At 44.3% G+C, this 67,124-nt stretch overlaps 4 protein-coding genes across 9 annotated transcripts in view; 3 read left to right on the top strand and 1 right to left on the bottom strand.

Annotated features, from left to right (window-relative positions):
• LOC130203997 (somatostatin receptor type 5) overlaps positions 1-700 on the top strand; it is a 2,896-nt gene extending 2,196 nt beyond the window's left edge. Inside the window, exon 1 of the mRNA XM_056430473.1 lies at positions 1-700. This exon is cut by the window's left edge and continues 2,196 nt beyond it. The gene's annotated coding sequence lies outside the window, so the exon portion shown is untranslated.
• A 10,726-nt stretch (positions 701-11,426) lies between these two features.
• LOC130203714 (somatostatin receptor type 2-like) lies at positions 11,427-23,448 on the top strand. Of its 6 annotated transcripts, XM_056430083.1 has the most exons (6): positions 11,427-11,956; positions 13,498-13,885; positions 16,882-17,023; positions 17,132-17,819; positions 18,717-19,042; positions 20,130-23,448. In XM_056430083.1, the coding sequence occupies exons 4-6, from the start codon at positions 17,432-17,434 to the stop codon at positions 20,559-20,561; spliced, it is 1,146 nt and encodes a 381-aa protein (XP_056286058.1). In that variant the 5' UTR covers positions 11,427-11,956; positions 13,498-13,885; positions 16,882-17,023; positions 17,132-17,431; the 3' UTR covers positions 20,562-23,448. The 6 variants fall into 6 exon arrangements, with proteins under 6 accessions (XP_056286058.1, XP_056286059.1, XP_056286055.1 ...); XM_056430084.1 differs by lacking the exon at positions 16,882-17,023 and having other exon boundaries at positions 13,498-13,821; positions 17,155-17,819; XM_056430080.1 differs by lacking the exon at positions 16,882-17,023.
• Positions 23,449-25,564: 2,116 nt separating this feature from the next.
• cops3 (COP9 signalosome subunit 3) lies at positions 25,565-33,763 on the bottom strand. Its single transcript, XM_056430004.1, has 12 exons — positions 33,588-33,763; positions 32,540-32,669; positions 31,954-32,066; positions 30,956-31,005; positions 29,947-30,039; positions 29,266-29,445; positions 29,049-29,189; positions 27,473-27,646; positions 26,824-26,910; positions 26,595-26,708; positions 26,436-26,516; positions 25,565-26,335 (listed from the first exon to the last, which is right to left on the bottom strand). The coding sequence occupies exons 1-12, from the start codon at positions 33,640-33,642 to the stop codon at positions 26,282-26,284; spliced, it is 1,272 nt and encodes a 423-aa protein (XP_056285979.1). The 5' UTR covers positions 33,643-33,763; the 3' UTR covers positions 25,565-26,281.
• Positions 33,764-34,867: 1,104 nt separating this feature from the next.
• LOC130203655 (5'(3')-deoxyribonucleotidase, mitochondrial-like) lies at positions 34,868-39,043 on the top strand. Its single transcript, XM_056430005.1, has 5 exons — positions 34,868-35,899; positions 37,413-37,513; positions 37,975-38,035; positions 38,132-38,246; positions 38,461-39,043. The coding sequence occupies exons 1-5, from the start codon at positions 35,612-35,614 to the stop codon at positions 38,598-38,600; spliced, it is 705 nt and encodes a 234-aa protein (XP_056285980.1). The 5' UTR covers positions 34,868-35,611; the 3' UTR covers positions 38,601-39,043.
• Positions 39,044-67,124: the final 28,081 nt, after the last annotated feature.

Genomic DNA, 67,124 nt, shown 5'->3' with positions numbered 1-67,124 from the left:
GCCGTATCGACTGTAAACAGATGCTCGTGTTTTATTCGTTTCTGTCGCCATATTGTACAAAATACTTGTTTTATTGGTGCAGATGATGCAAATGTTATGAAAAGATTGAAAGATGATGTATTTCTGACCCTACTGAGTCATAGTACAACACTTTAGTACAACTATGTTAAGTATGTTCTATGTTGTGATCTGTCGTGTTGCATTGTGGGAAATACAGGACGATGTTCACGTCGTGGTGTCTCTACGTCTCCCTTCAACCACTTTATTGGAAGCTCAATAAAAACTTCTTTTTTTTAAAGCATGTTGTTTAATGACGGACATTCTTACGTCTGTACGAGATGAAATACTTTCCCCCGGCGAGCTTCCTGTGATCTTTTTTAAAAAGAGCTAATAAACCCCCGGCCGCATCTCCTGTGAGTTTAAAGACACTTGTGGAAGAATTTGACGGCCAGTGAGGGGTTAACGCTCAGGGGTTCAGCCCAAAAGAGCCAAAAACACACAAATGTTTGTTTTTTATTGCATGGCAAAAGTATGTATCATATTAAAAATAGTTTTGACATGACATAGTTACTTGTTATTTAAATATTCTTACGGGGGTTCTTTTATAAAGAACATGCATATGAAATCACTTGTAACCATGTTCATATTATAAGAAACTAAAGCTGTTGGATCTGGATTTAAATCTTTGTTAAGCATGAAATAAAGTGGAAACAATCTCCCTGAATTAAATCCCATTCGGTGTTGTGTTCTTTTCTGGACTCAAAAAAGGTGGTGCTGGACCGAGTGGTGTTCAGGTTTACCCGGAGGCTGTTGTTGAGTTCATGGTCACGTTATCTGTCTGATGGGAACATCCATGAAGGTGGAGGCGGGCGGAGGTGGTAGAGTTCAGAAGGGGAGATTCTAGGTCAGAATTCCATTGGCTGCACAAAAAAACCCAAACTAAAATGTGCAGTTCCTGTGACGGCCACTAGGTGCTTGGCTTCCTGTCTATGAGTCTTGGTCTTGATGTTTTCCAATAGGGAGTTTTTTTTTTTTCAAGAGCAAAGAACAGAGTTTTAAAATTATTAACCTTATGACACATTTGTAGGAAAAAGTGGAAGTTTTTCAGATAAATAAATACAATAAAACATATTGAATAATGTAATAGAAATCCGATGCCCTGTAATCTTTAGGGACCTGTCAGACATGGTCATCAGTACGTTGAACTTTTATTTTTTGAACTCTCCTTTCACAAAAATAGAGAAACTGAGATCATTTTGATTATCTGGTCTCTCTGGATGAATTCAAGATGGTAAGCAATCGATTGACAGTGACTATTGATTCAATATTCAATGTAAAGCTGATCAGCTGTGCATGCTGCACTATTGATGCTCACTAAATACTAAACTATCAAGTATTCAGCCAACAGAGATATCCTTTTATATTTGAAATCTAGAGGGGGGAGTCAGTTTCAACAAACTGGATGTAGAGCTGATAAAAGGTGTGATAGCATTCATTCATCATCGTATTGTAAGGTACTACCCTCGGGCATCCGGTGTGGCTGTGTAACTATCCCAAATAATGTCCCATGGCTGACACAAGACGATACAAAAGCTTCTTTATTACCACAAAAAACAATCAGGCATGGGAAACCTGCCGGAACCACAGCATGTGGTGGATCGTCCAATTACTACATCAGATCGATTTACAACGTAGTGTCCATAGGTCAAGCTAATTAAACTGGTCTGAAGTGTGTGTGTGTGTGTGTTTTCTTCGTGTGGTCTTAATTATTGCACTTGCAGACAGCAGTTATTTCCAATGGTCTTTTTTTTTCAACCTCTGACTGATCCGACCTTCATCCTCTACGTCAGGGGTGGCCAACACGCGGCTCGCGAGCCTCATGCGGCTCTTTGGTGGCCAACACGGCTCGCGAGCCTCATGCGGCTCTTTGCCTGGTGTCATGCGGCTCTTACGTTCATATCTAAGTTTGTGTTTTTTTGTATGTGCGTGTTCGCTATGCTTGAGTTCAATACGGTATTTTTCGTCAAACGCGCATGCGTGAGATGAAAAAAACGCAAAGTTTCCCAGTAGGGCACGGGTCTCAAACTCGTGGGCCAAACGCGGAAAGACCACATCCGAATGTCGAGCGGGCCGTTCTACGGTGGGTTACGCGAATTAAAGTGTCCAAAATCAACGCTGCACTTATGCCATGAACGGCGCATTACGGGCAGCAGGATGTCCCACACCTCGGCTAAAGTAGTTTACGGTGACGCTCGCCAGCCGCCTCAATTCAGCGGACACGGTGTAAGAGCAGCGTCGCGGGAGAACCGCATCCAAATGTCGAACACTTTCTTCGGCTAAAGTGGTTTACTGGTGGGCGTTTGATTACTCCAGCCCCCCCCCAAGTGCACCGTTCGATTTTCGGACACCTTTTCTGTTTGACCCCATGTGAAGAGGTGCTTGAGTGGCAACAACGGAATTAAGCCAGATTTGAAGAGGATTGTTCAAGGCAAGGAATCCCATAAGTCCCACTATGCAACATGCATAGTAAAAGAAAACGCTATTGTAAATTATTCTATTTTTGTTTGTGGACTTGGTTGAACTGAGATAATGTGTGTTTGTGTGTGTGCGTGAGACAGTGTGCACAATGTTCATTGTTGAACATGACAGACCTGTTGTCTTAGTACTGTAGGAGTCAATTTCTGTCATTATCATGTTGGTGTGTGACATTTACAACAAATCTGGCTGATCAGAGGTGTGTGTGTGCGTCTGCGCCCGCACACATATGTGTATGATGTGGCTCTTTGCGGTGACACAGTAAAAAATGTGGCTCTTAGTCTCTGACTGGTTGGCCACCCCTGCTCTACGTAATTAAGACCAGATGAAAACGGCTTGAGAGGTGTCTCAAGGAATATTGATGGGACCCCTGAGAGAGAGAGAGATTGTGTGTGTGTGTGTGTGTGTGTCCTAGACATCAGATCAATAGAGGTAAACTCGTATATTTACATAGTCTGCTCGCTGTCAGGCATTTCTTCCTTTGTTTCTTTTCCTCCTTCTGCATTCCTGTCATTCCTTCATCTTATTGTTCAACGATGGATTCATCTCTTTTATATCTCTACCAGCCATTTCATGCTTATTGCGCAACAGGGCTGAAAATAAGCTCAACGTTGACATGTTTACGGACGGCGGCGAGCCAGGGTTGTATTGCAGGGGGACTAACTGCAATCAATCTGCTGGGTTCTTGGAAAGCACACACGGGAAATATAAACTGAGTCCAAAGAGTTTTCAAAGGGTTTAGTCTCTTGTCACAGCGTTAGCCGGCGTGAGGCCGACAACAGGTTGGCTCAACACGTCCTCGTACCGACACAGCAGAACACGACTTCAAAAAACACGTATAGGACTTTTAGAGAGGACCATCGACCGGAACACGCTATGAAACAGCTTCCAACACACGGTTAACAATCAAACAACACTTAGGTTAGGACTAGGCAACACAACTACTTAGTTAGGTCTAGTTAACACAACTACTTAGGTAGGTTAAGGCAACATGACTACAAGGTTAGGTTAAGGCAACATGACTAATTAGTTAGGTTAAGGCAACATGACTACATGGTTAGGACTAGTTAACACAACTACTTGGTTAGGACTAGTTAACACAACTACTTAGGTAGGTTAAGGAAACATGACTACAAGGTTAGGTTAAGGCAACATGACTACATGGTTAGGTTAAGGCAACATGACTACATGGTTAGGTTAAGGCAACATGACTACATGGTTAGGACTAGTTAACACAACTACTTGGTTAGGTTTAAGGAACACGACGACTTGGTTAAGTCTAGTTAACACAACTAATTGGTTAGGACCAGGTAACACAACTACTTGGTTAGGACTAGTTAACACAACTACTTGGTTAGGTTTAAAGCAACACAACTACTTGGTTAAGTCTAGTTAACACAACTAATTGGTTAGGACTAGGTAACATAACTACTTGGTGAGGTTTAAGCAACACAACTACTTGGTTAAGTCTAGTTAACACAACTAATTGGTTAGGACCAGGTAACACAACTACTTGGTTAGGACTAGTTAACACAACTACTTGGTTAGGTTTAAGGAACATGACGACTTGGTTAAGTCTAGTTAACACAACTAATTGGTTAGGACTAGGTAACATAACTACTTGGTGAGGTTTAAGCAACACAACTACTTGGTTAAGTCTAGTTAACAGAACTACTTTGTTAGGTCTAGTTAACACAACTACTTTGTTAGGTCTAGTTAACACAACTACTTGGTTAAGACGAGGCAACACAACAATGTGGTTTAAATAAGTGCCTTTGTTCCATAACTCATGAGTTATGCTCTCAGGGTTAGAGTTATGTACGTAAGTTAAATATGTTACGTAAGTCAACCTTTGACCTTTGACCTTTGATACACACACTCCCGGTTGAAAGTCCTGTGTTTGTTTGACTCATCCCTCCACTCCACCGTCCGTCTCCCTACACAATTGTGGTGCTCTTTAAACGACTCCGTCGTATTGACGACTACAAGTCACCGCCCAATAATAAACGTGAATCCAGTCGGTGATAACCTTATTGCACAGATCAGCCAGAGCAGCCGCACACTGGATACAAGAAGCCGGAGAAACACCAAAGTCTAGTATGATGATCCATGTTCATGATTCACTGATGCAGATCATGTATTCAGTACTTTAATAATATTATCTGCAAGACTAAAGCAATAGAAGGTGACTCAGTGGATGTTGATGGTCATCTGCAGAGGCTGCTTCTGGCTCAGATTCAGGAAAGGGAGGCCCACACATCAGTTAAAAAAACTACTTATGCTGCTTAATGACCTGACATGTGACACATACGACTTGTGTTTTTGACATCATCTTTAATGTTTCTGTGATCGTCATCTGAATGTCAGGCGTAAGGAGGCCGTCGTCCTCTAAGCCGGATCACCCCAGAAAAGGTTTAAATGTAAAATCCGATAAACACGTTGATTAAATGAAATGATTTCGTACTAATCGTATTATCTACACAACAAATGCAATAGAAGGCGACTCAGTGAATAATTAATATCGATGGTCGTCTGCAGAGGCTGCTTCTGAGGCTCAAGCCCAACGTACCCGAATCACCATCTCTTTCTCAACCTAACGAATGGTTTAGTTTAAAATTCCTTAACGTGTTTGAAGCGGCGCCCGTTTGCTTTAATATCGTAACGTCCCGTCAGCCTCGTGGGTTTTTTAAAAGAAGAAAACTAATCTCAGGTTTTATACACATTTGCTGCCCGTTCTATTGGGTAGCCTTACTTTTAATTCATTTGTTTTTTTAAAATAAAAGCTCAAAGTTATCATTAGTTATGTATACTTAAAAGGTGATGATATACATACATATATATATATGTATATATGTATAATACATATATACATATATGTATGTATTTGTTTATTTATTTATAGGATGAATAACTATTAACATTTTCTTTAAATTAGAGGTGCTCCTTTGCAACACTATATATATATATATATATATATATATTTATTTATCCATCCATCCATCCATTATCAATACCGCTTCATCCTCATTAGGGTCGCGGGGCACTGGATCCGATCCCAGCTGAAGGGCGAAGGCAGGGGACACCCTGGACAGGCCGCCAGTCCATCTCAGGGCACATATAGAGACAGACAACCATTCACTCTCACATTGGGCAATTTAGACATCAATTAACCTGAGCTGCATGTCTTTGGACTGTGGGAGGAAGCTGGAGAACTCGGAGGGAACCCACGCTGCCACGGGGAGAACATGCAAACTCCACACAGAAGGACCGCCCCGACCGGGAATTGAACCAACAGCCCTTTTGCTGTGTGTGTATATGTATATGTGTGTGTATATGTATAATGTTATATATTTATATACACATATATATATATATATATATATGTGTATATACTATATATATATATGTATATCAATATATATAAATATATATAATATCTCACCTTATACATTTATATGTATATAAATATACACATATATATGTATACGGTTATATATTTATATATGTAAAGTTATATATACTGTATGTGTATATATGTATATAAATATACACATATATAATATTTAACCTTATACATATACCTGTATATGTATATAAATATACATATATACGCAAATAGATATATATATTTATATATATATGTATAAGGTTATATATTCATATGGGTATATAAATATATATATATATAAATGTATAAGGTTAAATATTCATATGGTTATATAAATATATGTCTATATGTGTATATATATGTGTATAAATGTAGATCTATATGAATATAAATATAAAACCTTTTCTAAAAGGAGCATCAAAGGGAACAAAGATGTTGTAGATCATGAAGACAGAAATGATCAGAGGGATATAAAACGTACTGAGTTGCTCGACCGTGAAGCTCAAGTGCAGGACGTGAGTTTGAAGTTTTCATTTGTAGTTTCATTTCATTTGTAGTTTCATTTCATTTGTAGTTTCCCTGTTCAAAGCTTCAGCCTCATCTCAGGAATCTGACTACCAACTCAAATCAACCCCGCAGAGTCGAAACAATTCACTTGTGTTATTAATACATTTCCCACATCCGTCTCAGAGAGCCGCACACAGCTTGACAGTGGGATGCTGCTCCACATCCTCTGCTCCAACAAGGCCGATCGGGTTGCTAGTTGAAGTCCCCATACGGACGAGACTCACTGCCTTGCCCAAGGACCCTCGTGTGAATGTTTTTTGTGTATTCTGTTTTTTTTTCATAATCTAAAAACATCTATTTCCACTTGGATCTGCCTCTTGGATCATCCGTCTCAATTAACGTGCTCCTCGAGAAGTAAACAGCACAATCTACAGACTCCCATACCGGAGGCCGGCAAAACGGGGACGAGAACACCAGCTTCACCCCAACCGGCTGTTTTTAGCCGCCGTGGGGATTCGACGACGGGCCGACTCTCACGGCGAGGAGGTGCGGGTGCTCTATCCTTTGGCCCTCGCAGGCCTCCGTAGGCCCTTCAGCTGATGCCAAATACAGAAAACGTCTGCAGAGGAAAACATTTATTGAGCTGCAGACGACCTGCTGACCCCGAGGAGAACCGGTGGTAGATACGGTGGTTAGAGACTCCGTGGTTAGAGACTCCGTGGTGAACAGTGGGAGATACGGTGGCTAGAGCCTCGGTGGTTAGAGCCTCCGTGGCGTCTCTCTTCTCTCGGCGGTTGTCTTTCATACTGTTGGCGCTCTACGCTTAACATGGTCTTTCCGTTCATGGCGTTTGTTCTGGGGATTTTTTTTATTTTTTATCTCCGACTACCAGAGTCGACGACTCGATTGCCGAGACGCGGAAACCCCAAATATAACAAAGTGTCATTGTTTATTCAACCTAAGGCTGAAATGTATGGAAGCCCGTTAACGCACTGTGAGGAACAAAATAGGATCCTGTAAATCGAAATTATGAGATAGAATTTCATTATAATGAGATAGTATTTCATTATTATGAGATAGTAAATCATAATTATGAGATAATATCTCATTATTATGAGATAGTAAGTCAGAATTATGAGATAGTAAGTTGAAATAATGAGATAATATCTCATTATTATGAGATAATATCTCATTATTATGACTTATTATGCTCAACACGCAAGATCAATAAAATCCAGATTTTTTTTTTTAAAGCACCGAAATACTTTTTTCGAGCCCGTCTCTCCTCTCCGGACCTCGGAGCTTTCACCGTGTCCCGGTGAATCTCATCTCCGGGCCTCGGAGCTTTCACCGTGTCACGGTGAATCTCCGCCAGTGAAGTGCACTTTGGTTGGCCAACATTTCGACATCATTTCCACATCTAAATATTTGCTCTCGGAGGGCATGGGAAGGATCTCAACTATCGATCGAGTTAAAGAGTTACCACGGAGACCAGCCGCCGTGTCGGGGTTGCTCTGTACTAATGGACTAAACCAGAAGTCTACATACGCATTCATTAGTATTTTTATATATATTTGTTCAAAGCTTATTTCCAATTTGTGGAAATACGAGGACGTTCCATGACCTTCCGTCTGCTCTGCCGGGCTCGTGCTTCAGGAGCACGACGCCGCTCGGGCTCTCTTGACTCTGTTGTGCAATAATATTATTTGATTTGATTCAGGTCATAATTTTGAGCTTTGGGTCACTTCCTGCGCGGCCTTGACACACAGTGTTCTGCGGAGGTGATAATCCTAAATGTGTGTATATTTCAACATGCACTGGGGTAACTGCACCTCCTACTGTGAGTTTATCTCATGAGATTATCTCTCATTAATGTAGTTTTACTAATAAGCTGACAGGCGAGCGTCCAGCTTACAAAACATCTATTTCCCCCTTTTTTTATGACCTTTGCGCTCTTTTCTTCATCTTTAATCCTCTTTCCCGCTTGCTGAACTAAAGCTATCCTTTGACCGCTGAACACACTCCGGGGTTTTGGTTTTGGTTTTGGAGCTGAAGTTCACACTGGAAATAAAAACCATGAATTCCAGATGTTTGTTGTTTTTATTTCTATCTTCACGAGTGGCGTGGAACATGTTTTCTGTCTCCGTGCCCATCGTTGCGAGGTCAATGTGATCGTTACTTGACGGTGAAAGGCAGGAGACTGAGGACGCCCCCCCCCACTGTCTTTTGGTGATGCAGTTCACAAAAGGCACAAGGCTAGAGTCTCAATGCCGTCACATCTGCGAAATGAGAATACAAAGAGCTGAGAGCTCCAGTCATGTTGACGATAGAGGAGAGGACGATGTTTGTCTTGGTCTGCAATGAGTTGAAATAAAGGACAAAATATGGCAGGGGGGGGGGGGTACTATAATGTTCTCACGGATTGTCACTTTGATTCAAACAAGGGGCCATACGTGGTTTTAAAAGCTCCATCAACCCTCCTATTGATCCTCGGGGCCCTGTGAGGGAGCTTCATGACGACCCTCGATGGATTCTGGTCATAAAGTGCTTATTCTTCAGATGAGTGAAGCTTCACATCGATGCACCGAGCGCTCAGCCGCACCGGCCGATGGGTAACGCCGTCAGCCCACACGGGGTCGGACGGGAGGGGATTCACGTCCTCGGAGGTTTCGTGGTCACGGAATTAGAATATGTCGTCCGGGCGAGCGAAGATCTCCTAGACACAGAACCATGGAGGAGCCATCTGGAACCGGAAATGGTTCTTCAGAGTGTTGCCATAGAAGAACCATATCTGGTTCCACAGAGAACCTTTCAAACCAGGGTTCTCTAAATAACCATTTCCTTAAAGAGTTCTTCAAAGAACCTATAAAGGTGTCTCAAAGAACCTTTAAAGAATGGTTCCTCAAGGCACCATTTATGGTTCCTCAAAGAACCTTTCAAACCAGGGTTCTTTAAAGAATCATTTCCTTAAAGTGTTCTTCAAAGAACCTATACAGGTGTCTCAAATAGCAAAATGGTTCTTCAGTAGGTGATGGTTCTTCATAGAACCTCACAGCGAGGGCTTATTGGTTGAATTGAGGCAGCTGGCTCACTGCCAAGTGACATGTGCACAGAATATATGTTTTGTGCTATATCATTTTGTGTTTTTGTACCAGCTCTCCATTGCCCCGCCCCCTTCTCTCTCCTCTCAAAAGGAGACGCCGGCGTCTCTTTCAATCGGCCCGCCGCCGGCTGAGGGAACACATTTCTCCAGACTGAGATTCACACACCACGAGAGAAAAGAAAATACCTCTGAGCAGCTTTGCACAAAATACCAAAAAATGTAAGAATTCAGCAACTTTTCTGCCAGTCAGACTCTCAACGGAGGCGTTCAGTGCATTTACCACATTTCTCTTCTTTTAAGTGGGACGTGGACGAGAGCTGAATACACACTTGAGAATGCAATTATTTAAAAAAGCTTTTTTATCACTTTTGCCAAAATACAACGATGTGCCATGAGTATGAAGATGAACAGAAACTTGCACACGTTCTTTATGGTCTCCAAATACCTATAGAGCTTATGCTGAAGTTTTAGTTTGTATCTAACATTTTGTAGTCAAAGTTTCATGAATAAGAAACTCGGTGAGAAACATCTTCAAAAGCTCCGTGACTTTGAGGACCGATAGAGATGGAGATGGAGCTGGAGATGGAGATGGAGCTGGAGATGGAGCTGGAGATGGAGATGGAGATGGTGATGGAGATGGAGCTGGAGATGGAGATGGTGATGGAGCTGGAGATGGAGATGGTGATGGAGCTGGAGATGGAGATGGAGATGGAGATGGAGCTGGAGATGGAGAGGGAGAGGGAGATGGAGATGGAGATGGAGATGGAGATGGAGAGGGAGATGGAGATGGAGATGGAGATGGAGATGGTGATGGAGCTGGTGATGGAGCTGGAGCTGGAGATGGTGATGGAGATGGAGCTGGAGATGGAGCTGGAGATGGAGAGGGAGATGGAGATGGAGCTGGAGATGGAGATGGAGCTGGAGATGGAGATGGAGCTGGAGATGGAGATGGTGATGGAGCTGGAGATGGAGATGGAGCTGGAGATGGAGATGGTGATGGAGCTGGATATGGATATGGAGATGGAGAGGGAGATGGAGCTGGAGATGGAGATGGAGATGGAGATGGAGATGGAGATAGAGATGGAGATGCTGATGGAGCTGGAGATGGAGATGGAGATGGAGCTGGAGATGGAGATGGAGATGGAGATGGAGCTGGAGCTGGAGATGGTGATGGAGCTGGAGATGGAGATGGAGCTGGAGATGGAGATGGAGCTGGAGATGGAGATGGAGATGGTGATGGAGCTGGAGATGGAGATGGAGAGGGAGATGGAGATGGAGCTGGAGATGGAGATGGAGATGGAGATGGAGAGGGAGAGGGAGATGGAGCTGGAGATGGAGATGGTGATGGAGCTGGAGATGGAGATGGTGATGGAGATGGAGATGGAGATGGCGAGGGAGATGGTGTTTGTGAAGCCGGTGGCTAAAGAGGATAACATGTGACGGCATGGCAGGCGTCGGAGGGTGTGGGGGGGGGGGGTTCACTCCCTCCAGTAGCACCCCGTCCACGAGGCGATACGTCAGCGGTCCTGGACCAGTTCAAACCGGATTTGCCGGGGTCAAAAGTTCACAATACAAGAACTCGATCATAGTCGAGGGAAAGAAAAGTCCCGTCTGTGTTGGTTCCAGGAGGCATGTCGGTGTGTATCAGAGTATAAAGTAAACTATAGAAGTCTCAATCCCTCACGCCTTATCTTCATGGACCTTTACCCTAAACTATATTTCGTGTTGACTTACGCCGGGGTCAGAGTTGAGGGGCGAGCGGAGCCGTTGACCGCTGACGTCCAGAGCGATGTGGTAACACGGCGCTCTGTTGACTCGCTCGACGCTGTTTCAGGCAAATAAACACTGAGAAACGTCTATGAACCATGAAGACGAGGGTGTCCACCATCGACGTGTCAAAGCAACACTTTGATGCTGCTGGAACGCTCATTTAGCCGTCACTTAAAAAGACTCCACGCGGCCGCGTGCAGCGCTCAGTGACGCACCTCCAACCAGCAAACACACCTGAACCCTCCTGACCCCCACTGGGGTCACGAGGGTGGGGGAATTCTGCACTGACGATGCCACGGAGCCTTGTTTACTCTCTCTCACACACACACACACACACACACACAGATACATTAATCTTTTGATATCAGGACGACAGCTGCTCCGTAATAATAGAAGCACTTCTGTCGGGACGCTCAGCGGCAGGACATGTTCTCACGGAGAGGTCGTGGAGGATGCCCGCCATCTGCACTTCATCACTCCTCCTCCATGAAGACATAAAGGAGCTCCATCCTTCAGGTCTCAGTGTAATTCTCTGTTCGGCTGACAGGAACGTGACCCTTGCGGTTGGAAGGCCCGGATGGTTCCGTGAGGCTCTCTGCGGGAACACAGCGACCTCAACGTGCCTTGAAGACAACATCGGGCTGGAAGTTCAGGTAGAGGCGGAGAACACGTTGGACAGCTGCGTGGCTGACAGTTTGCAGCAATATATATATATATATATATATATTAGTGCTGTGAAAAATAACGCGTTAACTCAGTTTATTCAATTACAGGTTTAACTAGTTAATTATTTTTAACGCATTTAACGCATGCGCAGAATGAGCTTCCAATCCGTCTGTTGTTGGTCGTCGGGACGAAAAAAAAGTAACTTGCAAAATGAGCTTCCAATCCACCACTTCAATCTGAACTCTGTCCGCTCTCATGCAGACGGTCTGTTCATCGGTAATGATCCTTCCGCAGGTTCACCTACGGAAACCTTGTTACGACTTCTACTTCCTGTAGATCAGGGTCTCAACACGTCGATCGCGACCTGCCAGTCGATCGCGGCGTAGTGTCGGTAGATCGCATGACATTAAAGAGATTGGCCCGCCCCCTGACATGTTCTCTAGAGCACGTCTTTGTTCTTTTATTAAACTAAACGTCTGTTGTTGATCGTATCTCCACAGCAGCATGTCATTTCTGTCTCTTCGCGTTGCGTTAACACTTATCGATCTCCGTCTCGCGCGCCACAGAGCTCCGTGCGCGCATCGGGACCGAGCAAAAAAAAAGTAACTTGTCAATCTGTCCACCTGTCCGGGCCGGTGAGGTTTCAGCTTTGCAGCGGTGTCCCCGCCGTCCCTTTCATCACGGCCCAGTTCATGAAGAAAACCCACAGTCAGTTTGCCTCAGCAGCTGCTAGAGGAAGACTAGAGGCCTTTAGATTGTATCATGGTGGAGTTAATGGTTGACAAACAAGAGAAACATGTTCTGTTTAACCCTCCTGTTACCTTTACATTTACTAACATATTTTACCCTCGGGGTCAATTTGACCCCAGCAATTAAAACCTCCAGAAAATTAATAGAATTAATATTGCTTCCCAAGTTTAAGTGTGAGGTACTTTACGTTTGTTTGTTGACTACCTAAATAGCCCTTTAAATAAATAAAAAAGTTGATATTTCTTATATGTTTGACACAGTGAAAAACAGCCTGGGGTCAAATTGACCCCAAAGAACACCGACATTAAACATTGAATGGGATCAAATTGACCCGAAAGGTAACAGGAGGGTTAAACATTCTGTTTAGGATGAAGATGTATTAATGTTCCATATGGATGAAAACTGCTAAATAACTGCTGAGTTGCAGCACCATTGTATAGAAGAATGTATAAATGTATATATCCGTCTTTTGTCATAAATCTCTATGTTCTCACAAAATATACCGAGAATATCGGTAATATGTGATTAATCATGATTAATCCACAAAAACCTGTGATTAACCCGATTAAAAATTTTAATCGTTTCACAGCCCTAATATATATATATTATATGTATGAAAAAAACACATGGCACCAGAAAATAGGACCAACTCTGCATGACTCCAAATCCGCCAGAGTGACGCGCTCAAGGTCTCCACTGATCTGCCGCTCAGACTCTCTCTCTCTCTCTCTCTCTCTCTCCCAACCACTCTCTCTCTCTGTCTCTCTCTCTGCCACAGGGGATTCGCTGCCAAGTCTTTCTCCGTGGACGCACAACGCACTGAGAGCGCGCCGCGGCTTTTTTCCCCTTCCTTTTTTCTTCTTCTTCGTCTTCTTTTTCTTCTTCTTCTTCTTCTTCTTCTTCAAATCAAAGTTCGTTTTAAAAATTTTTTTTACAAACGTGGATTATTTCGTAGAGGTGGGTAGAAAAAGAATAAGAATAAGAGACGTCGTAGAACCACGCGCTGTGACGGAGGTGGCGAGTGGGCGTCGTGCGTAATACCCGCGGAGCAGGTGGATGGAGAGGCTGGCACGCGCCACGCAGACCGGACTCCATGTTCCCCGTGAGTGACTCTGTGGCACGATGGACTTGAAATGAAGAGGACGTTTCCTGTGTTCTATTCTAAAGTAAGTGACGCTATATTTGTCGTTTTGCGCACTTTGAATGAACCTGCTCATGTGTGAAGGTGTGCTCGTCTCTCGGCATGTATGAGATGTGTTGTCCTGCCAGTCGCTATAGAGGAGGGGAATTACCCACAGTGGAGAAACAGGGAGAGCGTGTAAGGATGTGTGCGCGCGAGTGTCCTTCCATCAGGAGGTCGCGGGTTGGACCCGCTGGTCTCCTCTGGAGCTGGACGTGCCTCGCGCGAGGCTGCTGCCGTTTCCCCGGCAGCCCACCTCGACCCCCATCCTGCAGTTTGAGCTGCGATGCATATTCACTCTATTATATCACATATCACTCTATCATATATCACTCTATCATATATCACTCTATCATATCATACAGGACTGTCTCAGAAAATTAGAATATTGTGATAAAGTTCTTTATTTTCTGTAATGCAATTTAAAAAACAAAAATGTCATGCATTCTGGATTCATTACAAATCAACTGAAATATTGCAAGCCTTTTATTTTTTTAATATTGCTGATTATGGCTTACAGCTTAAGAAAACTCTAAAATCCTATCTCATAAAATTTTAATATTTCCTCAGACCAAGTAAAAAAAAAGATTTATAACAGCTGAGTGTTTGTCAAGGCTCAGGAAACCCTTGCAGGTGTTTCGAGTTAATTAGACAATTCAAGTGATTTGTTTAATACCCTACTAGTATACTTTTTCATGATATTCTAATATTTAGAGATAGGATATTTGAGTTTTCTTAAGCTGTAAGCCATAATCAGCAATAAATCAGAATAAAAGGCTTGCAATATTTCAGTTGATTTGTAATGAATCCAGAATGCATGACATTTTTGTTTTTTTAATTGCATTACAGAAAATAAAGAACTTCATCACAATATTCTAATTTTCTGAGACAGTCCTGTATATCACTCTATCATATATCACTCTATATATCACTCTATCATATATCACTCTATCATATCATATATCACTCTATCATATCACATATCTCTTATATTCACTCTAACCCTATCATATCATATCAAATAGCATATCTCATATCACTCTATCATATCACATATATCATCACTCTATCATATCTCATATATTCACTCTATCATATCTCATACATTCACTCTATCATATCACTCTATCATATCTCATATATTCACTCTCATATCACTCTATCATATCTCATATATTCACTCTATCATATCTCATATATTCACTCTATCATATCACTCTATCATATCTCATATCTTCACTTATCCCTGTGAGCTCGTTGAGACGTTTCCACTGCACAAGTTTTAATAGACAAAGAAAAGAAAAAACAATGCAGTCTTTCATAACACAATTACTTTGCCGGATGATTAAAGATGGTATCACATCATATGACTATTATATCACACTGCCCCCCCCCCCCCCCGCTAGGAAATAACACTACGAACCTTAAAAACTATTGTTTTATCATTCGTGCAGATTGAATCTCTCTCTCTCTCTCTCTCTCTCTCTTAATTCCTTTATATTGTTGTATTATGTGTTTTTCTTTATTTTCAGTAATAACAGTTCGGTCTAATTACACAGAGTCTATAAAAAAAATAGTTTTTACAGTGCACGGCCATTCCTGCACTCTTCCACCATAACATTCTAAATCCCCCAGCAGTGACGTCATAATGATGCAACTTTCTTTCTGAAAGAAGCTTGGACATCATTTTGGCCTCGAACGGTTCGGAGCTCTGATGCCGGCTGATGAGTGTGTGTGTGCAGCCGGCTGATGAGTGTGAGTGTGCAGCCGGCTGATGAGTGTGAGTGTGCAGCCGGCTGATGAGTGTGTGTGCAGCCGGCTGATGAGTGTGAGTGTGCAGCCGGCTGATGAGTGTGAGTGTGCAGCCGGCTGATGAGTGTGAGTGTGCAGCCGGCTGATGAGTGTGTGTGTGCAGCCGGCTGATGAGTGTGAATGTGCAGCCGGCTGATGAGTGTGTGTGTGTGCAGCCGGCTGATGAGTGTGTGTGTGTGCAGCCGGCTGATGAGTGTGTGTGTGTGCAGCCGGCTGATGAGTGTGTGTGTGTGTGTGCAGCCGGCTGATGAATGTGAGTGTGTGCAGCCGGCTGATGAGTGTGTGTGTGCAGCCGGCTGATGAATGTGAGTGTGTGCAGCCGGCTGATGAGTGTGTGTGTGTGCAGCCGGCTGATGAGTGTGAGTGTGCAGCCGGCTGATGAGTGTGTGTGTGCAGCCGGCTGATGAGTGTGAGTGTGCAGCCGGCTGATGAGTGTGTGTGTGTGCAGCCGGCTGATGAATGTGAGTGTGCAGCCGGCTGATGAGTGTGTGTGTGTGCAGCCGGCTGATGAGTGTGTGTGCAGCCGTGCACGCTGCCAGACACACAGCGCTGACCAGTGAGTCGACATAATCACTGACAATTATTATGTTTTAAAAGATCGTTTTAGTATTTTCATTGAATATGTTGTGGATGACACACAGGTCAATATCCCCCCCCCCCTGCAGTGGTCTCTAACCTATGCACGCACACACATTCACCACGCAGACTCGTCCCCGGTGACGAACCCCGCCCGACGACATCCCATAATCTCTTGTGATTCGGGTCAATCTGTCGCTGCGGGGACAGAGTGAGTGATCCGGCCCCGGGGCCACAGCTGTTTGTCCCCGATCGATTGAATAAACATTTGTCTTCTGGCGCTCTCGCTCGGGCGTACCTTTTTTTCTTCTTCTTCTTTTGCATGTATGCATACACACACGTACACACACGTACACACACACACACACATACACACACGTACACACACACACACACATACACACACGTACACACACACACACACACGTACACACACGTACACACGTACACACACATACACACACGTACACACACACACATACACACACGTACACACACACACACACACGTACACACACACACACACATACACACACGTACACACACTCCTGACCTGGACTACTTGACTCTATGTAGCGTCGGTTTGATTTACAGCAGCAACAAACAAGAAAAGAAGAGCAATAGGACCGGATGAGATGCTGCCGTGATGTTGAAATGTGGCCCCCCCCCCGCCCCCCCCCCCCATGTGTCTGGAGAATATTTGCCACGTTCCTCTGATGGGAGACCTGAAAGCTGAGTTATGTCATGTGACCTCGTGACTGCTGCCACGGAGCTCAAAGGAACATTGATATATTTTTTGAAGCGATCGTCAAACTTACAATTCTCTCTCTCTCTCTCTCCATAGATCTATCTTCTGTTTCTCTACAGCTAGGATGTGATACTCGAGGTTCCACATTAATGACCCCCAAACCCTTTGACCCCCTCAAAAGTGTCCAACCCCTGCGTTGAGCTCCCAGCGTGAGGTCCCTTTGCTCCCGTCCCAACGGTCTCCCACGGTAACGCGAGTGCTTTGGAACATATGATCTCAAACCCGATCGCATCGACCTCCATCCCGACTTCCTTTAAGAGTTACATCTCGACCCGTTGCCATCTTTAGACCCTTGGAACCCTCTGATAGCCTAAGCCCCGCCCCCTCTCCGCCATCATGGCCTTGGATCAGTGGCCCTTCCTCACGACCCCCCTGAACATCTCCCTCCCCGAGCCCCTGCTGTACGACAGCTACATCCAGGGCAACGAGTCCGACCTGGACCTGAACATCTCCAAGACCAGGGAGCACCACCAGGACAAGACCAGCTCCATGGTGATCACCTTCATCTACATCGTGGTGTGCGGCGTGGGGCTGTGCGGCAACGCGCTGGTCATCTACGTCATCCTGCGCTACGCCAAGATGAAGACGGTGACCAACATCTACATCCTGAACCTGGCGGTGGCGGACGTCCTGTGCATGATGAGCCTGCCGTTCATCGCCCTGCAGCTGGCGCTGGTGCACTGGCCCTTCGGAGAGGTGCTGTGCAGGTTGATCATGACCGTGGGTAGGTGTGAGGAAGCGGATGAGCTCAAGGTGCATCCTGGGAAAAGGATTGACTCAAGGTTTTTTCAGAGAGGCAAAATAAATAGGTTTTGGTCTTTCTCCAGAGGGAAATTATTCATAAAAATGTTGAGTCGGACGATAGGAGTCTTAAGTCTTAGCTAAGCCATCTTTAAATAAGCTTGTCTTCCCACATACTGCTTCATTAAATAAGTATAGCAGTGTTGCATTCAAGACCATCCAAACCAGGACCAAGACCTGAGGGTATCAGACCGAGAAAGGACTCTAGCCCTTCAAGACTTTGAAGGGCTAGAGAGAGAGCAAGACCGAGTCAGGGGCCTCGACTCAGTCGAGACCAGATAAAATGTGGAATGTCTTTGAAAGATTGACATTCCAACAAAAAAACGTTTAACCCCTCGGTCGTTGGTTCAAAATCTTAAATTCGGACAATCTTAAAGGTTCCACATTTTGGGGAATGGTCTTAGCTAAGCCGACTGTCTCCAGGCTCGCGGCTTCATCTTTAAATAAGCTTGTCTTGCTGCTTCATTTAGTAAGTGTAGCAGTGTTGCATTCAAGACCATCCAAACCAGGACCAAGACCTGAGGGTATTGAGACCGAGAAAGGACTCTAGCCCTTCAAGACTTTGAAGGGCTAGAGAGCAAGACCGAGCTCAGAGGTCTCGACTTGGTCAAGACCAGATAAAATGTGGAATGTCTTTTGAAAAGATCGACATTCCAACAAAAACACCCTCAAAAAGGTGTTGAGAACTCTGAGGGTGTCTAGATATTTAGACTCTGACTGTCTTTCTGACGGCCGTCGTTATCCTCGCTACACCTCACGTTTCAATGCCGGTCTCACTTGATCCACAGCTTCGTTGCACGTTCCTCTCTCCCCTCCCCAGACTCCCTCAATCAGTTCACCAGCATCTTCTGTCTGATGGTGATGAGCATCGATCGGTACCTGGCCGTGGTCCACCCGATCAAGTCCACGAGATGGCGGAAGCCCCGCGTGGCCAAGCTCATCAACCTGTCGGTGTGGGGCGTGTCCCTGTTGGTCATCCTACCCACGCTGATCTTCAGTGGCCTCAACAAGGTGCCCGTGTGTGGCATCGTGTGGCCGGAGCCCCAAGACGTCTACTACACGGCCTTCATCATCTACACCTTCTTCATCGGGTTCTTCTTGCCGCTGACGGTCATCTGTCTGTGCTACATGTTCATCATCGTCAAGGTGAGAGCCCGCCTCCACACGGGGCGCTGTGATAGGCCAACGAGATGCTTGTATCGCTGGCTACAAGACTAAGACGTTGATTAAACACACAGAAATATAAGGGTTCTTAAATGGTTCTTTAAAGGCTTTGTGGTTCTAGGAACCATCACCTACTGAGGAACCATTCTCTCTTTTGAGGCACCATTAAAAACTCTTTAAGGAAATGGTTCTTTAAAGAACTCTGGTTTAAAAGGTTTTTTGTGGAACTAGAAATGGTGCCTTAAAGAACCATGTTTTAAAGGTTCTTTGAGGCATCTTTTTTACTCTTTTTAAAAAAATGTTCTTTAAGAACCCTAGTTTGAAAGGTTCTTTGTGGGACCCAGAATGGTGCCTTAAAGAACCATTAAAGGTTCTTTGAGACACCTTTATAGGTTCTTTGACAAACTCTTTAAGGAAATGGTTCTTTAAAGAACTCTGGTTTAAAAGGTTTTTTGTGGAACTAGAAATGGTGCCTTAAAGAACCATGTTTTAAAGGTTCTTTGAGGCATCTTTATAGGTTCTTTTAATAACTCTTTAATGAAATGGTTCTTTAAAGAACCCTAGTTTGAAAGGTTCTTTGTGGAACCAGAAATGGTGCCTTAAAGAACCATTTTTTAAGGTTCTTTGAGGCACCTTTATAGGTTCTTTGAAGAACTCTTTAAGGAAATGGTTCTTTAAAGAACCCTGGTTCGAAAGGTTCTTGATGGAACCAGAAATGGTGCCTTAAAGAACCTTGTTTTGGAGGTTCATTGAGGAACCTTTATGGGTTCTTTAAGGAACTCTTTAAGGTAATGGTTCTTTAAAGAACCCTAGTTCGAAAGGTTCTTTGTGGAACCATAAATGGTGCCTTAAAGAACCTTGTTTTGGAGGTTCATTGAGGAACCTTTATGGGTTCTTTAAGGAACTCTTTAAGGTAATGGTTCTTTAAAGAACCCTAGTTCGAAAGGTTCTTTGTGGAACCAGAAATGGTGCCTTAAAGAACCTTGTTTTAAAGGTTCTTTGAGGCATCTTTATAGGTTTGTTGAAGAACTCTTTAAGGAAATGGTTCAAGCCGCTCTTCCTCTGCCAGGTGAAGTCCTCCGGGATGCGGGTCGGTTCCACCAAGCGTAAGCGCTCCGAGCGGAAGGTGACGCGGATGGTGTCCATCGTGGTGGCGGTCTTCGTCCTCTGCTGGCTGCCTTTCTACGTCTTCAACGTCACCTCCGTCGCCAGCTCCATCAACCCCACCTCCGCCGTGAAGAGCACCTTTGACTTCGTGGTGGTGCTGGGCTACGCCAACAGCTGCGCCAACCCCATCCTGTACGCCTTCCTGTCGGACAACTTCAAGAAGAGCTTCCAGAACGTCCTGTGCCTGAAGAAGGTGGCGGGCCTGGACGAGACCGAGCGCAGCGACAGCCGGGCGGACCGCAGCCGGATGGCCCACGACGCCTCGATCATCAACGCCAACTTGGAGGCTCACAACGCCGCCCTGCTCAACGGCGAGCTGCAGACCAGCATCTGAAGGCGAAGGCGGACACGTCCAGAGGAGGCCGAGGGAGGCGGGGCTTGTGGCGCTTGTGGCTTGTGGACTGATGAGCCGGCTGCACAGAGCTACTGACCCCTGTCCAAAGATCGAGGGGCTGGAGGATGAGTCAGCTGCTGCTCATGGACATGGACACGAGAGAAGACGATTACCTGAAGGCGGTTCAGAGGTCAGCAACACTACATGAACCTCTTGATGTGGGCCGATGAGGCAACCGGAGCCGGTTCCACCCCCGAGGCGGCGCAAGAAACTGCGTTCAAACAAACGTGATGAATACGAATGTTGTTCTTGCCTGTCAGCTCCAGGGGTTTCTATCGAGTTTTCGTCAACAACAAAAAATCGAATAACAACAAGACTCAGGAGAATGGACCGCTGTGGACATCCAGAGAGCCAGATCCGAGGGGATTGAGCACTCCTCCGGTTCCGGATTGATTTCTACGAACGTGGAAATACTGCTTGAGAAGTCAGCCCAAAAAAACCCAAAAAAACGCCAAGCACTGTTATTCCATGGAGACTTTGAAAGACACACAATCAGAAGCCAACAAGCCAGGGTGAACATCTTCATCGTCATGTGTTATTCACACCAGCTGACTCCGTCAACCAAGCAAACCAGAAACATGGCAAAGACCACGGAGGACGCTCTTTGGATCCCCAAACCCCTCGAAGTGAACATCCGGGATTATGGATGGAAGCTGAAGGATGCGGGGAAACCCCCTCGGCGGGCCGCTGTGACCTTTCTCCCTTTCACACGGCTTTGACATGTATAGCCTTCACAATGGTTTCCATCCAACTCCACTGTATTATTGTAATGTATTAGTGTAATTATTTGTGCAACCCATCATATGTACGTGATACTGGGCCTGAACAGTATCCCTGCGTAAGTAAAGGGCCCATGTTCTGCTTGTGAAGTGCTGTGTTTGGAAGGAATATGTGTCATGTAGTTAGAGAGGGAGGGGGGGGGGGGGTGGAGATACATAAAAGGAGATTTAGATTATTTATTCTTGGCTTTAACGTGTGTGTGTGTGTGTGTGTACCGTATCTACTGAGAACACGACACGAGAAAAACAAAGAGCTCAACCTGCATCAATATACAACTATGGATCCTATCTTTCCCAAGATGCACCTGGAGAGTATCTTCTGTCAGACCCTCCCAGTCTGTTAAATGCAGACGTCTTACGCCACACTATTGGTACTTTTAAATATATATATATATATATATATATATATATATATATATACATATATATATGTATATATACATATATATATATATACACATATATATATATATGTATATGTATATATATATATACATATACATATGTATATGTATATATATATATGTATATACTGGTGTAACTCGATACACAGAGTCTTTACGGCCGGACTCATCACACATATCAACAAACAATATCAAGGGCACTTATTGTTGAAATATGAATTGTATGCCAGTGTGATAACGCACCTTTAACCTGTCAGGTGACCTTTAACCTGTCAGGTGACCTTTAACCTGTCAGGTGACCTGGACTCAATGCATCCAACGACTCTCGTGACATCATGGCTCTGGATTACCGCGTTTAGTTTCCCTTTAGTTCACCGCTCGGTTCATATTGAAACGTCTCCATGGCGACCCAGTGGACCGAGTAGTGACGCCATCACAGCACCAAAGACTTCAACGGGCTCATTGGGCCTCATGACCTCTGAGTGACCCTGAGATATGCTTTATCATTCTGTGTATCTGTCTGCACCAGAGCTATTTATATCTCCATCCTCTTTATCTCCATCCTCTAAATCTCCATCCTCTATATCTCGATATGAACACAACGTTCATTTTGGGACGGGCTAGAGCGTGCGCCTCCCTTTGGAGGCTCCGTTCAACGTGGACTGTGGACTTGTGGTTCCTTCTGCTGTTTGTGTCTCTCAACCAAAAGCAGGTGGCGCACGCTGACCGGGCGGCCATCTTCTTCTTTAGCAAGACATACGCTCAGAAAAAGAAAAGAAAAAGGTACTTTTGGGTTCAGATCGGCAACAACGAACGCAACTCCTGTAACTGTTGTTGTTGTTGTTGTGTGTTGTTAAAATGATTTATACGATACACATTTCACATCATCTGAACTCCACATTTCAGCTCCGGATGTGTTTTTATGTTCAGTGACTTTTCTCTATGTGCCTTTCAACTTCTTGTAAAACGATGAAATCAACGAACAGCAAAACGCCATCGGCCCAACGAACCAAAGGCACCGTGCGTCACGGAGAGTTTTCACTTCGATATTCCCCCAGATTATATATCTTGTGTTTTTTGTGTGGTGTATAATGTCATAATGTCAGATGTTAATGTGTGACTGTCCTAGAATAATCATGTGATCATTGATTGTAACGGACACTCCGATGTCCTCGTGTCTGCGATTAAAAAGCGGGGATGTGCAGACGTAGCTTTTGTAGGAATGCAGCCCCTGGAGGAACTCCAAAATGTGATCCCTGAACACACCACAGCAGAATACACTGTGATGTATACAGATGGTACCCGAGGGGACACTGTGAATTCCAGCATTTCTCCCGGGGCAGTGAACTCCCCACGCAGAACGCTTACATCTCATCAATTATTACGACACTATAAATATACACGACATCGCCGGAGGGACGACGCCGACGAGAGGAGAACGTATAACGAGTTCAGCACCAAAAAAAATCATATTTTTGACGTTTTAAGCATTTTGTCTGTCGGCTTCTTGTTTTTAGTTTTTAGTTTTTTGAGAAACGAGACTTTTGATTGGCTCACGTTTCAGACCCGGAGGTCGCCGCCTGCCTGGGGGTCAAGTGGTTGTGTTTAGACGGGTTCAAGAGGATTAAAGTTATTATAAGATGACGCCTGCAGACTGTTCTCATCTTTACTTACGCTGCAATTAAATATTGTAAGCGTTGAGTTGCTGATTAGCAAATGAAAAGTTGTCGAGTTAAAAGCAGAAAGAATTAAAGACGTCTAAGACAATTACCAGTACTTCAATAACTGCATTTCAATTTTAGTTAATAATAATAATAATAATAATAATAATGAACATTTTATTTATAAGGTGCCTTTCAAGGCACTTAAGGTTAAGAACTTAAACAGTTAAATAAAGGCTGTTAAAACAATAGTTACATAAAAAATGTTTAAACAATAGTTACATAAATAATGTTTAAACAATAGTTACATAAATAATCTTTAAACAACAGTTTAATCAATATTGTTTAAACAATAGTTACATAAATGATGTTTCAACAATAGTTAAATAAATGATGTTTAAATAATAGTTAAATAAATGATGTTTAAACAAGTTAAATAAATAATGTTTAAACAATAGTTAAATAAAGGCTGTTAAAACAATAGTTCAATAAATAATGTTTAGACAATAGTTCAATAAATGATGTTTAAACAATAGTTACATAAATAATGTTTAAACAATAGTTAAATAAAGGCTGTTAAAACAATAGTTACATAAATGATGTTTAAACAATAGTTAAATAAATAATGTTTAAACAATAGTTACATAAATAATGTTGAAACAATAGTTATATAAATGATGTTTAAACAATAGTTATATAAATGAAGTTTAAATAATAGTTAAATAAATAATGTTTAAACAATAGTTAAATAAATAATGTTTAAACAATAGTTAAGAATGTGAGCGTTAACAGATTTAATTATGTTAAAAACTCCCGTTTGACTCCAGCTGCTGATCATCTTACAGAAGTGTGGGCGTCCATTATTATTTATTTATTTAAGGGATGTCGGTCCTCTTCACTGAACGAGCGTCGGCGTGAAGCAGATCCCCAGCTGGAGAAATCTCACGGTTACGAAACAGACTTTACACGTTCAGAAGATCCAACGCCGCAGAGAACAAGTGGAGGTTTTAGTTTTCTAAGCTAACGATTTGTCATTTTGGGCTGCCGCCATCTTTTTGCAAGAGAGGGAGGGACAACCAAGTGATGAATTAAGACATTTACAGGCGACCAACATATTAGGATTAACTTTCATGAAGCGAGATCACAAGGTAGTCCCGCCCCCCTGAACTGAATTTAAACTCAAGATGACTGAAGTGAGAAGTAGAGTCATCTCTCCTCGACTTCGATACCATCTGCCTTCCTTTTTCCTTTTTCTGTAGCTAGATGAGTCGCCCCCTGGTGGCAATTAGAGAGAATGCAGGATTAAAGCACTTAAAGCAGAATTTGGGGATAATTCTCGTTACGGGGTCTTCACTATGAGCGACCGCTTTAAAATACAAGTAATCATGTGATCCAGTTATTTTATTTTTTTCATTTTTTTAATCAGTTGTTTTAATTACTTAATTGCTCTTTTAATCGGTGGAATTTTTTTTACGTGGTTTTCAAATCCTCATCGGAGGGAGTTGGTCTAATGCATCTGATCGAATACTATATATATATATATAGTAATGGGGGAGAGCTGAAAGTGGAGGAGTCCAGTCTGAAGCCGTTTCCTGGCACTAGTGTCCTGTCTCCATCTGCTGGTGCAATGAGGTAATTACAGTATCGTTGTAGTGCGTGTGACGTAGACACTCTGGTCTGATGCCAGAAAAATATAAAGTATTACACAAAGTATTGTTGTGGTTTGCTCTTTGTACTCCAGTGTGAGTTTATAAAACCGTACAATACATCATTGTTCCCTTTAACTTCTAATTTACCGTTTGGTGCAACTAAAAACTACAAATATTGATCCTTGTTGACGATTTTGGGAAATGCACGTCTTCTGTTGACTCACCTATCGGTTGCCAAATGGCTGATTCAGCACGATTTGGTCGTTTATTTATTTGTTGGTCAGTTGAACTGACTCCCCACCTGCAGCGCCTCTTCTGGGAGCTCCGGACTCTCAACAAACGATCCTGTTTGGATTTAGGTTTAATGTTTAACGCCCGCCGCCGGTTCACTTTAACATGAGGATATTTTCACCCAAAAAAAGAAGGAAAAAAAAGCATGAAACGCAGAGCTATATTCTTAAACAATTTATTATTAACAGATCCACAATCGCAAGGCTCAAGCTCCCAGACATCACGACAGTTTGGTTCCATCTGTTGACGGTTCACCTCTTGTCATAACAAGCTGTCAAATCGGTTTTCTATACAGTGCTCTAGCGACCTCTAGTGGATCCAACCTAAAAAAAAGCAACCCCCTCCCCCCAAAAAAATGAAAGGGAAAAGAAGGAGAAAAGCAGGTCGACCCCTCCTCCGTTGTGCCGGTCCAGGGCGTGTCCATGTGTACGGGGTTGCAGTTCTACATTCTACCCACCAGGTGTGAGGGGGACACGTCACTTCAGTCTTTACAGGTGCAGAATGTGGGGCGTGTTCCTCGGCCATCATGCAGCAACACAAACAGGGAGGTCACTCACACACACGTTTGGAACAAATAAATCCAGTTGTTTTGTTGTTTCTTTACATTTTAATTCTTGTGGTTTGTGTTAAATGAAAGCAGTGGCGCTCCAACCTGAACATTGATAAATAAAACACTGACAAAATTGAGATTTTGCTTTCTTTCCTCTCTGTGAGGACCATTTGTTGACACTGTGAAGAAAGAATAACCAAATTTATCATCATTCCACACACTTAGATGTTCCTTGACCAAAGTCCTTATGCAATAGAATGATTGTTTGTTTTGTGTTTTCCTCGTGTCGGGCGTCTGCAGGTTCCCCCCCGCCCCCCCGAGGCCCCTCAGGAATAACTTGACGTTTTGCTACCGACATCGTCCTCCTGCGATCCCATACTCTGGAAAACACAACGCCAGATGTTCAGATACCAGAGCATGATATGAGCAATAACAATAATAAGGAGGATAACTCCATATTTAGACACTTCGTCGCCTCACCTTCTGCACAAATTGAGGGTTTACTGTGATTTCTTGATCCATGGACTTTAGTTTCTCGTCCAGCTCTATACATTTCAACATCTGGAGGGTGAGAAGAGGACACAGCGTCACTCCTCGGCGTTCCGACAGGACCTCGCGCCGAGAGCCGGACGCACTCACCTCTTGGTCGATTTTGTGGAGCATCGCTGGGTTGTTGTATTTTTCGGGGTTGTCGTGGAAGCAAACCATGCCGTCCTTTTGGTTAATGCTAGCGTAGATCTCGCCATCTTCAATCTGCACAAAGGGAAGGAAATTAGTAGAAAGTCGGATAAAGAAATCAAAGTTCTATGAAATCAGATAATATGAGTGTGAGAGTGAGACACAGAGTGAGAGTGAGAGAGAGACTCACCATGTGTAAGACGTATTTCTCGGCCTCCAGCGGGCCGGACAGCTGCACTCGACTCGCCATGTCTTGCAAAGACAGCGTCAGAAAGGTCTGCGGGAGGAACGGGACACGGAGCTCGGGATTAACGGACAGTAAGATGAAACGATAGCCGGTTCATGCGCGTGCCGACGGGTTCCACCACTTTAAACCAAATCTCCATGACCAGAATAAATCAAATTAAATCTCGGTGCAGACATGAAAAAGTGATAAAATGTGGTTTTTAAACTAACAATGAGAATCCCAAAGCATACGGTATAAAACCTTAAATGACTCGAATGAATGAAGGCGAGTTCACCTGCAGCGAAGAAGAAGGACAGAGGTGGAAAACATGAGGAGGAGGAGGAGGAGGAGAAGACGAAAAAAAAGAAGAAAAAGAAGAAAATGAAGAAGAGAGGTGGAACAGGTGGGGGGAAGAAGAAGAAGAAGAAGAAGAGAGGTGGAACACGTGGGGGGGAGAAGAAAATAACGGAGGTGGAACACGTGGGAAGAAGAAGAAGAAGAAGAAAATAACGGAGGTGGAACACGTGGGAAGAAGAAGAAGAAGAACGGAGGGGGAACACGTGGGAAGAAGGAAAACAAGAACAGGAGGAGGAGGATCAGGGGGAGGAGCCACCTTGGTGAGCCTCTGGATGTTCTTCTTGTAGAGCGAGGACAGGCACTGCTTGACGAGCCCCGCGTTGCTGTCCCTCGTGAAGCCGTCCGTGTGTTTGTTGACGACGCCGCGCAGCTCGGCCGGGTTGTTGGTGGTGTAGACCTGGGCCAGCTCGTGGTACGCGTTGCTCAAGGGCTGCGGGCAGCCGGGAACAAAGGACGAACAAGAGGGGGGGGGGGAAACAACAACGACTTCAACATACGATCAACTGCAGGAGTTCACCCGTCGTCTCCATGACGACATCCATCTCCAGGACGACAGGTGATGGAGACGCTTCATGAAACACGGGCGATTTTTATACCTTCAAAGCCACATGATCCGTTTCATTATTACGTAAAACTAAAGGTCGCTCGGCAACCTGAACACCTGAGTTTTGAGAAGCGATGCAACTCAGATGTTTTAGAGTCTTTCTGTCGTCGATATAAATGTTGATCACCGATCGTTGTGACCTCTGTGTTGAGACGCGGTCCTCACACATGTTGACCGATTGATTTCCAGGACTTTTCCATGAATTTAAACCAAATGTCCATGACCAAACTGAAATCTCGGTTCATACATGAAAAAGTGAGAACATTTAGTATTTAAACTGTGAAATCCAAAGCATACAGTTTACCTTCAATTAAATAAATGGCCAGCGAACTTTCCAGTTACGGTGCGTTCATTTGCAATGCGAAAAAATAAATGAATTGCGCCACCAGTAAGAGAGCGTACGCCGGCTTCTATTTTGAGCGTCTTTCTTTCAAAAACATATTTATTATTTCAAACTCGGCGTAAATGAATATGTGAATAAAACTGACTTTTCCAAAACTTTTGTGATTTAAGTTTTTTTCACTACTTTTCCAGGCCTGGAAATGACCATTTTAAAATTCCATGACTTTTCCAGGTTTTCCATGACCGTACGAATCCTGTAAAAGCACATGTCAGACGGTTCAACTGCCTCCAAGATATATATAATGTTGCCCCTGATATCAAGAGGAGAAGCAACAAAAAATGCCCCATAATTATGATAATTTAATAGTTTTTTGTCGAGTGTGTCCTATCTGTACTAGTTATTAGATAAAATAATCAATAAATATAATTTTGCATTATCAAAAACCAAAGAAATAAGTTACAATTGTTAATAGTGGTTTACAAAATGTAATAACAATAAATAATTACAAAGAAATAAGAATAGCATTGAATAGGATTGTCTGATTTGATTATTAATTTTTCTTGGTTAAAAAAATCTCAGAAAACACTTTGAATCTGTAGACTGCTGCCTAAAAGTCTTATTATTGCCATGTTATGACAATTGCTCATATACAGTAAGCCTAAATAAGTATATTTATTATTTTTTAACAAAGGTTCAATGTTATTTCACAAGATTCAAAAAGTGACACCTAAATAATGTCGATGTCCTGCCTTGATGCAGCCGAGTAAAGAATCGAGATGTGAAAAGCTCTCGTCACGGAGCATCTTGACGGGAGCTTTAGCTTCAAAGCGGCGGTCGTGTCGCTCTGCGTGCTAACGACGCGACGACCTCCTCTCCCGTCCTCACCTTGATGAAGCGCCCGACTATTTGCGAGGTGTACTTGGGCAGCGGCTGCACCTTCCCGTGGAGGATGAGCGACACCAGGATGTATTTCTTGTAGGCTTCCAGCATGATGTGGCTCACCGCCATGGCCGGAGTGGTTATCGCCTGGCAGGAGAACAACAGACACGCTTTTAGAAAAACACGGCGGACACATTGTGCGTGGGAGTATTTCGGGGAGTACCTGTTCATAGAAGTACAACGCCCTCTCAAAGTTTTTGAGGCCCGTGTAGATCATGCCGCCGTAGTAGTAGTAACATAAAAAGTGCTTTGCTTCGTACGCTCCGTTCTCCTTGCAGATGTCCATCATGTCCAATTCCAAGAAGGGCAGGACGGGCTTGAAAGACTTCGCCAACAAGCACAGCTGCAGGGAGACGACAGAGACCACAGAGACGAGGTCAAAAAGGGGCGTGGCCAGTCGACCAATGGGTGTCCAGGACTTCTAACCAAATGTCCATGACCAAACCTTTATGAAATCTCGGCGCATACAAGTGAGAACATGTCGTATTTAAACTAACAATGAGAATCCTAAAGCATACAGTAAACAACCTTAAATGACTCAATCGAATGAGTCTTTTCAGTTACGGTGCGTTCACTTGCAGCGCGGAGAATGTGCGAGTATGAAAGAGCGTATGGCGGCGTCATTCTTTATAAAAAAACATATTAAACATGTAAAACTCAGCGTGGATGCTCATATGAATATAACAACATTTACACGACTTTTCAAAAACGTTGTAGATTTTTTTCTCTCCAGGACTTTTCCAGGCTTGGAAATGAAAAAATTTCAAATTCCAGGACTTCTCCAGGTTTTCCATGAGCGGAGAACCCAACACTCAGGAGGCTGGAGCACCTGGGGAGAGCTCACCTGACACAGGTCGGCATGAACTGAGGTAAGTTGGTTTGTGTTCATCTGCATTTTGTCGATGGCCTGTTTCAGGACGACCACGCCCCGCAGTGGCTGGAGGAGAGGAAGAAGAAAGAAGAAGAGGGAGGAGGTGGAGAAGAAGCAAAAGAAGAAAACGAAGGAGAACAAGAAGAAGAAGAAGATTTAATTAAGTTATACATCTGTGGCTTTACTTTAAAATGCATAAAAAAATATTCAGATCAAAAGGGAAAACATGGAGGCCGCATGGAGACACAGTCGGGACGAATGAGATCAAAATCTGCATTTCTTGTATATCCTCGTGTGTGTGTGTGTGTGGGGGGGGGGATTGCTTTCGCCGCCAAGTGCACTCAACATGAACAATAGTTTCGCTCACTCACAAGCTACAACGTGGAGGAGCGTTACACAATGAGACGTGTTACACAATGAGAGACGTGTTACACAATGAGAGACGTGTTACACAATGAGAGACGTGTTGTTACACGGTGGGACTCACACCACAGAATACATGAAGGCCAACAACAACAACACCAAATTTCCATAACCAAACATTTTGTGAAATCTCGGTGTCGGCATGAATAGGAGAGAAAATGTCGTATTCAAACTAACAATGAGAATTTTAAAGCATTAAAAAAAGACAGCTTTTGGGGTTTCATTTTTTTCCAGGACTTTCCCAGTCCTGGAAAAAAACATTTCCAGATTTTCCATAACCGTATGAACCCTACAGAGTTTAGTGGCGAGCATGTGGCAACTTAAGTAAAAAAAACAAAACATATATATATATATATAATTCTGCCGATTCTTTTTAATAGAGCCGCAAAATACACATTTCACCCAGCATCGGGTTTTTGAACATTTCATACGCTCAATTAGTATTTTTTTTCCACTAAGAATTCCACTTGGTTGTTAAACATCAACATGATGCTGATGAACTTGAGCTGTAGGAAATGAATATTAAACTTTGCCTTCGCCACAGTCAGAGTCATCTCACCTGTTTCCGCTCCACCAGGGCGTTTGTCAACTGGTGGCAAAGACCAGCAACTGAGAGGGAACAGAAGAGGAGGAAGAGGAGGGTCTCCAGTTAGTGGCTCACTCTTTGGGGGCTCGTTGAGCCTGAAGCGATGCTCACGCGTCCGAGCTGCAGCGACACTTCATTGCAAATTACGAATCACAAAAGATATTCCTGGACTCACTTCTGTCCCCGAAAAGGCTCAAGAGTGACTTTTCAGTTAATGTCGAGTACTGAACGTGAGATGAAGAGCATTACAGTCTACATCACAGACAACACAGACGACGCAGCACGTTCTTCTGTCACTCAAAGAACATTCTAGTTGACAAAGCCAGTAAACACGTCGGAAATACACAAGGGCAAAAACAAAACGCCCCCAAGAAATATAATGTTGCCCCTGATGTCAGGAGGCGACAAACGACCCCGTAATGTCCTCTGATAATTATGAACATTTAATAGAATTGTATTTTTGTTCTTTGTTGTGTGTCCTATCTATACTAGGTATGTACACAATAAGTACAATTTTGAATTATAAAAAAAACCTAATAAATAACTTATAATTGTTAATAGTTGTTAAAAAACCATTTAATAAATATAAATAACCACAAAGAAATAAGAATAACAATGAATATGATTGTCTGATTTTTGTTTAAAAAAATCTCAGGAAACACTTTGAATCTGTAGTCTGCTGCCTAAAAGTCTTATTATTGACATTTCTATGGCAATTGCTCATATACTGTAAGCCTAAATAATTAGATTTAATATTTTTTATGTTATTTAAGTTTAAAAAAGTGCCCACAATTTCTTTTTAAATGCCGCTGGATTTCAGTCAGTGGGGGAAAAAACTGCCCCCTAAAAATATGTAAGTATCCTCCCCTGCCAGTATATAATAACTTGTAAAAACATAACAACCACCAACAACGTACAACCACGCTTCCTGAACACCTCCGGGGGGAGACGTCGGGTGAGTCTGGACTTACAAGTGTCGGTTGCATATCTAATGTGCTCCCCGTTGCAAGTACTGATGAAGAGCTGGACCTGGGAGAAGAGCGTCTCAAAGTCAGGGATGTTTGGCATGGAGAACTTCACAAATCTGTAAGGACAGAGGAGGAGGTGAGAGACGACTTCTCAGAGGACCAAAAGAATAACAAACACTCACATTGGTGTTACACGTTTTTAGTTGAGCTCTTCATTATTGGTTGCACACGCAACAGGTAGCTTTGAGCTGCATTGGGTATGAATCAGATGTGCAATGCTCCCTGCTACCGACAGCCTAAAATAATCAAAACATGAGATGAAAACGCAGTAGAAATGTCAGCCTTCATTCCCATGGCAACAAAGTTGTGTCCACCATTATCTCCTCGTTAACCATCTTTCTCCAAGGCTCAACACCCCCTCGCCTCAAAAATAAATACACAATATGACCTTCAACGGACACAACAACACAACGGAATCCCTCGACCCAATTCAGAAGTAAGTGGAGCAGGAGTGAGCGGCGCCTTGAAGGCAGGAGGGAGTCGAGGAACAGCGACAGTGGAAAGAACGAGGAGAGGTCGGGCTACTTACAGCACAGCCAGCACGCCGAGGGAGTGCTCCTGGATGTCCAGGGCCCCCAGCACTGTGTCCAGGTGGGACAGATTTTTGGCCAGCAGCTCCCCACTCTTGTTGATCAACTCGCACAGCTGAGTCATCTGGCCTGGGGGCGAAGGGTCGGGAGAACAGACACTTTAAAATCACCGTGGACACCCTGTTGCATGCTCGTTTGGACACATAGCTCAAAACTAAGATTTCGCAATGCCAAATCCCTTTTGAATGTACTTTTTTTAGGCAAGGCCTGCTGTCTTCTCTGGTTGAATTAGGTTATTACACTGAAATGTAATGTCATTAAGATGCACATTTAAACTGTAGATGGGAATGGCACTGACCATTAGAAACGGCATTGCGACATTCAGTCATCGTGCATGACGAGGTTAACTTCATACAATATAACAAGAGGAGAACACAGCAATACTTTTCCACACAAGTATGCGAGGGCTTTTTTTAATGGTTTTTAGTGGTCGCAAAATTGATAAAATCGCCATTATTCTAGTCCGCGACGGTCAGACTATTCTTCACAAATGTATAAAACAAAATGAAGCATTAAATGCTTTACAACCGCCGTGCTGCCGCTTAGTATTTCAGTATAAATAGGCCGGTCAAGTGTCCTGTCAAGGCCTTGCAAGAGGTAATTAAAGTAGGATTGACAGATGACTTTAAGCCAATCGCATTCGCTAAATCCGATCGCCAGCCAATCGCGTGGGGGCGAGGGCGGGACTACCGGTCGGCAGCCCTGATAAATTATTTTCTAGATCAAAAACAAAAAGTCTTGATTTTGACATTTTCTTCTGATAAACAACCAAGTTCGCGGCTGTCCCAGGCACCAACGAATCTTTTAGCGACACTTTACAGAACTCTCGCCGCTAGAGGAAGTCATTTTTGTGCGGTGTGTTTACATGATAAAGCAAAAAAAGAGGGCTCTGACCAGTTTGGCAGCCTAGCTATCGGCAAGGCATTGGATAGCATATGCTGGCTAACTAGCGAACACTTCCCACTCGAATGAGTTTAGAGACCCTACCTTGAGCGGAGAGCTGCCGCACATTGTTCACAAACTGCTCCAAGGCTGAAGCCATTATTTCTTGGGTCCAAAGTGGAGGTAATTTGCACTGTTTTTCATTCAAACGTCAGAAACAACTCCGTCCGGACTAAGACAGAGGGGCCACACAGCCGCCACTGAAGTAAAGCTATCGCGAGATTGTAAAAAAAACTGAACAGACTGCAACGAGATTTACGAACCAACCGTCGGATTCTTAAAGGGACAGACACACGATGTGCTGAAAGTATTGCAGTACTGTATCATTTTTTTTTCTTCTTTTTTTTCTTCTTTCTTATAAGGAATTTGCAAAATGTTGTTTTTGTCTCATGTGAGAGTCAAGGTACTGCAGTTATCTAATTCTGACCACAATTCTCCCTTTTAGGGAAAAGACAAATACAGGAACTGACGTACAATCTACCGTGTTTTTAACAAAGATGGTATGAAATGCCAGAACTCCTGCTCGTTTACATTTAGTAGATACTTACCATTAACAGCACACTAATTCATTGGTGCCTTTCACTGTGGGAGCCCGACTTCCATACAGTTAAAATGGATTATGTTATCTTTGGTGATACTTAGTGCATGCTTCATATATAATAGCATGTTTTTTCTTTTTGATTGCTGTACCACCATATCTTCCATTGGCTTAGTGTTACTGCAATGTAATGTGCCATTTGTCATCTGTGGCAAATGCAAATGTCTGAACCCGATTTACAATATATGAGGTAGAGCAAAAGAGAAGAGAAAGGGGGGGGGAAATCACTGCTCAAATATATAAAATCAATTACTTTGGCAAATGTTCAGATATCTTGCACTTTATGTTCAGTGTATGGATCCTTCACTTTTTTAGAATAGTCTATTATTTGTAACATGTAGTCAGACATAATAACAATAGTCACAATAGTAATAATACATTTGCAATAATGTGTCAAATGCAAATTGTGCCATACACGATAAAGATATACACTTTCATACAACAAAACGTAGTGAGCCCTCTCTCTTTTCTATAACATATCTTTGCAGCGAAGCACAGCTTGCAGTGTTGCCAGGTCCGCGGTTTTCCCGGGGAATTGGGCTACTTTTGAAGTGTTGCCGCGGGTTGAATTTTTTGTCCGCTGGTTCGGGTAGACCTATTTTGCATGCAAATTACATGAATATCTTTAAATAAAAATCCATATTTTAAATGAAATAATTTATTTATACGCAAATCCTACCAAACTGACTCCAGATCAGCACGTACACACATTTGATTTATGATAATATACTGTATCTAATTACACAAGGCCATTTTCGGACCTAGGTGAAATAACTGTTTCGGGAATACTGCTTTTAATGCTGGCATACTAAACATTTGGTGTTACTTTGTAGATATTACAATACATTTGGCAATGATAGCAATGCTGTTGGACTTTAAAAGCAGTGTATATGGTTTGGCACGGGCATATTTTGAGTTCTGATATTGGGCTGGTTTTTGGGCTGGTTTTATTGGCCATTGGGCTGGTTGTGTCACACAGACCTGGCAACCCTGACAGCTTGTTCTCGCCGGTTTAAGCTTCTCCTTCCGCGGTGGCGTCGCAGCGTCAGTCGTGCGCGGCTCGGGTTTTCCTTTAGCCAGATGTTCCCAGATGCTGTGTGCGTTCGAAGAAGTAAAATAAATACTAATGAGGCGTTGAGTCGCCCGGGGAGAAGTTAAAAACACACTTGACACACGATGCAAGAGCGAGCTCACATTACACCGCGTCCGAAGGAATGTCGCGCCTGACCGAGGCGGCTAGCCGGGGTCGGCTAACCGCAGGCTAACGGCCGACGGTTAGTTCGCTCAACTGCCAGCGAAGAAATAAGTTAAAGTTGAGATAAACAAACATATAACAACACAACCACGTGTATTTTCACCGGCGCGGCGTTTGTAAAACTTTCGACTTTCACGCGTTGACTTCATTTCCGTCGTTTAACGTCGTAACGTCATCGACGCCAACGGCCGCTTCAGTTCGGGAGTCAACAGCGGGATGGTGTCACTGTTCGGCACCGCGCGCCTACTCGGAAGAAGGAAGACTTCGCTGCGTGACCTTTTGAAGCGGATTTGCGCCGACATGTCTTCGTCCTCCTCCTCCTCCACTCCCTCCGGTAAGCGGCTGCGGGTCCTGGTTGACATGGACGGGGTGCTTGCGGACTTCGAGGGGGGGTTCCTGAAGAAGTACCGGGCCCGGTACCCGGACGATCCCCACATCGCCCTGGACGACAGGAGAGGGTTCTGGGTGTCCACGCAGTACGGGCAGCTGAGGGGCGACCTGTCTGTAAGTGGCACACACACACACACACGTATATATATATATATAAATATACAACGTTATATATGTGTATTTATATGTATATATGTGTATTTATATATATATATATATACAACGTTGTATATATATATGTGTGTATTTATATATATGTGTATTTAAATATATATATTTATATGTATATATGTTTTATTAATATATATATGTATTTATATGTATATATGTGTATTTATATGTATGTATATTTATGTATATGTATTTATGTGTATATATATATGTATATAAATGCATATATAAATATATATACATAATTATTTAGATTTATTTATATACATATATATATATATTTATATACATATATTTTTATTCATCCATTTATATATATCTATTTATATATATTTATTACACAGAGGCTCAGAGCTGGGTCCCCTTTTAAAACAGTCACTTTTTAACAGAAAGGTAATTCTTATATCACATATACAGACTATGCAGTGTTTCCCCTAGGTTTACAGCTTCAGGGGGCCCACCCGACCGACTGACCGACGGACCGACACAAACACTTGAAACATGTTGGTGTTCATTTCTTTTCATGACCACCACAAAGGATGCACGTTTTGTCACTGCAGTGGATTATTCGGGGCTTTTCAAAGAAGAGTTCCAGAGCCTCTTGATAAGGGAAGTCAGAAACATCTGGCCCACTAATTGAAATCCGCAGGCAGGCAGCAAGACGGTCTCCTTGCAGCCTGTTGCGGATGTTTATCTTGACCTGCAAATACATAAATTGTTAGGCTTTAAAAGTGAAAGCTGATATCTTAAAATAGTGATAGTTTACACAGCAAATCCCATTGCGATGGGTTAGCCGGCATCGGAGCTCCGGGCGCACGAGACGGAGAGCCGAGAAGTGTGAACGCGACACGTCGAGACAGAATGACATGTTGTGTAGAGACGACCAACAACAGACGTTTAGTTTAATAAAAGAACAAAGAAGTCTTTAAGAAAAGGACCTTAAATTACTTCTGCTGTAATCTGGCACTACAGAGAAGATTACAGGGGGGCGGGCCTCATCCTGGTAGACTGGTGGGGGAAACACTGCTATGATAGAATGACTAGCAGCATATAATATTAATAATCCCCCCCCCCCCACACAAACACACACACACACATGCTCTGTGTGGACAGATGCCTTACATGCTATCCCATAACAACAACAACAACAACTACAACAACAACAAAATACATATTGAACCAATAAAACATTAAAAACTACCTAGACTACCTAGAACTATAAACACTGTCAAGAAGTCGTAAACGACGATGTCCAAGGTCCACGTTGAACCTGACACACGAAGCTCACGGACTTCTCAGTTCCTGCTTCGTCTCTATTGACGTTCTCCAGAGCACATGTCCTCTCACGTGGACACACACACACACACACACACACACACACACACACACACACACACTGTTATCAACGTGCGCTGATACTGATCTGTGATGTTTTTTCCTCTCGTTTTCTCCCCAGGAGAAAGCCATCAGTATCTGGGAGTCCAAGGACTTCTTCGTAGAACTGGAGCCGCTGCCCGGAGCCGTGGAGGCGGTCAAGGAGATGGCCCAGATGGACCAGTAGGTTCACTCACACGTATATCAATGACGGGGTAATGGCTGGAGAGAAGAAGGGGTAAAAGAAGAGCAGTCTCAGAGGAGCTCTGGGTTTGAATTGAGTGTTTCTACAAGGTGGCGTGAACTGTGGAGGAAGAACCACTCACCAGGTTATTACAGTAAATAAACATCGATGACTTCAGTGAGCAGCAGGGTGATAAGCAGGATACGTGTGTCGCAATTGAGGCTGTGGTTTTGTATTCTCAGAAGCCCCCCCCCCCCCCACACACACACACAACACAGGGGAACAATGTCTAAAAATAGCGTTGTTTATGTTTCCCCTTCTGGTGAAAATGAATCTTCCTTCTGCAACCACCAGGGGGGGGGGGTAGATATCAGCCATAAGGTGGGATCTCACACTTCTCACCTATCCGTCTGTAAAAACAAAATCATCACGTATGTTTTTCCCTTTTTTCTGTCTGCAGCACGGATGTCTTTATTTGCACCAGCCCCATAAAACATTACAGACACTGCCCGTACGAGAAGGTAGACCCCCCCCCCCCCCCCTGCACATCAACATGTGGTCTGGTCCACTTCTGTTTCCTCTTTCTAATGAGATCCCATGTGTGTGTGTGTGTCCAGTATGCCTGGGTAGAGAAGCATTTGGGTCATGACTTCCTGGAGCAGGTCATCCTGACCAGAGACAAGACGGTGATCACCGGAGACGTCCTCATCGACGACAAGCCCGACATCCTGGGTGAGGACCACACGCCGCTTACAAAGGGGGGGGGGCTAGTTTTAATCAGAGGGGTTCCTCTGGTGGGGCTTTTATTGTGAAAGAACTTCTCGGATAATGAAACTTGTTTATCTGCCATCTGCCATTTCCCCCCCAGCCTGATTTCTGATGTTATTCTAATGTGACTAATTCTTGACGACACAAAATACCCCCCCCCCCTCCTCCTTTTACTCAGGCGTGGAGGCCAAACCAACGTGGGAGCACATCCTGTTCACCGCCTGCCACAACAAGCACCTTTCCGTGGGGCCGTCCCAGAGACGGCTACTGTCCTGGGAGGACGACTGGAGGGCCGTCCTGGACACAAAACGCCAGTAATGGAACCCCCCCCCCCCCCCCCCATGAATGATCAGCCAAATTATCAATAACTTACAGGTTTGGACGTTTTCTTTTTGCACACTTGTTGCACTGAGTTTGGGAGAAGTCATACACGTGTTTGACCACCAGGGGGCGCCCCGACACCGAGTGTGAAGAGACGATTTCCCTGAAGAAAAAACATTGACATGCTGAGAGTCACCTGGACCCTAATGTTGTGTTCTCATCATGTATGCAAATATATATATATATACACGATGTACAAAAGATAAACAATGAATATGGTGCTTATTTTTTTTCACAATGCATTTTTAATGGTTCTGAAAAATAAAACTGCACACACACTCATGCATGTTGCCAAAAAAAACATCACTTGTGTTTGGAAACAATCACTGAAAAAATGTTTGTGAATATGTTTAAGATATTAAAAGGAGGAAAATATATTATATTGGGTGTCAAAAAAAGAGGTTTTTTTTTTTTTAAGTGCTCTACTTTCAAACTATTTTTAACAAACCATGCATTCATTAATAGTATTTTTCTACATTTTTCCTATAGTAAATACACTGAAAAGACAAAGTAATAGTACCTCAAAAATACTCAAATACACAATAATAATAGCATCTATTTTAAGACACTTCGCACCTTATCACAAATGTTCTCTTTATAGCATTTACATCAGATCTAAAACCAACTTATTAAAAAAAGCAACACAATTTATTCATTTTCTCACACACTGAATCCAGAGAACGTGTTCTGTGTGTATTAATCTGGACACTGCACGTCTTCCACCCGGCGCCACTCGGCCCGCTTCACGGCTCATCGGCGCCGGTCCGTTTAAATCCACTCCGCCGACTATTCCTGGCGGGTCCGTTGGAGTGATGTGCTTTTTGGGGACAGAGTGGTGGACGCTGGGCTCGTGTTACGTCTGATGAACTGAGTGCCGACGTGTCATCGTCTAGAAACCTCACGGGTGGTGTGTGTGTGTGTGTGTTTATATAACGAATAACCGGATGACCCGTGTCCTGTTGGATGTCTCTCAGTCCGTTCTGTTACATCAACGTCTTCTTCTGATCATGAATTCTCTCGTTTCGGCGCTGAATGTTCCTCCGACATCTATCCGACGCTCCAGAATGCTCCGCGCGGCCAAACCGAGGCGGTGTGAGCTTCCCACGTCTCGGACGACGCACTACGCGCATCCCCGTCGGTCCAACCCTCGCCGTTAAAACCCGACCGCGGCCACGTGGTCGGGCCTCGGCCTTTTGGGGTTTTCTTCTTTTCCCTGTGAATGTCTCGTGGTGCCGATAACCACTGGGCAGAAAAATGCGAAACCACGACGCAGAGATGATGGATTTAATAAACAAAAACAATGAATCTGATGCTGTCCTGCCATCAATTGTTATAGCGTGACGCCATTTTAAAGGCGTCGGAGGCCGATGGCGGGGAAGAGAACCACACAGCACCGGGTCCTCTGGTGCCGCTCAGCTGGGCGTTTACAGTTGTTGGATGGAACAATACCGCGAGCCTGGAGCCGTATCCCAGCATGCATCAGCAGCGATTAGTCTTTTTCCACACAGGTTGACTTGGATTTGGCCTCAAATGTAACGTCACCTTCAAAAGATATTCCTTTATTCATCATTTCAGGATCACAGCAGCGGGTGCACATTAGAGCATTAATAAAAGATAAAAATAAAACACAAAACAATAACAATACTAATACTAAATATACAGAGGAAACAATACAATAAATAATAATATAATAATACTAAAATACCAAATATACAGAGGAAACAATACAATAAATAATGAAATAATTATAGAATAATACTAAAATACTAAATATACAGAGGAAACAATACAATAAATAATAAAATAATTATAGAATAATACTAAAATACTAAATATACAGAGGAAACAAAACAATACAATAATTATATAATAATACTACAATAATAAATATACAGGGGAAACAATACAATAAATAATAAAATAATTATATAATCATAATTCTATAAAAATAATAAATAGTAAATATACAGAGGAAAAAAATATATATGATTGTAGCTATAATTGTCAGGCCGAGATTCCGATCAGGACTCAAATGCTGAGGCGTCAGTGAGCAGTTTAGTAATCAAAACAAAAACTCTCCTAAGAGGTGGAGGCTAAATAATGTCCTAAGAAACCAAACGCTGGATTATGAAAACTATAACAAAAATCGCTCTTTCGAGGTTGGTAATAAGTTTCCAAAAAGGCTCGGTGGCTATGAACGTGGCCTTGGTGAACGACCATGAAACGAAACACTTTGGCACAGGACAGAGGGAAGACGCAGACTATAAGCACATGAGGGTAATGGGGAACAGGTGGAAACAATCAGGGATCAGGGGAGACAATCAGACCGGTGACACATGAGGAAGGGCAAGTGACCTGAAACGAGAGGAGAGTTAGACTTCAAAATAAAACAGGAAGTTACGAGACAAAAACCCAAGACAAGACAAGCTTCACCACGGTGTGACAGTACCCCCCCCCCCCTAAGGGCCGACTCCTGACGGCCCAGGCAGTTCAGGATGGTCCTTCACAAAGTCTTCGATGAGGGACCGATCCAGTATAAACCGGGATGAGACCCAGTGGCGCTCCTCCGGGCCATACCCTGCCAGTCCACCAGGTACTGCTTGCCCGACCACGGTTGCGCACAGCTAATAACTTCTTGACCTTGTAGACAGGACCCCGTCTACCACTTCAGGAGGAGGAGGGGCGGAGGGCGGGACCATGGAGCTCTCCTGACTGGCTTGACCTGACTGACATGGAATGTCGGGTGGACACGGAGAGCCCGGGGCAGACAGGCGAACCGCTGCAGGCCCGATAATCTTGGTGATGGGGAATGGCCCCACGAAGCGCGGTGCCAGTTTCTTCGAGAGGCCTTTGAGGGAGAGGTTCTTGGCTGAGAGCCACACTCTCTGGCCCGGCTGGTACGCAGGGGCGGGTCGTCTTCTCCGGTCAGCGGCCCTTTTGACCCGGTCTCCTTGGCGGATGAGGAGCTGCCGGGCGGCCGCCCAGATACGTCGGCAACGGCGGACCATGGCGTGGGCGGAGAGCACAGACACTTCCGGTTCCTGGTCCGCGAAGACAGGAGGCTCGTAACCAAACACACATTTGAAGGGTGAGAACCCTGTGGCCGAGGTGGGCAGGGTATTATGGGCATACTCGACCCAGACCAGGTGCCGGCTCCAGGTTGAGGGGTTCTGGGACACCAGACAGCGGAGACCGGTCTCCAGCTGCTGGTTGAGGCGTTCGGCCTGGCCGTTGGCCTCCGGGTGATAGCCTGACGTGAGACTCGCCGTGGCTCCGATAAGCCGACAAAACTCCTTCCAGAAGCATGACACGAACTGGGGCCCCCGGTCGGAAACGATGTCCCTAGGGAAAGCGTGGACTCTGAAGACATGGTTAATCATAATCTCAGCTGTCTCTTTGGCTGACGGCAGTTTGGGTAAGGCTATGAATCTCGTCATTTTGGAAAACCTGTCCACCACGGTAAGAACCGTGGTGTTACCTTCGGAGACCGGGAGGCCCGTGACAAAGTCCATGGAGATGTTAGCCCATGGTCTGGAGGGGATGGGGAGCGGTTGTAGAAGTCCCATACGTGGCCCAGAGGACGTCTTATTCCTGGCGCAGACCGAACAAGCCCCAACGTACTCCTGGACCTCCCGTTCCATGGACCGCCACCAGAACCTCCGAGATGGCAAACATGGTCCGCCGAACCCCCGGATGACAGGAAAGCAGCGAGGTGTGAGCCCAGTGGATCACCTGTGGGCGCAGCTCAGCCGGAACAAACAACCGATTCTCAGGGCACCCACTAGGTGGCGGACTCTCCCCGTTTGCCTGCTTGACCTGCTTCTCTATTTTCCAAGTCACCGCTCCAACCACACAGGTTCGTGGAAGGATTGGCTCTGGTTCCTTGGCAACAGGCTCAGGGTCGAGACGTGACAAGGCATCGGGCTTGACGTTCTGGGACCCCGGCCTGTACGAGAGGGCGAAAGAGAAGCGGTTAAAAAAGAGCCCCCACCTTGCCTGGCGAGAATTCAGTCTCTTGGCTTTACGTATATATTCCAGGTTCCTATGGTCGGTCCAGACGATAAACGGGTGTTCAGCTCCCTCAAGCCAGTGCCTCCATTCTTCCAAGGCCAGCTTGACCGCCAACAGCTCCCGGTTGCCGACATCATAGTTCCGCTCCGCCCGCGACAGCCGCTGCAACAAGAAGGCGCGGGATGCATCTTACCGTCCTGTTCAGACCGCTGGGACAGGACCGCTCCAATCCTCATTGGGCGTCCACCTCGACCACAAACTGCCGCTGGGGATCAGGCATCGTGAGGATGGGAGCCGTGGTGAAGCGGGTCTTGAGGTGCTGAAAGGCTGCCTCCGCCTCCGGGGACCAGAGGAAGCGCACCTTCGTGGAGGTGAGTGCATGGAGCGGAGCTGCTATTGCGCTGAAGCCTCTGATAAACCGCCTATAAAGTTCGCAAAACCGAGGAACTGCTGGACCTTTTGCGGCTATCAGGTGTGGGCCATTCGGCCACAGCGCACTTTAGCCGGATCCATCTGCACCCTTCCAGGAGCTACAATGAAGCCCAGGAAGGAGATGGTGTCGGCATGAAACTCACTCTTTTCTGCCTTCACATAGAGTCTGTTTTCTAACAATCGTTGGAGAACCTGGGACACATGCTTTCTGTGAGTATCTAGATCTGGTGAGTAAATGAGAATGTCATCCAGGTAAACGTACACAAACAGGTCTAAGAAATCACGGAGTACGTCATTGATCATAGCCTGGAATACAGCTGGGGCATTGGTGAGTCCGAAAGGCATCACTAAGTACTCGTAGTGGCCGCTAGGAGTATTAAATCCTGTCTTCCATTCATCTCCTTCTCTGATCCTGACTAAATGATAAGCGTTGTGTAAATCTAACTTGGTAAATACCTTAGCCTGTTGCAGTTGGTCAAAAACTGATGTCATGAGAGGTAGGGGGTAACGATTCTTAATGGTGATGGCTGAGGGGCTATCTCACTCTGCAGCTTTGGTCTAAGCGAGCATGACTTCTTCTTCCCTCAAAAAATCCGCCCCTCTTGCTCAGTGTGTCTCATGTATAGTTATCCCCTGCCTCCTTAATGATGACTCTACATGCAACAAGTGTAGTTTATTTGCTAGGTTGGAGGCCGGAGATGGGTTACAACGGCCCTTGGGAATGGAAGCTCAGACAGCTATGCTAGTTAGCGCAATCTCCGGTGTGGCGGAGCTACAGTCAGCTGTTAGTCTTGTTAAAACCTGCAGCCGGATGGTTGGTGGTAGCAGGAGTCGTAAGTCTACACAGAAGCCGCTGTGCCACTTCGCGTTCGAACCAGTTTTCCTGCTCAGAGACACCCGTGATGGAACAGGTGATTAATGGAAGGCATGTTAATCAGGATAGAAACAGGTTTGCAGTGGTCCGGACCAGAGTCCTCCCCACCCATGATTGTCCTGCTCCTGGATCTGTAGTTCTGTAGTGTGAGTGATCCTGAATAGTTCCTTGCCGTTGAGGGTCCTGATCTTGATGGGGCTGACCAGGGCGAGGTCTGTGGCTTGGCTCACCTCCTGGGGTCTTTTGGCGGACAGGCGGCGAAGGTGGTTAGTCTTGCCGCAGTAAAAGCAGCTGCCCTCTCCAGCGATGGAGGAGAGGCAGTGCTCAGGCGGCGAATAACGGGAACCTGCCCGCCCAGGGCAGGGGATACCTCTCCGTCGTCAACCCGCTGCTCTGTGGTTGCGGAGCTCACGAACCCGGTTGTCTGTCCGGATGGCAAGCGAGATGAGTGAATCCAGGTCTGCAGGCAGATCCACTGGCAGCCCCACCACTCTCCACCGCCAGGTGTGTCAGCCTGCTCAGCTCCTGGCCTTTTCCCTGTCTGAAGACACTGGGTAAAAAATCCGCATGAAGGCAGTTCTAAAGTCTGTGAAAGAAAAGCAAAGCGGAGAACCACGCGCCCACTCAGCGGTGGCCCAAGCTCTGGCTCTCCCTGCCAGGTGGGAAATCATGAAGGCAATTGTATAGCCAATGTCGTCTTTCAACCGCTGGCTGTCGAGGTGGTGCCCAGCGAATAGTGTGGGCTCCGTCGACAACTGGAAGACTTTCTGGGAAAACCTGATCTGATGAGGGCAGCAGCACGGCATTCATCACGTTGCTGACGCGGCGTCTCATTTCTGCGAATATGACCAAGTTGATCACGGACTTAATCTATGACAACCCAGGGTTCAGATCAGGAACCGGGAGCAGAGTTGTAGTTTAACACCTTCTCTGCTCTTCCATTCGAGCAGTTACCCACCCTTGACTTTAGAGTAGAGACTGTGTCTGTCCCACGGCCACTTCAATTAAATAAATCAAAAGTAAGCAGAAGAGGAGTCGTACACAATAACCTTATACAAGTTAACACAATTATTTCAGCAGTGCAACAAAATAGGTCTATTAAATGTGGTCTCCTAAATATTCGATCTCTGTCATCTAAAGCTGTGTTACTGAATGATTTAATATCAGATAATCACATTGATTTATGTTGCCTAACTGAAACCTGGCTGAGCCATGAAGAATATGTCTGCCTGAATGAATCGACTCCTCCAAGTCATATTAATACTCACATTCCTCGAGGCACCGGTCGAGGAGGTGGAGTAGCAGCCATCTTTGAATCGAGCCTATTAATTAATCCTCAACCAAAATTACACTACACCTCATTTGAAAGCCTTGTTCTTAGTCTTTCACATCCAACCTGGAAAACACTACAGCCAATTCGATTTGTGATTCTGTACCGCCACCAGGTCCATATTCAGAGTTTATATCTGAATTCTCAGAATTTATATCAAGTTTGGTTCTTAAAACCGATAAAGTTATTATTGTTGGAGATTTTAATATCCATGTGGATGTTGATAATGATTGCCTTAGTGCTGCATTCATCTCCTTGTTGGACTCGATTGGCTTCTGTCAGAGTACAGAAACCCACTCACAGCTTTGGCCACACGCTTGATCTTGTTCTTACTTATGGCGTTGACATTGAGCATTTGAACGTCTTCCCACAGAATCCTCTTCTGTCAGACCACAACCTCATAACTTTTGAATTTATACTACCGGGTGTACTCCGTTAGTCAAAAGTTTCTACACTAGATGTCTAACTGACAGTGCTGTAGCTAAATTTAGAGATGCGATTCCTTCTGTATTTGATCCGATACCACGTCTCAATATAACACAGGACTCCTGGTCTAACTTTAGTCCGTCCCAGATTGATCATCTTGTTGACAGTGCCATAGGCTCTGAGAATGACACTGGACTCGATAGCCCTCTGAAGAAGAAGACAGTGAGGAAGAGGAGGTTTGCTCCCTAGTATAACCCTCAGACCCGCAGACTGAAGCAATCGTCACGAAAGCTTGAACGCATATGGCGTTCAACTAATCTCGAAGAATCCCGCTTAGTTTGGCGAGATAGTCTTAAAACATATAAGAAGGCCCTCCGTAATGCCAGAGCAGCCTATTACTCATCAATAATAGAAAAAAATAAAAACAACCCCAGGTTTCTCTTCAGCACTGTAGCCAGGCTGACAGAGAGTCACAGCTCTGTGGAGCCGAGCATTCCTATAAACCTTAGTGGTAATGACTTTATGAACTTCTTTAATGAAAAGATTTTAACTATTAGGGACAAGATTAATAATCTCTTGCCCATAACCAGTGCCAATCTGTTCTCAAGTGGAATGGCCTTGGAAACCGCTGTATGCCCTGGTGTATATTTGGAGGATTTTCTCCTATCAACCGTGACCAATTATTTTCAACGGTTTCTACTTGAACACGCTACCTGTCTCTTGGACCCCATCCCGACGAGGCTGCTTAAAGACGTTTTGCCTTTAATTGGCGGCTCTATTAGATATTATCAATGTGTCTCTGCTAACAGGCCACGTACCACACTCCTTCAAGGTGGCTGTTATTAAACCTCTCCTGAAGAAGCCCACTCTGGATCCAGAGGTATTGGCTAACTACAGACCGATCTCTAACCTTCCCTTCCTCTCCAAGATCCTTGAGAAAGTGGTCGCAAATCAGTTGTGCGACTTTCTACATCATAATAGTTTATTTGAGAAATTTCAATCAGGATTTAGAAAACACCACAGCACCGAGACGGCACTGGTGAAAATTACAAATGACCTCTTAATGGCAGCAGATAAAGGACTCCTCTCTGTCCTGGTCTTGTTAGACCTTAGTGCTGCATTCGACACCATTGACCATGACATCCTGTTACAGAGACTGGAGCAGTCGATTGGCATTTCAGGCACGGCACTAATTTGGTTTAAATCCTATTTATCAGATCGATCTCAGTTTGTATTTGTAAACGATGACGCCTCGATAACCACCAACGTTAATCACGGAGTTCCACAAGGTTCTGTGCTTGGACCAATTTTATTTACCTTATACATGCTTCCTTTGGGCAATATTATCAGGAAACACTCCATAAACTTTCATTGTTATGCAGATGACACTCAACTATATTTATCGATAAAACCAGAGGAGAGCAACCAACTCTGTAAAATTCAAGCATGACTTAAAGACATAAAACATGGATGACCTGCAACTTCTTGATGTTAAACTCAGACAAAACCGAAGTAATTTTAATCGGCCCTGAGCACCTCAGAGATCAATTATCTGGTGATGTGGATTCTGTAGACGGCATTGCCCTGGCATCCAACACCACTGTAAAGAATCTTGGCGTTATCTTTGATCGGGACTTGTCCTTTAACTCCCACGTAAAGCAAATCTCAAGGACTGCATTCTTTCATCTACGTAATATTTCAAAAATCAGGCACATCTTGTCTCAAAAGATGCAGAAAATTGGTTCACGCTTCGTTACTTGAGACTGGATTACTGCAACTCCTTATTAGCAGGCTGCTCTAATAAATCTCTTAGGTCCCTCCAGTTGATCCAGAATGCTGCAGCTCGTGTTCTCACTAAAACTAAGAAAAGAGATCACATCACTCCTGCACTAGCTGCTCTGCACTGGCTCCCAGTAAAATCAAGAATCACTTTTAAAATTCTTCTCTTAACCTACAAAGCCTTGATTGGTGATGCTCCATCATATCTTAAGGAGCTTGTCGTACCATATTGCCCCACTAGAGAGCTACGCTCACTAAATGCGGGACTACTTGTAGTTCCTAGAGTCTTAAAAGTAGAATGGGAGCCAGAGCCTTTAGTTATCAAGCTCCTCTTTTATGGAACCAGCTTCCAATTTCAGTCCGGGAGGCAGACACAGTCACCTCGTTTAAGAGTAGACTTAAGACCTTCCTCTTGACAGAGTTTATAGTTAGGGCTGCATCAGGTTTGCCCTGGTCCAGCCCCTTGATATGCTGCTAGAGGCTTATAGCTGCCGGGAGACGTTTTTGGGTGCACTGAGTACCTATCTGCTCTGTTTTCTCTCCTTAAGGATGAATTTTCATCTCTCAATCACACGTTACTAACTCTGCTTTCTCCCGAAGTCCTTGACTTTACGTCTCATGGGGTCATCGGACCCTATGAGACGGCATAGATCTATCTGCCTGATGGATCGTCTGGGTCGTGGAATTCCTGCTCATGACTACGCCACTGTCCTGTTGAGACTCCGCCCACTCCTCCTCCCCACCGCCATCTGCCTGATGGATCGTGGAGGTCTCCATCGTGGAATATGCCTACTATGAACTATTCATACACTCTGTCATATTCATTGAATGTATTTTAACTCTAAATCTGTCCTTCTGTACACATTACATCTATTGCATCTGTCCATCCTAGGAGAGGGATCCTCCTCTGTTGCTCTCCTCCAGGTTTCTTCCTTTTTTTCCCCCTGAAGGGTTATTTGGGAGTTTTTCCTGGTCCGATGTGAGGTTTTGGGGCAGGGATGTCTATGTGTACAGATTGTAAAGCACTCCGAGACAAATTTGTAATTTGTGAAATTGGGCTATACAAATAAACTGAATTGAATTGAATTGAATTGAGGGGGCTGTAATCGATGCAGGGTCTAAGGGAGCCGTCCTTCTTCCCTACAAAAAAAAATCCGGCCCCTGCTGCTGATGACGAAGGACGAATAAGCCCCGTCCTCAGCGATGACTCTATGTACTCTTTCATGGCTGCCTTCTCCGGCCCGGAGATGGAGTACAACCGGCCCTTGGGAATGGGGGAGCCCGAAACCAGGTCTATGGCGCAATCATAAGGCCGGTGTGGGGGAAGTGACATGGCCTTAGTCTTGTTAAAAACCTCTCGGAGGTGGTGGTAGCAGGGAGGTACGGCGCTTAGGTCGGACGTCTCAGAGTCTGTGGTAGAGGTGATGGAAAGGTGATTAATGGAAGGCATGTTAATCCCCTGGATAGAAACAGGTTTGCAGTGGTCCGCACAATCCTCCCCCCACCCCATGATTGTCCCCGTCTTCCAGTTTACGTGGGGGTTGTGCTGACATAACCAAGGATTCCCCAGGACTAGAGTCTGAGAGGGCGATTCAAATAAATATAGGTTCAGGAGTTCCCTATGCTCCTGGATCTGCAGTTCCAGTAGTTCTGTAGTGTGAGTGATCCTGAATAGTTCCTTGCCGTTGAGGGTCCTGACCTTGATGGGGCTGACCAGGGGTTCCGATTTTAACCCCAAAGTCTCCGCCAAACCCCAGTCAATTAGGTTCACAGCGCCCCGGAGTCTATGAGTGCCTTAAAGTCAATAGTGGTGGCATGGTGCGTTACCTTAACTGGCGTCAGGCTGCGCCGAGCGAGGTCTGTGGCTTGGCTCACCTCCTGGGGTCTTTTGGCCGGACAGGCGGCGACGAGGTGGTTAGTCTTGCCGCAGTAAAAGCAGCTGCCCTCCTGCTGGCGTCATCGTCGCTCCTCCGGTGTCAGCCGCATCCTGCCAATCTGCATGGGCCCCTCTTCTCCAGCGATGGAGGAGGGAAGGCAGTGCTCAGGCGGCGAATAACGGGGAACCTGCCCGCCCAGGGCAGGGGAACGTAGATACCTCTCCGTCGTCAACCCGCTGCTCTGTGGTTGCCGGAGCTCACGAACCCGGTTGTCTGTCCGGATGGCAAGCGAGATGAGTGAATCCAGGTCTGCAGGCAGATCCACTGGCAGCAGCAGCTCCTGGGTGCGAGTCGCCAGCCCTTCAGGAATATGTCGTACAGGGCTGTGTTGTCCCACCCACTCTCCACCGCCAGGGTGCGAAAGCGGATGGCGAGTCGCACACCGAGTCCCTGCCCTGTGTCAGCCTGCTCAGCTCCTGGCCTTTTCCCTGTCTGAAGACACTGGGTAAAAAATCCGCATGAAGGCAGTTCTAAAGTCTGTGAAAGAAAAGCAAAGCGGAGAACCACGCGCCCACTCAGCGGTGGCCCAAGCTCTGGCTCTCCCTGCCAGGTGGGAAATCATGAAGGCTATTTTCGACCTATCTGTGGTGAAGGCCTGCGGCAGCTGTTCAAAATGTATCGAGCAGTCAACAAGAAAAGCCCTGCATTGTCCTGGTTCCCCAGAGAAACGCTCCGGGGAGGCCAACTTGATTCCCACCCCGGTCATGGGAGTGCCCTGGGTCGGAGCCACGGCAGCTGCTGGAGCCTCCTGCTCCGCGGTGGCTGGGTTGGCTGCTGCAGGCGGTCCCCCAGCTCCCTCACCTGGGACACGAGCTGACCCAGCTGAGCCGCCATCGCCGCCTGAAACTCCTCCTGACGGGGGACGCGGGCTTCCTGAGCGTGTAGCATGGCCGCCCACTGGCCAGCCTCTGCTGAGTCCATACTGGCCAAAGTGTACTGTCAGGCCGAGATTTCGATCAGGACTCAAATGCTGAGGCGTCAGTGAGCAGTTTAGTAATCAAAACAAAAACTCTCCTAAGAGGTGGAGGCTAAATAATGTGCTAAGAAACCAAACGCTGGATTATGAAAACTATAACAAAAATCGCTCTTTCGAGGTTGGTAATAAGTTTCCAAAAAGGCTCGGTGGCTATGAACGTGGCCTTGGTGAACGACCATGAGACGAAACACTTTGGCACAGGACAGAGGGAAGACGCAGACTATAAGCACATGAGGGTAATGGGGATCAGGGGAGACAATCAGACCGGTGACACATGAGGAAGGGCAAGTGACCTGAAACGAGAGGAGAGTTAGACTTCAAAATAAAACAGGAAGTTACGAGACAAAAACCCAAGACAAGACAAGCTTCACCACGGTGTGACAATAATAACATCCTGTAACGACATACCTCTCACAAACTGTAAAGCCACAGAGCTTATGCAGATGAAATAAACTGCGTACGGTGCTTCTTTGTGTTTAGCTCATTTAAAGGTCGTCAGTCATCTCCTGCACGCTGACTCACTCCCACCATAACACCAGCTGAGTGAAACACAGCGACCGCCCTCTGGCCGGCAGACATCTTTATTCTGGAGCCGCTGTGTCATTTCACCTGGAGGCAAAAACCAACGTGTAACCAACGTGTAACCAACGTGTAACCAACGTGTAACCCCGGAGGAGAAAACCCAGACGACCCGTATTTCTTCTCAGAGTTGCAGGAAATTCTGTGTGTGATGTTGTGTTTGCCAACACTCGACCAGTGGAAATATTCAACTTACCTACTTTTGGTTTCATTTGTGTTGTTGAGAGGCCGCTGAATATATAAAAAACCTCTTTAGGAGCTCTTTCATTCTGATGGGTTTGGTGTGTTTTTTTTTTAACGTACACGACCGTTTAAAAGTTTGGGGTCACCCAGACAATTTGGTGGTTGGTTTTATTTATCAAATTAGTTTCAAAATTAACAACAAATAAAGTCAAGACATCAACAAGGTTATAAATAATGATTTTTATTGTAAATATAAATGTTATTGCTCAAAAGAAGGCCAGTTTTATAGCTTCTCTCAGCAGCATAACTGTTTTCAGCTGCGCCCAAATAAAAAGGGTTTAAAGGGTTTTCTACCCCTCCGCTAGTCTTCTAAGGCGATAACACAATGTACCATTAGAACACTGGAGATGGGCCTCTATACACCTCTGTAGAGACTTCATTAAACACCAGAGAATAGTCATGTACACATTAAATATGTATAGAGAGTTATGATTCATTTAATGTTATTGTTATAAGTTGCATGTAAAAAAGAGAATGAGTAATGGTTAAAGAAAAATAAAATTAAAATAATAATAGAAAATGAAAGAGAAGGGGTTTTGACTAAAAATGGAGACTTAATATGGAAAATGTAATAAAATCAAATGAGTAATTAAAATGCAGAACAATTTAAATCACAGCTTTTAAAGGAGAAGCAATGGAATCTGTGGCTACTTGGGGCCCAGGGGAGTATGTGTTCAGTGTATTCTGTGTGTGTGTGTGTGTGTGTGTGTGTGTGTCATTTTGAGTTGCCCTAATCTAAGCTCTGTAGGCCTGAGTCCTCCGGAGGGTTGTTTGTCCTTTTTGGGCCGAATGCGTCAGAGTTCAAGAGAAAAATCCCACCGGAGCAACACAACTGGGACTTGGCAAGAAGTTCTCTCTAGCATGAAGGCGTAGAGAGAGAGACAAAGAGAGAGAGAGAGAGAGAGAGGGGTGGGGGTGGGGGGGGGGTCTGTGAAATAATGTACAAGACGTCCTCGCTGTGCGGTTTAGATTAGGTTTCGGGTTAACCGCGTCCCGCTGACGTCAAAGCTTATTAATGAGGGACAGACGTATATTCCATGGAAGCGTCCAGTTGTTGTTGTTGTTGTCGTTCAGCGGAACGTACCAAATGTGAATGTTGGTACATCCTCCCACTTGGGAGTGTGTCAAAAAACTGTTCCAAACGGGAGCGTCGGCACCAACATCACAGTGTTTTAAACTGTCTGTGTGCTCCTTGTGTTGCCTTCAAGGACCGCTGTGTTGCCTTCAAGGCCCACTGTGTTGCCTTCAAGGACCGCTGTGTTGCCTTCAAGGACCGCTGTGTTGCCTTCAAGGCCTGCTGTGTTGCCTTCAAGGACCGCTGTGTTGCCTTCAAGGACTGCTGTGTTGCCTTCAAGGCCCGTTGGTTGTGTTGCCTTCAAGGCCCGTGGTGTTGCCTTCAAGGCCTGCTGTGTTGCCTTTAAGGCCTGTTGTGTTGCCTTCAAGGCCCGTTGGTTGTGTTGCCTTCAAGGCCCGCTGTGTTGCCTTCAAGGCCCGTTGTGATGCCTTCAAGGCCCGTTGGTTGTGTTGCCTTCAAGGCCCGTTGGTTGTGTTGCCTTTAAGGCCTGTTGTGTTGCCTTCAAGGCCCGTTGGTTGTGTTGCCTTCACAGACTCGGCGTGTGCTCAGACTTTCGTGTTCGTGCATAAATCCCAGCAATCTGAGTCAGTAGTTATCGTGTTGTTGACACGGGGGGATGTCTGTGTGTGTGTGTCTCTCAGCTGGTGTCTGTTACATGGTGTTTTTGTTGTTGTTGTTGTTGTTGTGTCTCAGTCACTGTACAGACAACACATCATGTCTTTATTATTTTCTAGACAAAATATGATTTTAATTTAAATGTTACAGTAAAAATATGATTTTTTAATTATTTTATAGACAAAGTATAATTTAAAAAATATTTTAACACACACAAACACACAAACACACACACATGCATACACTTCAACACACACACACACACCCTGTCGTGGACCAGTGCTCCTCCTGCGTGTGATAGGTCGGGAACACGGAGTCGTTAATATGTCGTTAACGTTATTAAAAACTGGCACACAGCCAACGAGCATCAGCCAGGAGGAGAGAGAGGGACCAACGTAACCATGGTGACGGGGATCAGCTGACGGGGAACAGCTGATGCTGTCGTTGGCCTGTTGTTTACTCACACATCAAACGGTGAGCTACGACTCATGTGAGGAAGACCACGAGGAGAACGTTCATCATCTGAGCCGACAGCTTTACCTGAAGCTCAGCGAGAGCCGAGGAGCCGAGGAGCCGAGGAGCCGAGGAGCCTTAGTTCCTTAGTTCCTTTGTCCCTTTGTTCTGGACTGAAGGTTTAACAACAACACACAGCGAGTCATCAGACTTTATAAACAATAACGACCCTCATGAAGATCACCAAGGAGTCTGTGTGTGTGTGTGTGTGTGTGTGTGTTTACGTGTGTGTCAGTATGTCAGTCCTCACGTTTCTCTGTTTCTAGACACATAACGTCGTCATGGCGATGAGAGCCCCAACACGCCGCCTGACTCACACACACGCGTGTGAGAATAGACGATGAGTAAACACACACACACACACACGCTTATGAAACACACGTGTTCCCGAGACGTGACGGATCATTTCATCCAATTAATACATAATCAATACTCGTGATGACGAGCGACACAGAGACTCTTTGAGTCGCCCGGCGGCCATGATGAAGAAGAAGAGTCATGTGACACGACGACAAGAGGGAAGAGACTCATGAGAGAGACTGTTGTTCCCAAGTTATCAAAGGGACACACACACAAACACATGCACACACACACACACGCTTATACACACACACATATACACACACACAACACACTCACACCCACATGCACACACACACACACTTATACACACACACATATACACACACACACAACACACTCACACCCACATGCACACACACACACAAACATAATGCATGTGTCATGTGTTTACAGGAAGTTTCACTGAAAGATGATTTCTTTTAAATCAATCGTTGACCTTTGACCTTGGACTGAACATGCATCCCAGCGCCCCCTATTGGCCTCACGTGACCTCAAGTGACCTCACGTGACCTCAAGTGACCTCACGTGACCTCACGTGACCTCAAGTGACCTCACGTGACCTCAAGTGACCTCACGTGACCGTGACCCTTCAGATCTTCGTACACGTGTGATCGTCCTTCACTCCTTGGTCCTGGTCGTGATGAGTTTCCTCCTTTATGATCCCACTCCGCGGGGCCTTCAGGGGCGTCAGCAGCCGACAGGAAGTGGACGCGCTGACGCGCTCCGGCCCCCGGTGCATTCTGGGTCGTTTCCCACGGCTGCAGCGGATGAGTCGAGGACCTCCTCTCAATACTATTTGTCAATAAAATAACAAAATACTAATATTAACAGACGTGAATATGAATCTAAGGAGTGGGCGATGAACTGGATGTAGCATCAAGAGACTCAATACTTTATTTGATTTGAAGTTACTGCGAGGAGCCTTCTGCGTGGTTATGGAACTCTACGTGTCTTCACAAGCAGCGTTTAATGGACGAGTGTAGAAGTTTGAAAAGGTCACGTGACCCGTTTATTTTCCCAGTAAACACGACCCGCGCGGCGCCGTGTCACGGGACATTCGCGGCTTTTTTTCCACTCTCAGTAACTGTGGTGTTTGTTGAAAATTGACACGTCCATCGTAGATCCATGACACCGTGACATTGTGACACCGCGACACCGGGCCATCGTGACATCGGGACACCGTGACATCGTGACACCGTGACATTGTGACATCGCGACACCGCAAAATTGTGACATCGTGACACCGCGACACCGCGACATCGTGACATCGGGACACCGTGACATTGTGACATCGTGACACCGTGACACCGCGACATCGTGACATCGTGACATCGGGACACCGCGACATCGTGACATCGGGACACCGTGACATCGTGACATCGGGACACCGTGACATTGTGACATCGTGACACCGTGACACCGTGACATCGTGACATCGCGACATCGGGACACCGTGACATTGTGACATCGTGACACCGTGACATCGTGACACCGTGACATTGTGACAGTGACACCGTGACACCGTGACATCGTGACACCGTGACATCGTGACATCGTGACATCGGGACACCGCGACATCGTGACATCGTGACACCGCGACATTGTGACATTGCGACATCGCGCGACGCCGCGACATCGTGACACTGCGACATCGTGACTTCGCCTCGAGCGTCCAACAAAGATGACGGTGGGAGAACCCCGAGTCACGGGCGCTTATGACCACCGCCGGGCGGTGACGTCAAAGAGAGGCGGGGCCAACGCCTCGTGATCGTCTCTGCTCTCTTTTTTCTTTCTTCGCCCGTAACTTAAAGTTATGCTGAATATAAATGCGTCGATACGCTAAATGTACATGAGTCTGGCTCTTGTCTCGTTGGACAACGGAGACCCTGTTCTCGTCGCCATGACGATGGACCACGAATCGTTCCTTTGAGCTCAAGTCGAACCAAAACTCAGTCAAAGTGCTTTTGATTGTATTCGAGTAATCGGATGACGATGTTTCGGACCTAGTTGGGGGGGGGTCATCAGATGTAGAGACGCTTATCTGTGAGGCGTGAGGACATGAATCACATATAAGGTCACTGTTTACTTTAGCCTCTTTATAACACGGACAGTCACGCGGCGGCCATTTTGGCTCTTGAGCCATAATTATCTTCATGGTTTCTGCCCAGAAAGAATCCCTTTGACTCAGAGGTTTGGGGTTCGACACCCGAGAGAAGCTGATTATGACACGTTAAAACATTTTTTATACATATGTCATATATATAATATATGTATTTGTACGTATACATGTAGGTCGGGTGCAAATAGCAAATAGGATTCGGTGTTTGAGAATAAGTGCGATTAAAGCGTCAATCTGATTGATATTGTGCAACTTTTTGGCAGCGTAACAAATAACAACAAATAAATAAATAATATCAGCTTAGAAAGTTATGGATGAATTCGAAACTCTGGCGTCTTCACACATCATGAAAATATGTATGGAGCCATGTTAAGAATATTAATTTACATAGTGGTTAATGAGAAGGTGAAAGATGCCTATGAGTGACTCAATATATATAAAATAAATAGGAATATAGGTCAAAAAATAGCCTCTTGGAACATTTACATTTAAATGTTTTCATATATGTATCTTTGTAATTTTTGGCACATCCTTCCACAGCTGTAGGTTAAAAAACATAAGTGAGTGTTTGTGTGAGTGTGTGTGTGTGAGTGTGTGTGTGTCTGTGCACGTGTCTCGACAGTCTTCGCGTGGGAGCGAACGCATCGACGCGCTTGAACCCGATGAGGAGCGTGGCTCGTGATTGGTCGAAAAGCTCCCACTCTCCTGCTGGTTGAACGCACGGCAGCCGCTCGGCGTGAAGAAGAGCTGCGAGGGCGAAGGAGGCGTGATGCGTTCACTGTCTGGGCCTCACGTCGCCGCTCATGAGTTTACACGAGTACACGATGTGTGTGTGTTTAACACGATGTGAGCGCTGATAGGATTTATTATTGCCATATGGCAAACGGCACAATACAAAAAAATGCTATCAAGTGTGTGTGTGTGTGTGTGTGTGTGACAGTGGAGAGAGAGAGAATGCTGTCCTTGTACCGCACACAGAAACCTGAAGGAGCCATCTAGAACCGTTCTTCAGAGGGATGCCATGGAAGAACCATTAATGGTTCCACAGAGAACCTTTCAAACCAGAGTTCTCAAAAGAGCCTATAAAGGTGTCTCAAAGAACCTTAAAAACATGGTTCTTGAAGGCACCATTTATGGTCCCACAAGGAACCACATGTTACCTCTACTACTCCTATCCCTACTACTACTACTACTACTACTACTACATGTACTACCACATGTTACCTCTACTACTACTACGACTACTTCGACTACTACTACTACCACATGTTCATGTTACCTCTACTACTACTACCACATGTTACCAATACTCCTACTACTACTACTACCACATGTTCATGTTACCTCTACTACTACCACATGTTACCAATACTCCTACTACTACTACTACTACTACTACTACTACTACTACTACCACATGTTACCTCTACTACTACTACCACATGTTACCAATACTCCTACTACTACTACTACTACTACCACATGTTACCACTACTACTACTACCACATGTTACCACTACTACTACTACCACATGTCAACCTCCACTACTACCACCACATGTCACCAATACTATTACTACTACTACCACATGTTACCACTACTACTACCACATGTTACTACTACTACTACTACCACATGTAACCAATACTCCTACTACTACTACTACTACTATTACTACTACTACTACCACCACATATTACCTCTACTACTACCACATGTTACCTCTCCGTGTTTCCACAGGACACAGATGGTCCACCTGGATTGTAATAATGTATTTTATGACCCATCTCCAGATATGTACTCACTCAGAGTAACAGAGCGATGTCAGAGTGAGAGAAATGACCTCGCCCGATACTGGCTCATACGGTGTATGAAGTGGTGTATGTATATATATATATATATATATATATATAGAGAGAGAGAGAGAGAGAGAGAGAGAAGACATGCTCACCAAAACCTGCAAAAACAACCTTCAGTGTGTTACCTTCCTACTGAAAGTGTTTCCAGATACAAATAAAATGTATTTATATTATTTTTAAACTTGAGGTTGGTTCGATGGTTCTCGGTGGTTCTCGATGAGTCTCGATAATTCTCGATGGGTCTCGATGGTTCTCGATGGTTCTCGATGGGTCTCGATGGTTCTCTATAGGTCTCGATGGGTCTCGATGGTTCTCGATGGGTCTCGATGGGTCTTGTTGGGTCTTGATGGTTCTCGATGAGTCTCGATGGGTCACGATGAGTCTCGATGCGTCTCGATGAGTGTTGTTGGGTTTCATTAGGTCTCGGTGGTTCTCGATGAGTCTCGATGCGTCTCGATGAGTCGCGATGGGTCTTGATAGGTCTTGTTGGGTCTCGTTGGGTTTCAATGGGTCTCGATGGTTCTTGATGAGTCTCGATGGGTCTCGATGGTTCTCGATGGGTCTCCATGGTTTTTGTTGGGTCTCGTTGGGTCTCGTTGGGTCAGGGCGTTAAATGACACCCAAAAATGTCCTTAAAGTCCGATGTAAACATGAGCACGTGGGGTGAAGGATGTCCTGCCTGTAAAACCATCCTCCTGCAGATATTTACTGAGGGAGGAACAACCCAGAGTTACTGATTAATCACAATCATTTAGTAATCAACAACGACACCGGAACGTGAACAACACACAGACCTCGGCAAACAGAGGCTCGTAAACTAGACACCGGGCACTCGAAACAGTGGAAATAGTTTCTGTATTGATATTCTATCTATCTTACATATATAACAAGATTTAAAGATGAACACTCACATCAAATCCAACACACATATTTATTATTTTTTTCCCCAGTCATAATCGCGACACCAAATCACAGCTGTTAGCCTGCCGCTAACATGTAGCATTAGCCGCTACTGCTACCGCTACCTCACTCAAATCATGCACACGGTTATGGCGGTTATCTCCCAGCAAGCCTTTATTTTGTAAGCGCCTATGTATCTATTGGGTCCTTTTATTTTGAAGCTCTTAAAGTAGGCGTACATCTCGCAACACGACATTGCAAAAAAAGCTGTTAGCTGATCAGGTACTGAAGGAAAACGTGTTTATAAGTTTTATTCTGAAGTACATAATTCAATTCAATTCAATTCAGTTTATTTGTATAGCCCAATTTCACAAATTACAAATTTGTCTCGGAGTGCTTTACAATCTGTACACATAGGCATCCCTGCCCCAAAACCTCACATCGGACCAGGAAAAACTCCCAAATAACCCTTCAGGGGGAAAAAAAGGGAAGAAACCTGCAGGAGAGCAACAGAGGAGGATCCCTCTCCAGGATGGACAGATGCAATAGATGTAATGTGTACAGAAGGACAGATTTAGAGTTAAAATACATTCAATGAATATGACAGAGTGTATGAACAGTTCATAGTTGGCATATTCCACGATGGAGACCTCCACGATCCATCAGGCAGATGGCGGTGGGGAGGAGGAGTGGGCGGAGTCTCAACAGTGGGCGGAGTCTCAACAGGACAGTGGCGTAGTCAGGAGCAGGAATTCCACGACCCAGACCTCGATGATCCATCAGCAGATAGGATCTATGCCGTCTCATAGGGTCCGATGACCCCATGAGACGTGAAGTCAAAAGGACTCCGGGGAGAAAGCAGAGTTAGTAACTTGTGATTGAGAGATGAACATTCATCCTTAAGGAGAGAAAAAAGAGGAGATAGGTACTCAGTGCATCCTAAACGTCCCCCAGCAGCTATAAGCCTATAGCAGCATCTCAAGGGGCTGGACCAGGTGAACCTGATTCAGCCCTAACTATAAGCTCTGTCAAAGAGGAAGGTCTTAAGTCTACTCTTAAACGAGGTGACTGTGTCTGCCTCCCGGACTGAAGGTGGAAGCTGGTTCCATAAAAGAGGAGCTTGATAACTAAAGGCTCTGGCTCCCATTCTACTTTTTAAGACTCTAGGAACTACAAGTAGTCCCGCATTTAGTGAGCGTAGCTCTCTAGTGGGGCAATATGGTACTACAAGCTCCTTAAGATATGATGGTGCATCACCAATCAAGGCTTTGTACGTTAAGAGAAGAATTTTAAAAGTGATTCTTGATTTTACTGGGAGCCAGTGCAGAGCAGCTAGTGCAGGAGTGATGTGATCTCTTTTCTTAGTTTTAGTGAGAACACGAGCTGCAGCATTCTGGATCAACTGGAGGGACCTAAGAGATTTATTAGAGCAGCCTGCTAATAAGGAGTTGCAGTAATCCAGTCTCGAAGTAACGAACACGTGAACCAATTTTTCTGCATCTTTTTGAGACAAGATGTGCCTGATTTTTGAAATATTACGTAGATGAAAGAATGCAGTCCTTGAGATTTGCTTTACGTGGGAGTTAAAGGACAAGTCCCGATCAAGTCATAAGTCACTTTACGAATGGCTAAGCAGCTAACAAGGTACTTTGTGTTATATTTGGGCTTTGACGACATGTTTAGTGTCTTTATTTTTAATTAACTCGTAAAAAAGTATCGTAATAAGATGCTAATGCTAGTTTTTAGCTATATGTGCCCTTTAAGAAAACGTTATGATCAATGTTGTGATTAATGTCCACACCGTGATCGTCATCTTATTAATGTGGACATTCCTAAGAGGCCGACCCACTGACGCACAACATCTCAGAGACATGACGGCGGGCGGGGGGGTGAAAGACTTAATTGCCTCGAGCCGACTGTCGCTCTGTTAATGTGTTGATGCTCAGGTCGATATTACTGTCCTCCATCTCGGAGACAGAATGAAGATGATGATGATGATTATGATGACGGCTGCGGTGATGATTACAAAATAAAACAACAGCTCGGATGCATTGAAGACCGAAGTTACGACACGGAACACGTTGAGAGTGAACCTCTGGTTTTTATTCTCAGGGTTTTTTTCTTTTCATTTTTTTTGGAAAACATTTATAAATGAACTCTTCAACCGAACGTTTTTCATTCTGCGGAGCGTGAAGTGCACCGAGGGCTGTGACGGCTGTAATTAAAACTAATTACATTTTTTTTAAAGAGCAACGTTTTTTCTAAGGTCCAAAACTGACCTTCAGTTAATTAGTACGCTGGAAATATAATTTAAATAAAGAAAATGTTTGATGTATAATTAGAATTCTAAAACAAGAAAAAAATGTTTGATATAAAAATATAAAAGAAAGAATGCGTATGCACATGTTGTTAAACAGGACCAGGATTCAAGGATTAGAAAGGCTTTTCTCATTTCACCTGTAGACTCAAAAAATAAAGTGATAATTAATATATATTCAGAGGAGAACAGGCTGTAGGTTCATTTCTGGAATACGTATATTTTTGCATCGCAGCACAGGATGAAGTTTACGCATGCACGTCAGCCCAGACACTGCATGGTGACCTACTACAATTGATTTTAGTCGACTTGTCACTTACAATATTTGTTCCCTGTGCACATAAAGCCGTATTCAGAACCCCTGATCGTGGTCTACTTCACACCTGTGATGCACAAGGAGGTCAGGATGCAATCACAGATTCACTCCAACGCTCATCCACTGTGCTGCGGGCGCAGTGACGCAACTTAAAAATACACGGGAAGCATCGGGTTGCTGTATTTATATTTGATTTTGAAAACAACTGGGGGGCTTGAAGGGTTTTACTGATGTATCTGGTTGTATTGAACACCATAAGTAATGCACAAGTGAAATATATGGTTTGGTACATGAGAAAATTCAAATGTCACACATGGTGCTCAAATGTAGCCAAATGGACATTTTAGAGATGGACATTTTCGCCTAAATGATCTTTACTAAAAACTCTATAACTTTATTCTGCTTCACTTTTTCCAACTCAAACTTTACATAGAGATTGTTCACATGTTGTGTTATTACATGGTTTAATTTAAACCTTTTCTGTGCATCCTTCAAGAAGATATTCATCCTGAAAATGCTCCTTTGTTTTTTTCCTATAGGCAAACCTGAAACTTCTATTTTAGCTGTGTTTCATCTTTATTTACTCTTAACCAGTAACATATATACTACTATCTACACATCTGACCAACAGCTCACATGTGTTGCCTTTATTATAACACCAACATTATTCAAATAGCCTTTGTGGTTGCAGAGATACACCCTTTTTAGTTTGGGTGTTTTATTTCGAGCAGAAAACTTAAAAATAGGGCGGAGCTTAAAAGCTTAAAACTTATCTTTGATCGGGACTTGTCCTTTAACTCCCACGTAAAGCAAATCTCAAGGACTGCATTCTTTCATCTACGTAATATTTCAAAAATCAGGCACATCTTGTCTCAAAAAGATGCAGAAAAATTGGTTCACGCGTTCGTTACTTCGAGACTGGATTACTGCAACTCCTTATTAGCAGGCTGCTCTAATAAATCTCTTAGGTCCCTCCAGTTGATCCAGAATGCTGCAGCTCGTGTTCTCACTAAAACTAAGAAAAGAGATCACATCACTCCTGCACTAGCTGCTCTGCACTGGCTCCCAGTAAAATCAAGAATCACTTTTAAAATTCTTCTCTTAACCTACAAAGCCTTGATTGGTGATGCTCCATCATATCTTAAGGAGCTTGTCGTACCATATTGCCCCACTAGAGAGCTACGCTCACTAAATGCGGGACTACTTGTAGTTCCTAGAGTCTTAAAAAGTAGAATGGGAGCCAGAGCCTTCAGTTATCAAGCTCCTCTTTTATGGAACCAGCTTCCAATTTCAGTCCGGGAGGCAGACACAGTCATCTCGTTTAAGAGTAGACTTAAGACCTTCCTCTTTGACAGAGCTTATAGTTAGGGCTGAATCAGGTTCACCTGGTCCAGCCCCTTGATATGCTGCTATAGGCTTATAGCTGCCGGGGGACGTTTTAGGATGCACTGAGTACCTATCTCCTCTTTTTCTCTCCTTAAGGATGAATTTTCATCTCTCAATCACACGTTACTAACTCTGCTTTCTCCCGAAGTCCTTGACTTTACGTCTCATGGGGTCATCGGACCCTATGAGACGGCATAGATCCTATCTGCCTGATGGATCGTCTGGGTCGTGGAATTCCTGCTCATGACTACGCCACTGTCCTGTTGAGACTCCGCCCACTCCTCCTCCCCACCGCCATCTGCCTGATGGATCGTGGAGGTCTCCATCGTGGAATATGCCTACTATGAACTATTCATACACTCTGTCATATTCATTGAATGTATTTTAACTCTAAATATGTCCTTCTGTACACATTACATCTATTGCATCTGTCCATCCTGGAGAGGGATCCTCCTCTGTTGCTCTCCTCCAGGTTTCTTCCCTTTTTTTCCCCCTGAAGGGTTATTTGGGAGTTTTTCCTGGTCCGATGTGAGGTTTTGGGGCAGGGATGTCTATGTGTACAGATTGTAAAGCACTCCGAGACAAATTTGTAATTTGTGAAATTGGGCTATACAAATAAACTGAATTGAATTGAATTGAATTGATTAGTTTGGCAGTATTGCGTAATCGCTGGACAACAACTTGAGATGCAGTAAAGTTTAATTCCTTGTGGTGTTTCCATTTGTTTGGGGTGAATGACACACCGACGACGTGAAGACTTTCCTTCCAACGCGTGTGACCTGAAGCTGAAGCGTGGAGTGTGTCTACCATCTTGTTCCAGCCTGAATACTCGAGGCTCCTAAATGCCACTTTACATAGGTCGTGTCGTTTATGTGCAGAAACACGGCAGCGTCGGCTCTTTTTTTAACCGATGACTTCCTGTGGCTCCGTTACACCCTAACTAGAGTCAACTTGGTCGCGGGCTGCTGCGTCCGGGGAGGATGTGGGAGGGTTGAGGGGGAGGCAACCGACCAATCGGAGGCATGTACGAATCGTGCATCCTCGTCGCGGCGTGTCGGTCGAACCTCGGTCGGGACGTACAGGAGACATCACGTGCTCTCTGTTCTGGACAGTTTGACATAAACACGAAACACTGCAAAAGACGTGACGGGACGACGAGCGACTCGTAGTCATGTGGAGATGATTAACAGAGAAGGAAACGTTACGACACAGACATGAGAACCAAGACGACCCGGAGGAACACAGAAGAAAAACGACAAGACAGCGAGCCACGCGGCGAATTTAAACCTTTAAACAACAACATAAACCAGACAGCTGTGTTACAATGACTTCACTACAAAGTATGGAGGACAGTACGACTGAACAATATCACGACAGGCCTGACAGAAACCTGTGCGTCTGAATAGCGGGCTGACCAATCAGAGCTGGACTTTGTCGAGAGGCGGGGCTTAAAGAGACAGGGGCTAAACATGGAGTGTTTCAGGACAGAACATGAATGTGTTCAGCGTTTGCTTTAGCAGCTGGATCCAACATCTATTGTTTTTAGTAAATAATCATACATTTCATTCTTGATTATTCACTTTAGTTTGTAGTCAGAAGGTTTGTGAATGACGCTCATCTCAATGTCCCCAAAAAAAGTTGATTGAGGCATTTGGTTTGAAAGAATATCATAAGCTACAGCTTTAAATTAAATAAAGTATGTACATAAAGTATGATTATAAAATATCACAACAGGCCTGACAGAGAAACCTGTGCGTCTGCATAGCGGGCTGACCAATCAGAGCTGGGCTTTGTCGGGAGGCGGTGCTTAAAGAGACAGGGGCTAACAATGGAGTGTTTCAGGACAGAACAGGAATACCGGTATATTTAAACTGACCGTATGAGGAGAACAAAAGTGTGTTTCATATATTTAAGCATGAAATTAAATAGAAACCCCAAAAGTGCCAGTATGATATGTTTCCTTTAAAGTGAGCGAGCGGGAGTGGGCGGGTCTAATAAACTCATATAATAGTACGTTGTGATGTCACCAGGCCTCTCCTGTCAGTTTGATATCAGCATTTGAACATGGATAGGTTACAGATTAAGTAGCTCGCTGCCAGAAGCCGGGCTTCTCATCATCCCGGTGCCGGTGAATCATTTAGTGTAGCGGGGACGGTGTAACAACAACCGGCCCGCATTACGCAATAACAGGATCCACTTGAGATGTCGGGCTCAAAAGTTACCCAACACTCTGGATTAGTTGTTCATTTCATAACGTCTCGGTGACATGTCGGGGGTTTGTATATGTTTCCTTTTTTAGAGGATTTAATTAGAGGATCTCACTAAGGGATTTAATTAGAGGAGCACTGAGTAGTGACATTACAGCAGGAATGAGAACGTAATCCTGTTGGGGGGGGGGATGATTTGATTGTGTTTTATTATTACTATTATATCAAAAGCACAAATACACATGAATGATGGACATCGTCAAGCTGCAGAATTAATTAAACCAAAGGTTTTTCTTTTGATAAGAGAAAAAGAAAATAAAAAGTAATTCTTCTCCCGTCTTGTATAATTTGTGCACTGAATTTAAAGATAGCGCCAAACAACTATGCCTGAAAGAGCGACATATATATTTCAATATATATATTTTAAATATATATACTGTATTTATATTTAAAAATATATTTTAAATATATATATGTATATATACTTTTTAATATATATATACATATTTTAAAATATATATATTTCCAAATCTATATTTATATATATATATATTTACAAATATATATATATAAAAAAATATATATAAAAATATAATTTATATATATATATATATTTGAAAATATACAGTATATGAAAAAAATATATATATAATTTGTTTGAAATATGTTTATATATATTTTAAAATATAGATTAAAACATATACAGTATATAAATACATTACATATATATACAGGACTGTCTCAGAAAATTAGAATATTGTGATGAAGTTCTTTATTTTCTGTAATGCAATTAAAAAAACAAAAATGTCATGCATTCTGGATTCATTACAAATCAACTGAAATATTGCAAGCCTTTTATTCTGATTTATTGCTGATTATGTTTTACAGCTTAAGAAAACTCAAATATCCTATCTCTAAATATTAGAATATCATGAAAAAGTATACTAGTAGGGTATTAAACAAATCACTTGAATTGTCTAATTAAATCGAAACACCTGCAAGGGTTTCCTGAGCCTTGACAAACACTCAGCTGTTATAAATCTTTTTTTTTACTTGGTCTGAGGAAATATTAAAATTTTATGAGATAGGATTTTAGAGTTTTCTTAAGCTGTAAGCCATAATCAGCAATATTAAAAGAATAAAAGGCTTGCAATATTTCAGTTGATTTGTAATGAATCCAGAATGCATGACATTTTTGTTTTTTTAATTGCATTACAGAAAATAAAGAACTTTATCACAATATTCTAATTTTCTGAGACAGTCCTGTATATATATATTCTTTTTATATATATATTTCTTTTTATATATCTTTTTATATATATATATATAAAGTGAACAAAGAAACTGTTTTTGCAGGTCTGAATTAGATGATTAGTTCCTTTATTCTGGTAAATTGAGCGGTTAAACGGGCATGATGGCGTGTGACTCGTCGAGGGGTCTCAAGGGAGGCAGCTGGGGGGGGGAGGGGGGGGGGCTATGTATGACGAGTGCATTAGGTGACACCACTTTTCATAACCAGGTGAAATGATGAAAGACGTGTTGGGAGGAAAACCACGAGGGGATTCTGTTGGCCTAGAAAGGAAGGAAGTCCAGCTGATTGGTTGTTGTAGTCGATACGTTCACAATTATGGAGACAATTTAAAGAGTCATCCGCTGCGTCCTGATTGGCTGCTGTACGATGTGTTTTGACCGCATACGTTAACGAGAATGACGTACTCACAAAAAGTAGAGTGTGGAACACTGGACTCGCCAATGTAACAGGGAAGGGAGGTTGTTTACCCCGTTAGCGCTGTTTGCACCGTTAGCATTGATTGCCCGTTTAGCGCTGTTTGCACCGTTAGCATTGATTGCCCGTTTAGCGCTGGTTGCACCCTTAGCATTGATTGCCCGTTTATCGCTGGTTGCACCGTTAGCTGCGGTTCGCCGTTAGCCGTTGCGAGGCCATCGGAATCTCTCCCGAACTTAATTAGCTTCATTTGGGAGTCGCCGCCAACGCTGTGAGCTAGCGAGCTAACATCATCTGTTGTTCGTGTGAATATTTTCCAACGCTGACCCGGCTCCCGCTCGTCTTTGTGCATTGCATTGTGGGACGACACAAGCACACCCGCAAATAAAAACTTTATTGAAACTGCCGAAGCACTTTCTTTTTTGTTCTTTGTTGGTAAACTTAAAGTTAACACCGACCCCTCAGAAGCTGCCATGC

The sequence above is a fragment of the Pseudoliparis swirei genome, chromosome 13 (assembly GCF_029220125.1).
Source record: "Pseudoliparis swirei isolate HS2019 ecotype Mariana Trench chromosome 13, NWPU_hadal_v1, whole genome shotgun sequence".
Taxonomy (NCBI): Eukaryota; Metazoa; Chordata; class Actinopteri; order Perciformes; family Liparidae; genus Pseudoliparis; species Pseudoliparis swirei.
This window is presented reverse-complemented; position numbering and strand designations above follow the sequence as displayed.

Coding starts and splice junctions, on each gene's coding strand:
- LOC130203714 (XM_056430085.1), top strand. CDS start 17,432: ATGGCCTTGGATCAGTGGCCCTTCCTCACGACCCCCCTGAACATCTCC. Junction 17,820..18,716: donor CAGGTTGATCATGACCGTGG/GTAGGTGTGAGG, acceptor TCCCCTCCCCAG/ACTCCCTCAATCAGTTCACC. Junction 19,043..20,129: donor ACATGTTCATCATCGTCAAG/GTGAGAGCCCGC, acceptor TTCCTCTGCCAG/GTGAAGTCCTCCGGGATGCG.
- cops3 (XM_056430004.1), bottom strand. CDS start 33,642: ATGGCTTCAGCCTTGGAGCAGTTTGTGAACAATGTGCGGCAGCTCTCC. Junction 27,647..29,048: donor TAGTCGGGCGCTTCATCAAG/GTGAGGACGGGA, acceptor GGCTGCCCGCAG/CCCTTGAGCAACGCGTACCA. Junction 26,709..26,823: donor AGAAATACGTCTTACACATG/GTGAGTCTCTCT, acceptor CCCTTTGTGCAG/ATTGAAGATGGCGAGATCTA.
- LOC130203655 (XM_056430005.1), top strand. CDS start 35,612: ATGGTGTCACTGTTCGGCACCGCGCGCCTACTCGGAAGAAGGAAGACT. Junction 37,514..37,974: donor GAGATGGCCCAGATGGACCA/GTAGGTTCACTC, acceptor TTCTGTCTGCAG/CACGGATGTCTTTATTTGCA. Junction 38,036..38,131: donor GACACTGCCCGTACGAGAAG/GTAGACCCCCCC, acceptor GTGTGTGTCCAG/TATGCCTGGGTAGAGAAGCA.